We start from the raw sequence: 72089 nt of genomic DNA, 5'->3' as shown, positions 1-72089 counted from the left end.
AAATTGACATTTTTGTGATAATCAAATGAGGGCCACGAGCTTTATTCTATATAAATACACGTCATAAGATTCGTTTACTACCATGGTAATTTAATAAATCTGTCACCTCTCACGACGCGCGTCGAGTAGCGAGTATATATTTTTACTTAATCAATGGTAACTTTTTAAATTTTTGATAAAAGCACTGTTTAGGACCTTGAATGTGTTGAGCAGTTAGTAGTAGTCCCAATAACAAATTATTATTTTTAATGATTCAATACAATACATTTAAGAGCTTATTGCTACCTTCTCCATAATTTAAGTAACACTATTAATAAATAAATAAATATATAAATGAATGAAAGAAAGAATGAATGAATGAATGAATGAATGAGTGAATGAATGAATGAATAATAAATAAATAAATAAGTAAATGAATAAATGAATATATGAATAAATAAGTAAATAAATAAATAAATACGTAAATAAATAAATAAATAAAAAAATTCGTAAAGAAGTAAATAAATAGAAGCCTTGTATTCATGGAATGTAGGTACGTTACGTCTTAGCGAGCGTCTAAGCTCTTTTCTGTTTGTTTGTGAGCGTTTGAACTTTTGTAGGGGCACTGCAATTCTGGTTCTTCCCACGTTTGCTGTCCCATAATGTTCTTAGAATGCTTTCTCGTCTGAAGGCAACAGCCACCTTCTTTGGATGTAACTCAAAATCTTCTGTATCCCGAACTTCGAGTTGTGCATCCTTTGTCGATTATTTGCAGAACTTGTGTCTCGTTCTAAATTTTCAGTATTACAAATAATACATTCGTCACCTAATGCTCGAGACATCCTCTAAACAGTGCTTGGGGAACCGTTATGGGTTTTGACGAGCAGCCTTTCTTGCTTGTGGTTTCCTCAGCAAACCCTTCAAATGGACACAGCAGTAACCCCTCTTCAGTTCAAAAGAGAAGCGCAAGAAACGAGAGTTCGCATGCTCACGTTCTGCTTGCATTGAGAAATCTGATAGAGAATACGTATCAGACAGGATGACCTGTTGCACAGGGATTTTTATATCACCCCGGTGGTAGTTCTTCAACGTCATAAACTGGTACTGCAACGTGGAGTTTAAAAACTCAAAAAATGTCGGCACTGTTGTATGGTGTCACACGTTTGTGTTTATAATCCATAGGGCAATAGTTCAAGATAAAAAATCGTTTTTGGCATCCGTTTGGCGGCAAATGTCTGGTCTCAGCCTTCGAAAAGAATAAGAGGTTCATTTTTTTTCCATCAAATCAATTCAACTTTACTTTTTCGTATATCGCATGCGTCACGGGGCACTACGAAGGAGCCCCAGAATATTTTGTTGCGTCCCTGTTCAGGCCTTGCGCGATAGTGTTTTTTTTTTCTTTTTTGTCTTTAGTTTCTGAATGCGCATCATAAAGAGAGAGAAACTCAAATCGCGATGTCGAGGTAGCCCGCCTCTCATTTCGAGATGCGCTGCGGCAATTCTCTCGTCGTTTACGGAATGGCTACTGTACTAATCAAGGGAAATCCTCGGACAAGAGGGTAACTCGTCGTCCCGTTACTCCTTTGCGTCGGTAGACTGTGGTAGCACCACGGTGTTTTGGTCTATCAGGACTATTTGTTGCCTGCTTCGTAGGGGCTTCCTCCTGATCACAAAATTGGGAGGATTCCGAAATTTATGACGGAATTCCTACAGATATTGGCAGAAAATGCAAGAATAGGCTCAGAACAAGAGTTGCAAAGCCCCAATATTACGCTGGTATTCAATTGAAAAGATGGCGACGAGAGGAAAACACAGCATGTCAGGCGAAAAATACACGACCCAATCTTATTGCTTTGCCTCTCATCTGTCCCTAGTCCAAACTTTGTTAGATATCGGATCTCATACAGAAACGATATAGAGCCTCAGCGCGAAATTTGAGTACACGATGGCTGTTTTCATTTTTGTGATGTCAGGAGCGAGTCCCAGTTATCCAGCAAACAATAGCTTGTGGGGAGCGGTCTAGCCTGCATTCTTATGTGTCCAGTCAAAAATATGGATCTAAGTAACGCCTACATCTCTTGTGCTGAACAATTTACCCAAAGGAAAAGGTGGGAAAAAAAGGAGTGAACTTTCCACTAAATCATTCCCGTTCAATATTGCACTAATACACACTAGAGAGCGAAAGACACCATACACGCTGAGTTTCAGTAAAGACAAACCCTAAGAAATCAATATGTTCCCACCTCAATTAAATTTATTCCTAGGTTTTCAAGACACTAAAATTTCGCACAAAGGTGTGTCGCGTACTTTCTTTTGCGCACTTATTTGGGGATCTTGTGCCCGCGTAAAGATACCTAAGGGCTCATTGGAGAGAAAAACGTTCTACATCATTACTGTAAACCCTTATAAACGGGTGGCGCAGAAATTCTTAGGAAGTGGATATTGGGTTTAATGTTAGTCAAGCAATAAAAAAATGATGAATTGTGACAAGTTAATTGATATCTCTTTCTCACAAGCAACAAGATCTGGAACACGTATAGCGTAAGAGGGAGTTTTAGGGTTGTATTTTTTTTCAGCTCATTGTAGCTACTGGTCACTAAATGGGTCTGTGTGAAAAAAGGACAAAAAATCTCCATGGACGTTCATTTTTCGACAGGACCCTATCGTAACTAATAGTTCAGTTCACTCCGATGCTGTGAGAAAGGATTTTTGTCACCTTTCTTTTACTGTATTGCCTTCAATTAAAATAAAATGAGTAAGTTTTGCAACAACGAACTTAAAATAGGGAACATGCCAGGCACAGAATTCGTCTTTTGCCTGGCTTCAGCTTGCCGGGTAAAAGATCGATTCACCTAATTGTAGTATTAGCGGAATCCATCCTTATACCCTTGAGCTAATCAGGTATATAAGACTCCTCTTTCACTTTGGCCGGGTGGCAGGGTATAAAGGTATACTGCAGCTGTTGCCCTAAGACAAGGAACTGTTGAAGGTACTTTAACAAAAATATTAACAAATCGAACCAGCCATCGTTTGATACTATGCGAGGTCTGTATTTGCAGGATGTTTTTGACACATAAAGTAATAAAAATTGCTTTCTAGGTATCGTTTGAGTGCACTACTTTACGCTGTTTAAACTAGAAGCGCATTATTTTTGCACTTCATTGGTACATTCGACCAGACAGACTTTCTTCGGATGCGAAAATCCTGGTCTGTCACCAATTCTAGTTTCCCACTTTGTTCTTTATTAAGCTGCACCGCCAAACTGATTGAATGCCTGGAAATGTTTACAAAATAGGTTTGATCTTCCCCTTCATTAAATCATTCTTACTGTGGCTCCAGATATCCTCGTTTTACAGTTGAAAAATAACCTTGGTCATAGTTTGGGCAAGTCATTTTGTAACACCCAGAAAGTACAGTACGTTACACAAAAATTCATGTTTTCTTTGTGCGAAAGATAATACAACAATTACTACGCATTCAAAAGAGACTTTAAGAGGCGATAAAAGCAAACTAAAATATAATTCTATGGGTACTTTACAGAAGCAACACAACTAAAAGACTAAAAAAGACGCCCGGCATTTCCAACCACCTCTCTCAAAAATTTCAGACACTGAAATGTCGAAGTTACCCACGCTACACTTAATTATTTTGTGATGAGAAAATGCGGCTGCTAAGGACGATTGAGGCTAACTTCGCGGCCTTCAATTGCTTCAACGAAGTGTGTTCAATGCGTCGCTAGTTTTACCTGGAATATTCCAAAACTGCGAATTTTTTGTTGTGTATTTTTTTTTCAGAAATAAGAAAGGAGTGCCTCAGATATCCTTTTCCTTGGTTGTGTGGAAAGAGAAATACAAGGTTTTACTTCAGTAGAACTTCTTGGCGTTGCAAAGAACACTTGCCTGGTCTTTGTTCATTAAGCAAGAATGGCTTTGCTTCAATGAGCGCATGCGAGCACTTTTGCGGTGGTTGTAAGTACACTGATTCTTTAGAACCAAGCCGAATGAATACTTCAGTTACAGTACGCTGTTACTCCCGAAAAATTTCTAGGAAAACCATGATGGTATTCAATACCTCTTTCTTGCTAGATGTGCCTTTGAACATGTGTATAGCTAATATGACAAAAAATTCTTTTTGTCAGAGCTAAATTTTTCTTATAAGCATCGCGTATTGCTGCTCTTAATAAATACCCAGGATAACTGTGGTTATTTTCAACGGGTCTCATTTTCGAAATGAGTATTTCAACGTTTGTGAATTGTATATGCTTAATACCCGTATTAATTATCAGACCGATATCTGTACCAGGTTGCATAAGCAAAGAAATGCCTACTCATTTTGACCAGAAACTGTCCATTGAAACTTACGTGTTAAATATCTTTCCAACGGCCGAACAATTGAAGTGATAGTTAAGTATTAGAGGGAAATAACTCTTCCGTTGCTGCCCACAGGTATAGTGGCACGTCATTGCGATTCGTAAAGTTAATACGGAAGTCTGCTCTATGGTCTTCTTTCCTTCATTCTTCAGTTTCTTAATTTATTTCCTTTTTCTCAGGCGGCCAATATCACAAGCAAAAGCGCTGCACACATGGGGCTTTTAGCCAGTGTATAAAGTTTCTTACCGACTGCAAATTTTCTTTGTGTTTAGAGGGGACTTGTGTCAACGCACTCAGCGTACACAACCTCTGTAACCCTATAATTTTACCATAGAAGCGTTAGTTTTTTTAGTTTGGCCAAAGAGCACATCCTGTAACGTCCGGAAAAGGTATTTTTTGGCGCGTAGTAACCGCGTCACCGCTTTGCAGGTGACGAAGTACATTAGTTGGGGTGCACTCAGAGATCTTTATTCACGATATCGGGCAGCATTGACTCTTCAAAGCTCTATTTCAATCAACTTATATTTAAAGTTCAACCAACTCCCTGAAAACAACAGCTACCACAAGTAGCACGGGACGCTCATTGTCAGGACAAGAGGCGCCATTCTGAATAAAAAAATGTGGAGGTGGTGCTCGCTATTGTTTCCACAATTTTCATATTGTTTTTAGACTACATTCCTCGTACTCTCCAAAAGGATTTCTTCGAACATCAGAAGTCGCATCATCGTGGATAGAAGCGTACTCAAGTCTAACTCTAATTTCAACCCACCGGTTCAGCACCGGGGATACTTTTGTTATGAGATCACTTTCATATTGAAGTCCCGACGGCGACATATCGCTGCAAAGATGAATTTTCCTACACAATAAAATTTAAACTGCCGATCGGCTCTGAAACGCGCATTTCCGTCACAAATCTTTTCGCCTGCAAAACACGTTTTCCGAAACGCTTTTTTAATGTGTGAAAGTGTATTGGGCAATGTTGGGAAGTCTTCATTGTTCAGTTAGGATATAATTGCAAACAATAAAATTGCTACAATTGTATACAACAGTCCAAATGAAGAAGTATAATAATTTGACGATAAATTGTATTCTCCTTTGTGTTTATTACTTCTGTATGTTTCTGTGGCATCGTAAGTAAATTCCCTCAGGCAGACAATGAGTACTGCTTCTTTAATAAGTATTCCCAGTTCCCAAGTATTCTATTTTACGTATCTTTCTTTTATACGCACCCCCAAGCAAGCTACAGTGCCTTCCTAACACCAGTGTGAGCAGTTGGCTTGTTAAATTACGGTTATGGATCACCATCAGGTTTGCGGTTTTATAAAGCAACCGACCAGCTATGTTCAACTGCGTGAACCTTTCTGCCATCATTATCAATAGCAGTTTGGATTTTCCCTTCGATGATACAGGTCGCTTACGTATTCGTTTGAAATTTTATAGAATTGTGTGAAAATTTTTGGTGCCTACATTTTTGAATTAGGAAGTCTAAAACGCCGTTTTACCTGCCTATTTTAGGCACATAAAACGAGCATTTTTTTTTATTTCTAAAATTTTGGCTCCACTGATGAACAACAGGAATAGACTAATGAAACGCAGAATCGAAGTGGGCGGTCATGCGGCATACACTACAGATGTTGCTTCCAAGCAAAGAAGCGATGAAGACTTTAAGAAGCCTGCCAGAAATAAAGCCTCTTCGTCTAGGTTCCTCGCGGCCAACAGGCAGTCCGTGTCTATGTTACCATGGGACCCTTGCAGAGCGATGAGTTAGGCCTGGTCCTGAAAATTTGGACAGTGCACCAAAGGTGCAGCTATATGTGACAGTGGGCTGGAGCCACACGCGATTGAGGGTCCAAGCGTCCACTGAAAGGTCGGGGTCTGGTTTGGCTACAGGCATTACCCTGAGAATATGTGTCTTCCACCTCTTCCAATGAAACACATCCGGCGTCACCGATGGCTTATACCACCGCTACACCAGCACCTGTTTCTTGCGCCCGACGAGAAATGTCCTAGAGTCATTATCGTATACCCCCTTCCGCTTCGTGCAAAATCACCATGGTCGCCACTAGCCGCTTGAAAAGTACGTTTTGTTAAAAATACCCCACTAGGCTAGCACCCCGTTCCAGTATTATCGACGATGGTGATCTGCGAAAGATAAAAAAAAATGAGTCTGAGCACAAAACTATTGAATGAAGAACTTGAAGGGCCCGAAAAGCGCTAGCTTCCCTCCAACACTTTTATTTTTAAAGAATACAGGTGCAGGTTATAGCAACATGTCTAAAAAAGGAACGCAGTGTATCTCAGAGTAAACTCGCACGCGTGGTCTTCAGGCTATTCTACGAACGTTGTGCTGACGTCAGTGTCACCCTCTGATGACATTTATGCTGCTTCGACAACTTCTTGCGTGCGCGGGTCGGTGTGACGGAGCGCAATAGCGCATTTTCAAGCAGGTTCTAACACTTGCAGTTGCGCCATTCGGAGATTTATATAATAATGTTGGAATGGTATAGTAGTGCAAAAAGCAGTTATTCTCAGAATGTGGCATCCTATGTCCCTTCAACTACGAGCTATGTTCGCAAGCCGTGTGGTCACAAATTGTGTGACCTAAACATCTAGCTACATTAATCACAATATCTCGTCTGTTGACTTTACAAATCCCGTCGCCGTAAGCTGGTAATGCTATCAAGGTAATCTCAAACATAACTTCACAGACGTGAATAAAATTTTAAAACAGTCGTCTAGCCAATGTAGTGTGTGGTGCACTAACGCCCGCATTTTCAAAATCCCAGTAACAAATTTTCCGCATCCTCAGCCCACATTTTTATCGTAATTTATCTGAGCCCCGCTATCGTACGCTCCTTGCAATGTGGCCCAGCCACTATTTCCTAACACCATAATTCCTGCTGTTTTCGCCACGCACTCCCTATTTAGTTTCACGTAATTACGTTTGCTTTCATTTCTCATGTGCAATTTTTTGTGCTGCTCGTCATGAAGACGTAAGGACGAGATAAATGCAAAAAAAGGAAAACTTTTGACAATGCTGCTGGCGCCTCTAGGTGTGAATGCGTTCTCCCTATGTGGGTTCGCAACTTACATTTTGCGTATGAATTGTTATTGTGAATGACACTTCTTGGCATGCCTTAAGTATACCCCCGCATAAGGAGGACATTCCGTTGTTCAGCCTGAATGAGAGACATGGCAAAGTAGCTGCAATGGTTCTCTGTGTCGCGTCATGCACCCTACTTTGCCCACGCATTCACTTTTACGATTCTAAAAAAGGAGGGCAGGCTCTTCCAAAAGTTAGTTTGGTGCTGCAGAGAAAGGAAGTTTTATATCCACCCGATCAGAGCGGTTGGGAAGCGATCTCTGTTCCCTCTCAACCTTTGTTTCATCCTATTGGATTTTTAACTTTTTCTTGGGATAGTAAGCGAAAATTATCTTCATATTTTTAAGGCCCAAAGCCACCAACAATGGCGTTCACATGCATCACCACCACGCCAGAACGGATCTAGAAAACTCCTATGTTACCGACAAACAAATAAGAATATTGCGTCCCTGTCTCTTGGTAAAACTGGTGTCGGTGTCTCAACATGCGGCGATTATGGCGTGGGACAATTGTTATCAGGGCATCGAGACATGTGACTGCCGTCTCGTGCTTTCCACGATGAGGCTTCTAGGTGCGGGGGAGACAATTTGCACCCCAATGCAGGTATAGAGAAAAGAGGTTAAGCTAAGTTCACACGTGCTTTTGTCGTGTTGTTTACTTTGAGAAGGTACAGATTCACGCCAAGGTTAAGCATATTTACAAGCAATGACACCCATTTTCACTTCTTTTTGAAAAAATGGTGTCAGAGTGACTACCGACTTTTGCTCCAGAAAAAAGCGCTGGCAGGTTTTTGGCTGCAGGCTTCAAAGCCGTTTTCGCACGCCCGGGCACATCATCACTGTGTGTTTCAATGACGATAAGGCATGTTTAGCATCCAAACAAGTTAAGTTTAAATGATAGTTCGCTCTCTCTGAAGATTCACCGCAGAACTCTACTAGACTGGGTGAAATAGTTCTCTAATAGCCCGCTTTCCAATGCATCACGCCGTTCATTCTATAAAACGACGCGCTCGCAAGGGCATTTTACCTCAACTTGTTGTTGTCCCTTCTTTTTTACTTGTTTTTAACACGCGAAAGGTGAAAGGGTGCTCTGCAGCAATATTTGTAGACGTTGATGACGAACAGGATAGTTTCTGTCTTGGTAGAATGAGAATCAGTGATGGCAGCCAGGAAAAATTAAACTTGCTCTGAATGCACAAGTGCGTTTACATTGTTAGCCGTGCCTCCTCCGCACATCTTAATTATATATATTTAGCATGATCTAAATGTTCTATGCCCCTGCTGGTGCGTCAAACACCCATGTGCTCGAAACCAAAACGTGGGTAATGTTAAGTTGCAGGGTAACCGCAAAGGGGCCGGCAAAGGCACTTCCACTACTAGAACAGTCGTCCCTGGTTGCAGTATTGTTCTACTGGTGTTTAGCGATTCCTTTGCTGAGGAGAGCATTTTAAGCTAGACAACACGAAAGGCGGTGACCCTTTAGGACCTGTGTGATCCTCAAAATACCTTCCGAAATGTTTTGCCTTCGTCATTGCGGAAGTGCTAACATTAGAGGCTGCGTAAACAACTTTGTTGCGCAATAAGCCTTCTAGCTACGGCCAAAGTGACATGCATCGCATGCCTTTATGTATCTTTTCCAGCACTCTTCTTTGGTTCATGCCCCGCGGCCTCATTTCTTCAAGCTCCTCAGTGTCGCTGTCATAAGAATCCCGCGGGGCAGACTTTGATGGCAGTTTATTAGTTTCCCGTCGTCGCTCTTGCAACTCCTTTCTTAGAAACTGCATTTTCTTTAGTTCCGTCTCCTTGGCTTAAGAAGTAGACTTGTATTTTTTATTCTTGCGGGGCTAGCCTCACGTGGTACTCCGGGCTTCTCCTTCTCGAATCAGAGCTCTTTGTCAATATAGTTTTTAGTGCAGGTCCACTAAAGAATACGGCCACACAGAAGGGTACAGCCGTTCGAAACCTGTTTTGTATTTAGCAGATACTTGCCATATCAAGGTATTCGGGATTGCTGTTGAGTTTTCCTAGAGGGAACGCCAAATTGCGAAGCTACAAAGGTGACTATCCTCCTGGTGTGTGGCCTTAAAAGACACAGTAAATAGGAACCTCGAAAAATCAGCATGGTGGAATGAAAAATTAAAAATTAAAATCCCAAAAATATCTAAGGAGGACATTCAGTATATACAGGAACACGAATGTAACAAATACGAAGGTCATCTACGACCGCAATCACAGTACAAATGTACATGCACGCGCCTGGATAACTGCGTACAGGAGTCCACCACAATGCCTTTGATCAAAAAAATATTATAAGCAGATCTGGGAATTTCATCACCGTGACATATTTTACTGGTACGCGGAAACAGTGACCAAGCGCAAGAACAGAGCGGGGTGTCGTGCATCACGCCATAATACGCGCCCTGCTAGTGACCATGTTAAATAGTGAAGAAAGGACGAGGGGAAAGGAATATGTTTCTTTTGAGGGCCGTGAGTGCCCTGGTCTAAAACCTTGGGATGAGTTCTGTGGGCCCAGGGGCTGAGGGCCATGGAGTCTGGGAAGACGCCCGGACACAGTGAGTGTCGGGGTGTCCTTCCGGTTTTTTGCAGTACGGTGGGATAGACCTGGCACCGAAACGTGCCCCTTTAATGGGAGGTTGAGGATCATGCCGCGGAAAGAAAAATCAGCACGCCACTCTGAATTCAGGTATTCGCCAAAGGCTCCGGGTTATCTCTGTGTCTAGGCATCGCCATGCAACAGAGAGCTCTCCACGCTTACAAACGAAAAGCACCCGGCTTCACCCACGGCCTTTACCTCCTCTGTTTCAAACTTTTTTCTTATATTTTTGGAAACTCTTAGACACTGTTGTATTGTTAGTGTGTTGTGGCTGAAGAACAACCATCGTAGTATTATTTATATCATCATTAAATATTTATTCACCTTTAATCTGCTTAGGGGATTATATAAGGAGTGTTTGGGGTAAAAACATATCAAACCGAAAGTTTTTATGTACAAAAGCTGCAATTGTAATGAAAGCAATACATATAAAATCAAATTAAAAACCGCAAACACCCCACGAAAACAGAACAATATCGGGCACTACTTAAACATACAGTCAATCAAACTCAATAGTATTCTCGACAGCGGGTTTGAAAGCAGACAAGCACGGATATTCGCAAAAGTTTCAAATAGGGACGGCACGTCATTCAGCTCTTTAGATGTCTTAGAAGCAAAAACGTAATATATTAGGTTGCTATGCACGAAGAAGACATTAATTTGCATTCCTGATGAGTAACTGAGTATTTACGACGGCTCGTAAAAGCTACACTTTTGAGTCTCGTGTAATGATGCCGAATGTTTTTAAATAACTCACGCTGAAGAACCTACAACGTTAAGAAAGAAAACGCAAGTTTAACGACAGATATGTGGTTGAGGCGCAGGCGGTACGATGGTTTGTTTATTATACAAAGGGTCCTCTACGGTTTAGGATATATTATACATCCTTTGACAGAACATCGTCACAATAAAAACAATACTCTTCGCAATTACGTTTGTTAACGTAAACGAAGTAATGCCGAAAGGCCAGCCGCAAGATTTAGCCGTGGCCGAACTCTCAAACGTTTTGTCCTTTATCTTTTCTAAGCCACATCCTTGTTTTGATACGTTATTCGCTTTTTCCCTTCCACTTAGTTCAGGGCAGAATCAGCAGCAGCTATCTGATGCGCGCCCAGGGACGGGGTGCTAAATTTCAAGCACATTACGAGCGGTGGCACTGTTCCCCTTTGTGTGTGGCACCGACATGTTGGTACTCGGTAAAAAAGAAGATGTGGAGGCTCAGAACTACGTAGCTACGAGATCAACAACGGGAGGCACAAGTTTTGAGCGCAGAAGCATCACGCACCGCGTCACCAGGAGGAAAACAATTTCAGACCTGTGACATAAACACCTTCTGGGCGAGCTTCACGTCTCCGATAACACAATGCGTTTTTCCTCTCAAACCACCACGTGTATAAGAATTTCATCTCATGTCTTCTGGTTAGAGTTTATTTACTTAGTCATCATATCTGGTAAACGTCCATTACGGTGTTCTCCCAAGCCCTTTTTGGGGGGCAAGGCGGTTCCTTAGCTGTGAGGGCTGTGCTTCAAGCAGAAGACCTTTTGCATAAAATGTGTTGCGAAAGCTTTGCCGCTGCTTGTTTTAGTACCCATGGGGGTGCCTTGGTGGAAGACGATGTTGTAGAGAAAAAAATCAACATCTTTTCTTTAGCTGCTTATGGAATTACCACGTCTCAGCTTACCGCTTTAAATGCTCCATTGCGGAAATGATTTCCTTTTGCCCATCTGTGCACATCAAGTCCAATTTGGCGACATTGTGCATCAGGCAGATCTGGGGAATATAGTATTCCAGCGGGTTTCGCTACTGTTCTCTTGCGGTGCTGGCAGTCATGCTAGGTTTTCAGGTAGTGCTGCAGTGTAATTAGTTGTTTTGACCAGTTGTGTTGCTGAAGAATTCTAGAAAACGTGCGATGACACTTACGTGACCTGCGGTTGGGTAATTCTGGCAGCACTCTAACCTTTTGGTTCGTAAGGCTGAATGCAAAGAGAAATTTCTCGTTGGTATTGCCCTGGTTTTTTTTTTTTGTAAAGGACATTGACCTATAGGCAGTACAAAGTTAGTCCGCAAAGACAGGTGCGTCGAGCAGTGACACTATTCCCCAAAGGTACTCGAAAAGTGGTCGCTGTTCCGCACCGGCCTAAAGCTGGGCTGCCATATTCATAGTATGAATGACTGCGATGAACCAACGGTCATTGTTGATCCCAGGCAAACCAACTGTAATAGCAGCTCGCACCAAAATATCAGCGTCGCAATGTTTTCTGCCCGACTTCTATACCAGCGTGTTACCCTGCTGCAGCAGCCGGAAGGTCTATTGAGCAAGTCTCCCAGAGGGATATTCGAGGATTGCGAGCAAGCAGATTTATAGGGGGCCGATAATAGCTTGGAACTGTGTGCTGTACCTGTACGAGCGAAACTCGCTCATACACCCCCCTCCCATTCTATCTGAGTCTCGGAACAATGACTCTCAGCTTCGGAATGAGCGCGACTAGTGTATGCTAATATTTTCTTCGCAACGTTTCGCTACTGCACATGGATGGCACGAATACCAACGTTGCGGGTGTCAGTACAAAGTACGGAGTCAGGAGTGTCATCCCATCGCTCTAACAAGTGTACCCTGCGAAGTCAGGAAACATGTCAGCTACTCCTCAATTGTAAACTTTCTTGACGTGAAGAAGTTCTTCCATCCAGATCACTATGGGTTCCGTAAATGTTGCTCTTGCGAAACCCAATTTGCACTTTTTGTCCAAGAGTTGCATACAAGTCTTGACAATACCCAGCAGGCTTACGCAATATTGTTCAATTCTTGAAAGCCTTTGACAGGGTCCCTCATATTTGACAGCTAATAAAACTTAGATCCTTAAATTTACATCATTGCACTCTAAGTTGTATGAAGAATTCCTAACAAACCGCTCCTAATTTGTTTCCCTCGGCGCAGTGCAGTCTAGTCCACTTGATGTAACATCAGGTGCCCAACAAGGCTCCGTTGTCTGGCCCCTTCTCTTCATAATTTACATAGAAGACCTAGCTTCGCAAGTCTCTACCAGAATCAGTTTGCTTGCTCCAGACTGTGTAATATATTGCTGAATAACTAACCCCACTCATAACACCGCCTTCCAAAATACCCTAATGCCCTGAAGCACGTACACGAAAGGTGTGACCGCTGGCTTATGAAACTCAATCCTAAGAAATGCAAAACAGTGTCATTTCACCGCCACTACAACCATTTTCTGTTCCCGTACGTAATTGATAATGTTGCCCTAGAACAAGTATATTCATATGACTATCACCGTATGGAACGATCTTAACTGGCACATGCAAATTACTAACCTTATATCACCTGCAAACAGATGTTTAGGTTTTCTAAAACGCCACCTTCTGTCCTCCCCTAAGAATGTGAAACTGAAGGCGTACAAGTCTCTTATCCGCTCTAAATTGCAATATGCGCCTGCAATATCGAGCCCACACCAAATATATCTAATAAACACACTCGAGGAAGTTCAAGACCGTGCTATTAGGTTTATTCATCCTTCGTAGTCGTATAATTCCAGTCTATGAGTCCCCAAAAAATAATCGGCTCCTTCAGCAATTGACGTCCGCCGGCGTATTTCCAGCGTCTGCCTTTCTCATAAATTCTTTCATAGCCTTCTCCGTCATCCCTGCATTCTTACATAAGCCTGCGTATATCACTATACTAGTGATCCACTTCAACTCACCCGACCACGTCTTAAAACGACCACTTTTTCAATGTCTTTCTTTTTACAGATTACAAACGACAGGAATGACCTTCATCACGACGTAGTCGCCATTTCCTGCCCATCCACATTTTTCAACGAGTTGTCTACATTTCTTTCGCAATAAAAAACATGTAGCAAATAAAAAATTGTTTTGTCAAGCCACCCATTATCCAATATCCCCTAGAGTGGTCTTTATGGAAATAAGGTGATGTGATGTGATGTCGTTTATTTCCGCCAGTAATGGTCCAGTTTTCAAGCGCTCGCGCAGTGCGTCAAAAGCATTTGAACTCGTTTGGAAGGCTACGCTACCTTTCTTAAGACCCGCGAACGATTGCGCTACCTTACAAAAGTTTTCCAAAAAGCGCCAGCCCTATGCGCGACGTCACAAAGAAGTGTCTTACCGCCGTGTTAGCGCTTGATCGAGGGAACGTTGCTAGACCAGTCATTTTTTGCGTGCCTGGTCGGTTACCATGACAAACCAGCGCACGACCGAGAACGTTCATTTATTTGAATCACAGATGACCAGTTCAGGTTGGTGGTAAAGTGTGCAGCAGAAATGGCTTCGACGACGTTTCTTTTGGGGAACAAACGTTCTGACAATGTACTTCAAATACCATGGCGCCATGCAGTTAGACCAGGCGCATCGGCATTTAGCTTCAGCAATAACAGTGCCCATCAGGTGTTGCAGACTAGCGGTATAAGAGCAGAGTGTGAAGGGGAGAACCTTGAATTTGTACAGGCCCTAAGGTATAATGCCCGGAGCCTTCTCGGGATCTCTCTTCTTGAGTTCTAGCTGCCAATGGCTACAGTGCAGGTCCAATTAAGTGGATAATTTAGCATCGCCCAGCGGTTATCATGAATTTTTGAGAGCGGATATTCCTTACCTTTTGTCAAGTCAGCTGTAGTCAACGCAGTAAAAAAGGCTGTCATCTCTTTTAATCAGCATCAAGGGTGACACACGAACTTTGAAATTGTTGACTGACATAATCGTATAGCATATTTTCAATTGCTTCTTGATTGCCTCCCGGTCCTGCGGGGTAATCCTGTATTGCTGCTAACCGCCTTGCCGGAGGGCATATCCAAAATAGATCGGTGCTTTCCAATATTCGTACGGAACACTATAAATGTGGTCGTGAAGGAAGTTCAGAATTTGCGTACAGGGCTACTCAGGCATGATTTTGATTGTCAGAAAGTTCCTGGTCGTTTCCACAGGTAGTCGGAAGTGTACTCTAGGCGACTCATTTGCGATTGTTCCTAATGATGTAAAAAGCGTTACTTCATGCTGCGGTTTCATGTTGCCGTCTCTTGTAAACGTCGATGTAGTCACGGTACTAGAACATTGGTACATTCGTTTACGCCTCGCTATAGGACGTCTTTATTGCCTCATGGTGTCGTGAATGTAGTGACGGTGCTAAACACCGTGCCAGCCGTTTATGCCTCCAGCAATGCGTATTAACAGAGCCAACCGGGACATTCGATTTGAACCCGCCACGGTAGCTCAGTGGCTAAAGCGTTGCGCTACTGAGTACAAGGTCGCGGGCTCTATTCCCGGCCGCGGCGGCCGCTTTTGAGATGGAGGCGAAAATAAAAAAACGCCCGTGTGTAGGATATTTCGGCGTGCGTTAAAGATCCCCGGCTGGTCAAAATTACCCCGGAGCCCTTCACTACGTCGGTCCTCATCGCCGGCGTTGCGTCTGCGCGTTAAACGCTACAATCAATAAAGAAGGGTTACTTCGGCGTTTTCGTGGAAGTCTGCTACAGTGACATCTTTTGCGAGATGACGCTTACTGGTGAAGTTGGTAAGCGAGACGGGTACGCACCCGTGCTACACTCTCCAGAAGTCATTTTGCTATAGAGATACCCTTGTCGAGCAATACCCAGGTATTCCTTGAAATATAGCTTCGTACTTTTCAAATGCGCCACTTCTGAATTTGACTTGTACGCTTGTGCGGGTGGAAGCGCTTCTCTGTCGGAAACAATGAGAAAGCCCTTGCCGTGTCCGTCCTTATTGCTTTCGGGTGTTTTCTTCTTTGTGGGAAATGTGATTATGGAATTCAATTCTTCAGTAACGGCACCGTTCGAGTTCATGAAGCCCATGCCAACTATCAATTTCCTGAACACTGTGACAGTACTGGTGAGTTCGTCCGCAAAGCTCGCAAGGCTCGGCTTCGCAATAGCAACATTGGCTTTTCCGAATGTTCCGACAAGGCTTTTTACAGGAATGTCCAGCTGACTGCTGCGAATAAGAAGCTACTTTCTAGGGCACTGGCTCTCAAGAAAGAGCACCAGTGGAAGTTGATCTGGACATAGAATGGTCGCATCTTGGCGCGCAAGTCTGAAGATAGCAGGGTCTTTCGAATAAATGCCTCCTCTGGCCTATCGATTTTCACTTAAACGACGCCCTACATCCACTTTATGAGCCACTCAGTTTTCTTTTTCTTTCTTTTTTTAGGTCTTCGATCACTGTTGGCAATCTCCAACATTCCCTTACATTACAGGAATATTCGCTATTTATATTTAATGTCAGCATCCGTAAGAACTATGACGCGATTACCACTTTTCTCTCTCTACTGCACCACCGCTTTTTGCTTATCTGCCTTTCGGAAACGTTGATTTGCGGTGCAGACCGTAACATGTATTCTTTTCCATAGTATCCGGAAGAATATTGCCACCGATCTTCTGACGCGCAAGGTGTGGCTGCAATTTTTGTTTCCAGTGGGGTTTCGTACACGGGCAGGTTTGATCGGTATTTCACTGTACCACTGTGCGAATCTCTGTGGATCGCATGTGGCAAGTCATTCCTAAACCACAGAAAAAAATTATCATTGTCAGTGTGTATCGCTGTCCTTCATCTCCTGTTCTGAAATTTCTGTCAAATTTCGGTAAATTACTTCAGAAGGTATCTTTAGGGAATAAGCAAGTTGTGCTAGTAGGGGACTTAAAGATAAACTTCCTAGATTTAGAATCTAGTGTCTACTAAGCTTACACGAACTGCTTCAGTGGCTTCGGCTAAGAATTGCTTATTACTGCTCCAACAAAATGTGGCCACCAGGGGTCACAATCTTTTTCAGATCATGTCTTATGCAATTTTTCATCCGCCCTTGAGGCTGGCGCGGTTGACACAAACATTACAGATCACTTCCCCGTTTACTTACGATTTAATGCTAGACGCCCCAGTGTCGACAGCTGTTTTTATACATCTGTGCTGGATCATGACAAATTCATCGATGATATAGCTGTAACTCACGGGTCACTTGTTAGTTCGGATAATCTTTATAATTCTCATCTCGACGTGGAGCCAATGCTACAGAAATTGTGTGCTTTATTTTAAAGGCCGCAACATCTAGTATAATAACTGTTAATTGCAAAAAACGGTATAAATTCCCCACAATCCATGAATGACAAACGGCTTAATGACAAGTGTTCGTAAAAAGGATAACCTTCACACAAAACAAAAAGACAGCCTTTTAATACTTCGGTCGCCCGCCGATACACGAAATATTGCAACAATTTGAAAATTTTACTCACAGAATCAAAAAAGCGTTATTATGAAAAAGAGTTCAATAAACATCGGGGGGAGCCTAAAAAGCAATCGAAGCTTTTGAACAACTTTTTAAACGAATCAAATGGAAACTAACCTATATCTTAAATAATATATAGTGGTATTTCTTTGCAACAGCCAACTTGTATTGCTAATGCTTTCAGAGATATTTTTTCTAGTATCGCTACTTCACATTCGGTCATTCCGGAATGTTCCTTTTCTTTGGTCGCTTCTTCATTTTTTCTGTTCCCCGTAACCCCTGACGAAGTGTGCTCAGTTCTCTTGAATATAAAAAATAAATGCTCGGGTATAGGCAATATTTCGGTGTATCACTTAAAACTTGAAGCTCGTAATATTTCTGCGATACCTATCGATATCATTATTCTGATGTTTCAGCAAGGCGTATTTCCGAAACTTTTAGAAAATTCTAAAATAGTTCCGGTGTTCAGGAAGGGTGACATAAGAACCATTTCCAATTATCGGCCCATTTCCATTCTTTCGTCCCTCAGCAAAGTTATTGAAAAGTTGTTCGTTGATCGTTCAGGTAATTACCTAAGCAAATATAATATACTTCATCCCTGTCAATTTTGCTTTCGTTCAGGCAGTTCGACAAGCCTAGCTCTAGTTTCCTTATTAGATAACTTTAAAAAATTACTTGTCTTTGGTACATTTTTTGGATCGGTTTTCCTAGATTTCACCAAGGCCTTTGACAGCATTATTAATGCCACCCTGTTTAACAAATTGTAGGCTTATGGGATAACTGGAGCTCCATTGACCTTCCTGAAAAATCATGTGCACAATAGAGAATTCTCGGTGTACGTAGCAGGCGCTTCTTTTAAAACTAATCTACTAAATCAAGGAGGGCCCTAGGCATCTATTTTGTGCTCTTTATTATTTATTATTTACATTACTAATCTTGTCGATGTAATGACATCAACTCACTGTGCGGTATACGCAGATGACACGACTATATCTGCCGTGGATAACCCTCTAACGGCTCTTTCTTTACATTGGAATAACACGCTTCTAGATATGAATAAATGGTGCTACAAGAACCAACCTATTTTAAGCCCAGCCCAAACCCAGTTTATGATTTTTAGGTCTTCTGAAAGGCCATTTCCTTCTCATCGTCCCTTAAACCTACGTTCTCACTCTATACTCCCCTGCGATACTTTATTTTTTTTCGTTATACTACATCTTGACTGCCATTTGAAGTTCAATATCCACACTGATTCCAGACAAAGGGACGAGCCACATGGTTGCGTCTGCAGCACCGGAAGCAGCAGCGAGCGTTGCGCAATCGTGCCCTCTTCTCGGCCGCCGACTGGCTGACCCGGTAGTCCACCACCTTGTGCCGGCTGCTGTCGCATAAAGGACACGTCGGTGTGACTGTGGACTCTGTCTCCGCGGTCAATGCCAGAGCTAGGGAACGGGTGTCTCCGATAGTCATAGTCCTGGGGGTTCAAGACGGCGTTCTGGACGGACCGACGAGCTGCGGTTGATAGAGGCTGCCCTTGCTTCCCTTCTTCGCAAACCTCAATTTGGATCCTCAAGAATTTCAGTTGTTTCTTCACCTGGCAACCATGTCTTTGACTCAAAGCGGATTCTCTCGCGGATCCAGCAGTCTTTCCTTGCCCCAATTCCTTAGCCCTCTGCCGATACATCAAGGTTATGTCATCGGGCAGGCATCGAAGGAGCCCATGGTTGAGAACCACGGTACACTGCTCTTGCGGAACTCCCAGGGCTTACAGGGCGCTGACGCGGAAATGTACCTTATCGTACAACTCGCGGAGCCTGTCGATATTCGTCGAGCTACGAATCAGTGGGAATGCAAGCCGATGATGAATATGCTCGTTAACGAGCAACTCTACAGGGCCAAAGCGTGAACGAGGGCGCTCACCGCAACGTCGTAGTTTGCTCCCGAGAGTAGGATACCCTCGATGGCCCGCCTGGCATCGCCGATCAAGTACAACAGCACGACAACTTCAGCTCGACGTTGTCATGAATGGTCACGCTGTAGTGATCCCAAAAAGCTTGCCACTCGTGCAGAATTCCCGAAAACGCTGGAATCTAAGGTTTCGGAAGGGTGACTGACCGATGCCGTGACGCAGGCACGTTGCGTGATGACGTACCCGTCGGATCATGGGCTAAAGCAGCTGCGGTCCCGCCTTCGCTGGCTACGGGAGCGTTCGGCTGGGCATTTGTCAGAAGAAACCGTGCCCGATAAACGGCTTACGAAACCTTGCGGTTGTACACTGCCGCTCCCTCGAGCTCTTGCTCCAGCGCATCATCATCCGTTGCCTCTGATTTCTGTACATACATCTTCTTTTCTATTGTTCATGACCATTTCCCTAGATGTGGGTTTATTTAAAGTAGCTAATATTTGTATGGCCCTCGCAACCACCACCCAACAACGCTTCTGTATTTCCAAGGTGCTTTTGTTTTATTTTTCCCAATTTTTTCGATTCGTGTGAAATATTTGGAGTTTCGTAAATTTGCCTTGTTCTTGTAACCGCTATTCAATCTTTTCTGTTTCCACATTTTTCTTGCGTCGTATCCTACCCATTTTACTTACTGTGAGAGATTTCAAGCTGCATACCTATTTTCTTCTTGCACACCGGGTCACATACGGCGTCACTACCAGACAACCTATACCATTCCTCCCCTATTCCACCAAAGAAACGACCCTCAAAGAACCTCGTCCAACCCCTCCTCTCTCGCCAGCAGGAGTCATTTTTATGGAAGTAAATCTCCGTTTCTCTATTTCTCTATGGCTAATTTGCCTATTTAAAAACATTTTTTATCTGAGACCGTGCGTCCACCTCCCTTTTTTAAACGTTATAAGTATCTGAAGAAAAAGCCGGCAAGAGAAAGCTTTCCCTCAACAAAAAAACAAATTTCAAAGCCGGCTTGGATCACAGGCTCCACTGAGGAATCATGTAAAATTGGATTGTTTCATTGATTTATTCATTTATTCATTGATTTCTTGATTATGGGGTTTAACGCGCAGACGCTACTCGGGTGATGGGGTGCGCCGTAGTGCAGGGCTCCGGATTAATCTTGTCCACCTGGGGATCTGCAACATGCGCTAATTCTCGAACACACGGGCATTTTGGCTTTTTTGCCTCCATCATGAAAGCGACCGCCGCGGCATGGAATCGAATCCGCTTCCCTTTGCTCAGTACCACAAGTGAACTTCGAACCCTTTATTCACTTCTGTAACACACAAAATATTGGAGCTATCCCCGAAACTGAAAATAATGTTTGAAAAGCAGTGTAAAATTAATCAACGGCAAGGCGCTGACCAGCAATATTTTCCGCTCAATACCTAGTGGGTATATGGTACGCACATTTATGAGTACTATTTTGAGGCTGGCGATGCCACTCACGTGCACGTATGTTGAGACTAAACAACCGGCTAAGGAGAAATAAATCCTGATTTTGATGATGCTAGATACACACGCACGGAAAATTTTCTAGCTAGGAGACAACCACCATAATATTCTGGAACACAAGATGATCAGGAAATCGCAGCACTACCAACGGTGTTGTTCCTCTGCTGTTAATGTGCCGGTCAAATGTCAACGCAAATGCAACACAGGACCTCTGAGGGGTTGTCCAGGAAACGGTTTAGCCTTCTTTGATCACTCTCAACTTTCGTATACAGGGTGTTTCATGGAAGACTTTAGTAATTTTTAAAAAGTGGTTGTTGGATGTAAAATTTTTTTTCTTGTGCCAAGGAATCTGGGGCCGTTGAGGCCGCTATAAAACGGGTAACTGCTATTGGGGGAATAATTTTAACTAGAATTTTGTAACTTTTTAAATAAATTCTTGTGAGGTGCTTCGTTGTAATGAGGACATTGTAGATGATCATGAGTACATCCAGTGTCCAATATTACATTTCGGAAATTGTAACTGCGCGTCGAGCAACAACGCTCAGAACCTCAGGTCTACGGGTACAGTCAACGGGATAGAGGCGGCAGTTGAGCGCTGCAAGGCCAGGCCCACACGTCTATATCACTCGGAGATGTGCCCGTAACACGCACGCCGCGCTTTATCTTTTAGCCAGGAAAGAGGCAAGCGGGGTCCGGTGTATCACCCGCTGGAACCTCCTCGCCCGCCCAAATATGACTAGTCACCCCGATTGCCTGGTGCGGCAGCGACCTGCCGCCGTTTTCGTGCGGCGGCTATGGTTCATGCACAAATAGCGTAAAACTAATGACATTGTAATCTACAAAATTGCCTGTGAAATACCTTTCGCCTGTTCCGGGGGCCCTTTCCTCTATTCTGGCAGAAGAATAAGCGCTCCGCGCGTGGGATGCCTGCGACATGCACAGCTGCGACTGACATTAGCTTGTGGGGGCGGCTTTATGGCGCTCAGCTGCAGGCCGCAGCCCTTTGCGCGCATCTGCGGAGCTGATGTTCTGAGCACTGTAAAATGGGACTCAATTTGAAAGTGATCACTCGGAGGGCAACTGAAGCAGAAGCGCCGTGTTACAGGTTGAATTAGGGTGGTATCACGAAATAGACAACCAGAGGCAGAAGGCACTGCTACCTGCATCTCCAAAGTTCTGGAAACGGCCGTGGTGTAGTTTGGAATGCCGGATAATTGATGCTACCGTGATCACCCTAAAATTGATCCCTACTCTACCACTGCACGCAATCAAAATACAGAAAATCTAATAATCGATACTCGATGGACTCGTGATCGTCTACAATTGCCTCATTACATCCAAAAATCAAACTTAGAATAATTAAAAATGTAATTTATAAAGTATAGGTAAATATTCCTTGAAATAGAATTGAAACCAAACTTATAGCAACCGCCACAGCCCCTGATCACTTAGTGCAAGAAGAAAAATTTAACTTCCAAAAGCCCATTTTTTTTTCAAACTTACTTAATGTTCTGAAACACCCTGTATACATACACATTTATTTAACCGATTTTTCTATACTACTTTTACATATACGTTGTCGCTGTGTATGTCTTATATTCTTCATTTATCCAGTGCCTCGACCGAAAACGCACCGCGCTTTTGGTGACCACTTGAAATAAATAAATAAAATATTGCGTCGTTGGAAGCCTTGGAAGCCGTGAATATAGTCCCCTTTCTCAATAAACCAACATTACAGAAAACAGAAATATTCATCTAACAAACAACCTTTTTCACATATGTATCATAATTTATAAATATTTTAGGGCACCTTTTGCGCTGTGAAAGAGGAGCTTCAATGTTAAAGCGTGCAGAAGAAGTAAATACGAAAAAGTATTCAATTGTACGTTATTCGAAATTTACACGTGAGAAAAAACTTTAAGAACTTCGTAAAAATTAACTTTCAGCAATGCCCTCAGTAATTACAAGAAAGTAACTCACGAAAAAAGAGTGGAAACTTGCACGGATTTACACATAAGTTTACCAGAAAACAGCGTATCAGTTGGAACATGAGAAGAAATTGACACAAACTTACGCAAGTGTTTGTACACCTATCTCTGATGCACTCTTCCTTTTTTGGAACCCTGCAGAGACCCATGCAGATAACTTGAATGCAGGCCACGAATAAAAAATTTTGGGTTACTTCCTTGAAGCTGCTTTTCAACGTACCGTTCAGAACGTGAAAGAAAAAAATGGACTTTTTACAGTAAAAGGCAACACGCAGTCGACAGTCTCAGGCATTGCCCAAGACTACATCACCCAGCGTTACCAAATTTAGGTGCCTGCGAAAGGCGTGCATCGCAGCGATCTGATGTAGTGGCGAGATGACTCATCGGTGCCTTCTGACGCTTTTACCATCGAGTTTCTAGTAACTATGGCTGTGGCTACTGGGCGACTTTCGGACGCGGTGCAACATGTATATGCATGACGTAAACGCGACCTGCACTGCGCTCAGTGCGCTTTGAAAAAATCAAATATTGTGACTGTAACACGCTGCAGCTACACCTAGGATATAAAGCGCGCGACGGTGGTGCGCATCAGATGAATTAGAGCGACCTGTAGATCATTGCCATTTTGCGAAATCTAACACACGACGTTGTTCCTTGTCGCGGGCATCTGAATAGCGGCCACCGCGACCTGGATAGCACCAGCGTCTTTGCTGCTGTTTTGTCGCGGAAACTCAGTAACGGGTATCTGGATATATTTGTTTTGGCTGACTGGCTGTAAACTGGTAGTTGTTGCTAATAAAATCATCAAGACTTCTCGCATTTCGTTTTGTTTATATTGCTGAAGCTTTGAGTCACAGTCCTGAAGAGACTAGCTTTGTAGTTCTGTTTTTCGCAGCCCGCAACCCTGAAAATCCCGTCGGTCTTACACTGAGCAAGGGACATGATGTTCCTGTCGCTTCTCTACGCGCCTTAGCCACAGTGTATTCCCAGCTCCCCGGCGTGAGACGAGCATGCTGCCTACATATACTATAAAGTATTTCCAGATAGACAAAAGGCCCAGGATTTTGCTTCCAAATTGATAAAGAATTTAGGATTAGCACTCTGGTGTGTTCCGGGCGGTCTACTGTCATTCCTGATTTATATGGACTTCGTAAAATGATCTCCCTTCTCTAAATGAAAGGAGTCAAGAGTTTACAGGAAATACAATGCGTTTGTGGGTCGTGGGTGCGTGCGCTGGTGCGTTCGCGTGCATGCTAGTGTGTGCTTGCGTCTGTGTCTGTGTCTGCATGCTCCCTACAATGTAGGAGAATTAATTAAATTCAGAAACCGGCTGCGTGAGAGCAGGAATCGTGAATTGTGCAACCGGAATCTGGATGCATCATCGTAGCATTATCGGTTACATACAGCCCTGTCCACTACATATTCGCAGATTCACTATGGTGTGCTACAGTCAAGTCCAAAAATGGTGCGGCTGCACTGGACATGTCGGGTAGCAGCCCAAATGTATTTAATGGGGGCGGAGTTATCGAAATTGTCTCAAGGATCTGGATGATTTTTGTCAATGAATCTCGCCGTATCAAGTGCTTTTGACATGCGGAGGATAAGCCACAAAAAAACACGTCCACGAGCTTTGCGTGATGTGCATACAAATAATAAGCAATGTGTGGTCTCTAGAAGAGAAACAAAAACAATAGCACATATTTTACTTGAAAGCGAAAATATCTCTCTGAACAGGACATGCCTGTCATCCCCAATCCTTGGTATAACATGCAGCGTAAATTACACATCGATGTATGGGATCACAAGGAGGTTGATGTACACGGAAACAGAAGGGAAATCGCGGAGATATAATGAGCAACACCTCCAATCTTTTGACACCAAATTACAAAATACGGCTTCTTCTAATACAGTGCTAACACTACGATGGTAGTAAAAAATGTAGCTGTATAAGAGCAGAACATAAGCTTAGTTAGCCCATGCCATGGCGCAAACATGGTGGAGGGGCCCAAATCAAACAAGTCACCGTCATGGCATGCCTAGGGTTGGTCCGTCGGCTGTAACAAAAATGCCCCGAGCATGCTCCGATGGAATCTAAAAAAGGTAAAATGAGCAAAGTACCAGCTAAATACCATTTTAACAATACCAATGACTCAAATCTTCATTTCAACATCAACAGAAGCAGTTCTTAATGTTAGGGGGATAAAATCATACAGCCATTTATCTGCTACACGGGCAAAGGACCACATACACAAGGCAAGTGCTGTTGTAGCGCGCGCACTAGACATATAAATGCATACGAGTTACAACAGAGTAGTGGTTTGGGCGTGTTTGTGCATGATAATGTGTCGATGAGCAGCACAAGCCTAGGGACTAGTACCCAGAAGACACAGAGTGGGCTTTGTGTCTGTGTTTCTGTCCCTCGTCTTATGCTGCGCTTCGGCACGTCAATGCAAGTTACAATTACATAGCAGTTACACGTTCGTATAAAAATACATGTAATCCGCAGACACAGGAAAACACATTGGAACATTCAGGACACATTTGTATACAAACTGAATAGTCTGCAAAAATCAATAGAAGATTTATGTGCGTAGATTGACAGAAACAAAATTACAAAAATTATAAGAGAAGGCAAACACAGGGGAACGGTCATGGACGACCAGTCATTTATCCATGCTTTAAAAGGATAAAAGGAGTGACGCAACCAAAACGTAATACAAAAATTGGCTCCAATTCATGTGGTTAAGATGGTTGCAAAGCAAAGCTTTAAGCGACACCCGACACAATTCCCCATGCGACATCCCTTGAATTCCCACACGCGGCTCTAGAAAGAGTGAAACCAGAGATTCTGCCAGCCGTTACTTAGAATTCGCTGGGGCGGTGTCCCGAAAGCAGCACCGTCGGCCACGGCCGGGCTAGAGGGGTGGATGCCGCCGCTGCAGCCCGGACGTGCGTCGCCAGAAAGAAAACGGAGAGGAGCATCTTTTGAAGGGTGAGGCAGCGGAACCTAGCCAGCCTGATGTGCTAGCTCGGGGATAAACCTCCGCGTGACACAAGCGTTGACACCGAAACAAATCGGCACGTGAGCTTAGTCATTCCCACTTATACCTATAATAACTAGTTAGTTTAGTAGGTGTGACAAATGCGAGAAAGCTGAAGGAACTATTATAGTCACTCTTTATCCGAACCAGTTGCTACTTCCACCTTTTGTAATACCTTATTAAACACAGCTGAATTTGTATGTAGCCATTTGGAAAAGGGAGTTTCATGCGTGAGAAGCAGTGCGCAAAAGATAGCGCTTCTCTAGCGGCCAGGTGCCTGCATGTGGTCATTTTGTTTCTCCCGCCCTTCAATCGAATCCTCGACGTATCTTTGCAGTACTACCACTTACTTTTATCGGGTCCGGACAACCCACGAGGTACTGTCGAACAAGTTAATCAAGGCGTGCGAAGGAAGCGCGCATTGCAGGCGAAGCTTCCCCCAAACACTCCCAAACAACCGTCGCTAAAGCAGACGACAAAGCCATACCGCTGACGCGCCTGCCGGCCGGCATGCCTGCCTTCCGGCAGGCGCCTCAGGCACCTCAGGCGGCGCGTGGAACGCTGGGTAAATTGGCCAGCCATCTACGGTCTGCTCCGTGAGTGACACCCTCCCCACCCGCTGCCCCCGCCACGTTGCGAGTTTATTGTCCCACACACCGCGAAAGAACGGCTGGCAGATGTGGAAAGCTGTGCTATAAAACAACGGAAATAAAAACAAAAATAAGTTTAAGGAAAAGCCACGCTAGCAGGGAAAGAAATGAAAATGGATGATAAAAAACGGGAAAAAGTAAAAAAAAATCGGATTTCATTTATTAATAGACTAAGCTAAACTTCAGGGCATGGATTTCTTACCGCTACTCTTTATCAATGTATCCTACAGCCCACTGCGCATTTATTTGTCTTGGGCAATGGAAATGTGACGGTGTGAATGGGAATTGTGGAAGAAATTTTGGAACAGCACATTTAAACTGCCGAAAAATTAAGCTTCATACCGACATTAAAAATACCTCATTGATCTGCCTAAAGAACTTTCATTACCTTAATTATATGGAGACTGTTGTGTTCGTGCTCCCCAGCGGAAGCGAGTTCTGTGTCGGCGCCTCCCGACGGCGGTCCGATTAGTGTCCCTCGCGAAGGGCCCCCTTTCCCTCGCCGGCTCCGGCCCCGACTCCACGGTGCGGTGGACAAAGCACGGGGAGACGCTTTGTAACCTTGCTTCGGAGCAGTTGAAAAGCCGTGCTCTTCTTGGGGGAATAAACTCTATTTTCAAGTGTGCCCGTACTTGTGCCCGCTTGTCACTGGCTGCGCCGACATAAGAGTGGTGACGAGGAAGTGTTTGCGCGACACACGTTGTAAGTCAGAGTGCTACGCAATGGCTACGCACGCATGAGGACGACTACCCCGTATGACACGGTGGCACATAAAAATGTCAGCATACGACTACGAGCTCGTGCGCCGCCCAGGAAAAAGAGACCAGAACGCGGATGCATTGAGTCGGCTACCACTCGGCGAAACAATTGCGGATCCTCCACAAGTAAGCTGTGTGCTGAAATGTGTGAGGCGCTGCCAAATCCACCGCTAACACCCGACACGGTCGCCGTAGCCACGCAAGAGGACCCGATGTTGTCGCATCTGAGCAAAAGCACTGCACCAAGGCCGCGTGCCAAAACTGACCGGAGAAAACTTCAACGCCTTTAAGAAAGGAGCAACGGAGTTGAGCCTCCATCGTGGCTGCGTGACACTCAGGTCCCGAGTCGTTATTACGCATGCACTACGCGAGAAAGCCATGGCCCTCAACCATTCTGGACATCGAGGAGTTGTAGCCATGAAAAGGTGCGCTCGCGGCTACATTTGGTGGCCAGGAATTGACTACGACCTCAAAACAGCTGCGCAAACGCGTCAAGCTTGCCTGGGAAACCAACAAGTCCCGCCCAGAGCCCCCATTCCTGATTGGGAGAAGCCAACATCTCCATGGCACACCCTGCATGTTGCCTTTGCAGGCCCAGCCTGAGGCAACAACCTTTCTAGTTGTGGTGGCTGCCTACACAAAAAGGCTAGAAGTTGCACAAATGAGTAGGCCAACATCTGCGGCAGTCATCGACGCCCTGCGTGCGTTGTTTGCAACGTTCGGACTACCTCAAACAATAGTATCGGACCACGGCACAACATTTGTGTAGGCAGAGATCAGGCGGGTATACAAAGACAACGGTATCACAGCTGCGACATCGGCCCCGTACCACACAGCAAGAAGCGGCCAAGCCTAGCGCTACCTAGCCAAACTGAATAGGGCACCTTGCAAAGACTAGACAGGGTCTTTGCAGCGGTGATTGGCCCACTTTCTTTTCAAGCAGCATACAGCAGTGCAAAATACCACAGGCCAGACCCCGGTGAGGCTAATGTTTTCGCAGTAAATGATTATGCCTCTCACGGCCGTTCGAACAGAGCCATCTTCAAAGGCGCATAGGATGCCCGCGACCCACCACGCAGCCGGGTGGCGGGCATCCTGGAGAACACGTGTTCGACCGCCAGTTTTAACACAAGCCGGAATGGCTCCCAGCCACCGTGAAAAAACGGATTGGCCTGCGGTCGTGGCTCGTCCAGATTTCCGGCACGACAACTCGACGGCACCTCAGTCAGCTCCAGGGCGTTTTCAGACAACCCAGTCACATCTGAAGGAAGTTGTGTTACCACCCGTCAATAGGGCGTGGCATCTCACCACGCAAAGCGCTGCTGCAACGCCGACAACGACATGCGGAGACGGCGAGCTCGCTTCTTCGTTACAACCCCAGGCGGTCTATCAACGCAAATCCACACGGCAGCGACACCCCCCTGACCGCTACCAGGCGCTCTTCTAATAGGGTGGTGGGGAGAAAAAATGTTGTGTTCGTGCTCCCTAGCGGAAGCACAGTTCGGTGTCGGTGCCTCCCGACAGTGTGCCGATTAGTGTCCCCGTGAATTGGCCCTTCCCCTCGCCGGCACCGCCCCCGACTCCGCTAGTAGATGGACGATGCACGGGGAGATGCTTTGGGACATTGCTTCGGAGCAGTCGAAAAGCCGTACTCTTCTTGTATGAATAAACTCTATTTTCAAGTGTGCCCGTGCGTCAGCCTGTCTCTGACTGCGCGGTCATAACGGAGAACAATATTTTCCCGTTAATATCCTTGATTTATATTAGGGTAACATTCTGTGCGTCAGCAAAATTATTTTGTCTGCCCCTTTTCGCGATTTCCCCCTGGATGAATTCACGTCATAAAAACATTATATTTGACGAGTTCTAGGAAGGCACCGTGACATTTAGGCTAATTACTACGCAAAGTGAATAATACGATGTTGTGGTAGACCTGCTTCAAATTAGCGCACGAGTCAGTGAGTTTACACATTACTCCGCTAAGGTACACGCGTGCAGACGCTAGTGGCTGTGTAAGCTCAGTCTTGTTCGCACGACTGTTGAAGCTGAAGTTGAAGGAAAACCTGTCCCTTAATCTGAACAAACGGGGTCTCTTGAAATGGCTATTGCTTATGTTACGCGAAGCAGAGAGAAAAAAGAGGAGCAGGAGCATACGAGGAGGAGCAAAACGTTTTAATCATCAAAAAGAAACAGAAGACGGGTGGCATCCCTACTTCAGGAAGCCGCAAGAACCTATTTAGCGACTCCAGTCCGAAACCATCCCACCAACAACTTCGCCCATCCCAACCTCCAAGAAAAAAAATATTCCCTAAGTTTTCCACCATGACGCCGGCATGAAATCAACGACACGCAACAGATGCACCGGCAAGATTTGGGGTCGCATCACGGGGGGCAAGTGCTTCGTCTTTGCTAGGGCTAAAAGTGGAATAACTAAACAGCATTACTACGAAAGCAAGCCATCGTTCGGTGAAAAAGCAAAATATGCACCGCTTCCACCAACGCCATAGGCTTAAACCTAGTCCCCACACGCCCTAAAGCGTGGAACCTGACTCGAAAGAGATGACGCTGCAATGCTTACTTGTTATCAAAGCGGTTGTGGCACTCCCATGAGTGACCGCAATCTTTTTTTCACTCTTCCGGGTGCACGTCACATCAGGCCAAACGTTCGGTGATACGTGCAGTAACATCGCAAGACCACAGCGTGTACTCGGTCAGTGGTAGGGACTAATAATGTTACCTCCTGATTACAAAAGACGGAGCCACCAACAAGGGTAGAAAATTCGATTGCGGGCGCTGCCGGCATTGCGGAACTACTAGAAATCCTAGCGCTACAACATTGAGCGTCCGAAGAATTGTAGCGACATGTATGCAATCAGAAAAGTCAAAGGGAGGGAACGTGGTGAACATACTTTTGATATTGGGCGATTTTTCTCAAAGCTGCCTGCAGAAACACGGGCACCCGAAAACCCATGTTTTCGCTCATATTTGTTACTCGTTTGCAGAAAATCAAGGTCCTAGTTGAGAAATCTGCCCGCAACATTTCCCCCGTTTTTGACAGCGGAAACAGTTGGTACTAACCGCATGAGGCCAGGCAAAATAATAGGCGCGCTATGCTTGCTGAACCCACATAAGGGCTCCTTGTTGGATGCAGTACTTCCGTTTTGGGAAATCCTTTCAGTTTCTTTCTGGCTCATCACTACATAAAACAGCGTATTTTTCATCGGACGAGAATTACAAAGGAACAAGAGAAATGTGAGTTTTATTATTTTTAAATAAACAAATCGTTTATTGTCGTGTAAAAAGGCCACTACATCTAAGAATAGTCATTTTTAAGCTAAAACGTTTCATCAGCCTCAATTATCCTTTAAAAAAACAGTGTAATCTTTTATTGATTTATGTGCCTATGCTCAGTTTTTAATTATTAGCACAAATAACTCCCAATATAGCTACCTGGAACTGATCATTTGTCTTAAGAAGTCTGAAAGTAGCTGCTACACTGAACTACGTTTTTTAAAAACTGACCCATTTTCATTCTCATGGTCATGAGATGCCCGGGAACTGCGTCTTAGTCATTGTGTACACAATTGTCAGTAGCCCGACAAACTCAAGGGTCCGAAAAAGTACCTAGCAGTCAATGTTGAATGATTTATTAACACGTTCGTGGGTATCTAAACACACTTGAGAGGGAGAAAAATACAGGAACTTATTTTATTGAGGTCTATCTAGTGCTCGCTATGGCACACTGGAACTCCTTGTTTGCAAGTTGAAATAAACCAGAATGCATACCAGGAGGAAAGACACCATGAGGATAAATGCGCGCCGTTTACTCACTGCCGACCTAGCAGTCACCCCTTCTTTTCACGTGAAACCGACGGAAGCAGATGAACATTACGTAACCCAATTTGCAGTGAACGAGGCCTTCTTTTGCTGAATTTCTCACTGTTTTCGTTCGTTACTTGTAGCCATGAGCTCGTAGCCGGGTCATCTTCAAACGTGATTCTCCGTGGTTTTCTGCATTTTGTGGGTGTGGCGCACCCCAATGTACATGGAGCTGCAGAAATAGCGGGGACACAAAGGTGCTGCAAGGGAAAAGCGCCATTACAATTTCCATTTTTCAATACATATCGTTGCATGTCCGTGTTACAATACGGTGATCTACTTAAACCGTGTACAGCGGGTAGAAAGCCGAATGACACAGACGAGCGGGCCACACGACAACCACAAACAGCGTCCGCGTCTTCAATGTCCATATTTTCAGAAGTTGTCGAAACATACCATTATACTTCGCTTTCTGTGTTCGTTCATAAGTAATGGTTTGTTCATAAGTAATGACAACCAGAGGGTTTGAGCGCGTGACGCCGCAAGTGAAAATTTTTGCTCCCGACGTAGCAATTATTCCGCCCATTTACAATAGTTAAATGATTTTTATGAATCAGGTCTGAAGTGCACACTCCTTATTCTGCTAACCAAGAACAACCCACATTATTTAAAATTGAAAAATGTTTTACTTGCACTGGTAATCATTACAAGTAAAAGACTGTGCTTGTTAGCGATATCGATAAAATTTCTTGTTGCTGACAGTTTGTTCACGAAGGTTAATATGATTTTACAAACATCCCCAAAAATACCTTTGAAACTCTTTGCCGCGTTGATATTCGGTCGAAAAATTTCCAGGCGGGAATGGCTTATTTCTGCATTTTTGGAGAAACTTATTTCTGAATGTATAGCCGGAAATTTCCAGCACAGGCTTAGGAACGTTTAAAACCGAAGAGAAATTTATTGTTCTACACCGGCGGCGTGAAACCTCCGAGTAAATAAGGCTATGTGCAGATTTGAATATAATATGGTGTCAATGGCACCAGGCTGAGGCCTGGTCTCATTTAATAAACTAAAAGAGCCAAATCATCACCATTATCCTTTGAATGTTCAATGGACAAAATGCTGCTTGCATGTAAAATATCGCCTTAAGTCACTTAGAGCTTTCCGTAGTTTTTAACAATGGTTTTGCTTGGAAGTTTCACAGATGTACTATGTTGCGAGCGTAAAGTAGTATTATCAAACGATATAAAATATTCGTACGTACGGTGTCATATTGAACCTACAAACCATATTAGGAAAATCTTATCCAGTGGGCAAAGTGGCCTTAGAATCGTGGTTTTCTGGATAAACACCACGGTACGTCGACGCAATAAACGCCTTCTAACAGGTAACCAACGGCCCAGCCAGAATGCAGGTGGCGTGGTGTAGGCAAGATCGCTGTAGCAAAGAGGGAACATTCAAGCCTGCCCAAAGTTTTAGTCTTGCCAAGTGCTTATTATATTTCGCATATTAAGCGGGTGAACACCTCTGTAATATTCTTTCTGTGGCTGCCTGACTTTTGCTTTTGCATACTTCCATTCTGAAGTTTAGGAAGATTTTGGCAAGGTGCTAAATTCCAAGAAGTACTTAAAAGCAAGACACAGAACTTAGGAAAACAGTAATTCCTTTTCAGGGTTAATTTACTGCTGTGACATGTTATTGTTTTGTACTACCGTTCTTATCACGTTACATTTGTTGTCACTACTCTTAAGCTTGAGATATTTCAATTCTACTATATGCTCTTAGCTGACATAGTTTGCGACATTACACGTATTATGCCCAACATCTCCTTTTATACCTTACAAAAGTCTTCGAAAGTACTTTGTCTTGCTACCGCTAACGCGAACGCACAGTACATGAACTTGACAATGTTTATTCTGTAGAAATACGTAAAAATATTGCCTTTCTCATGATGCAATACTCCTAACGTGAAATTGGCACCCTATGGCTGTAATTATGCATTGTTTTATACCGCAAAAACCAGTCCGCTTTCTTGAGCGCCGGAATTTGCCTTAATGCTTTTTACAACAAGCCTACCCTTTTGGCTGCAAAAACGAAAACAAACGTAAAATTCTCTACATCTATTTGTTGCAAATATTGCTGAAGTACTATAGCCTTCTGAAGAACGGGTAACTTAAGTGTCTGTCTTCTCTTACCGCCACCTCCAAAATTTCTTATTTCCATTTCACAGCTCTTACTCTAAACGGGGTAGACGTTTGCGAAAATAAATTTAGTATTTTTGGGGGGATTCCACGGCTCGCGCGCTATTTTTGCAATCTTTGGGTCGGTAAGACTTGGAATGCCGCCCCGAGGTCTAGGCTCCTGCATGAGCCCCTTTTTGTAATTTTCGGTCAGAGCACTGTTTTTAACCACCAATTTTGAATTTAATAAAACTATCAAACGTATATCTACTCTCCATTAAGAAAACTCGGTGTGTAACAGTTCGGCATCATGCTTTGTGTAAACATAGCTAGTGTTGTCTTCCAGCTCTCTCAAGTGGACAAGTTTAAAGTTGGGTAACAGATTTCTTATTTTAATGGGTTCGCCTCTATAGACTACTTGCTCACGATTTTCTTGAGCTTTGAATGAGTGGCTGAGACGAGACCGACCTATAGACACAGAGACCGACTTACGTAGACACATATAGCAGAGATATACAAACAGACCAAATTTTGTGTAAGTACCTCAAGACAAAATATGGTCTCTAAAAGAGGCATTCGCAGTTCATTATCCACTCATTTTATTAGTGCAAGCCAACAGTACATTAGCGGGCTTTTCAATCTATTCTTCCGTAAATGTGAATGTTTTGTATGAAAAAAAACTAGATTTAAGTTGTCCTATCCGGAGTAGTGATGTTGGTGGTTGTCCCGTCCATTGTGTTTCGACTGGTCACGATGGTCGATGGATGCTAGAACCGTGGTCAGAGCAGCTACCGTGTCCACAATTGCTGTCAGGCTGGTCACTGTCGTGGTGTTCAGTGTTGCCACGATGAGTTTCATTGACAGCACAAGTGGTTAAAGCCAGGTCAATTCCACAACCACCACTCATCTGTCGGCTCAAGGGCTCGCCAGTCTCCTTATCCACACACCAGTGGTGAGTTGAGGTACATTGCACGGATTGAAACTCTCCAGTCGTTGTGTTACAGCGAGGTTCATTTTCCCTTTCACTTCCTGTCGAAGAAATGAGTCAGTACGTTTTATCGTTATCGCACAAATTCTTTCAAACATTACATGCCAGTGGTGGTTCAGTTCCCATGAACAATTCATTCTCGATAAGAAAATCTCGGCAAAATTTCACCTTTGTTAATCGTACGACTGGTTTTCGCAAACTGTCTAGAGCTCAACCAACCGGAGCCATTGACTTATATGGTCGTTCTATAGACACATAGAAGGATTATAGACACAAAGAAGACATAGACGTTCTATAGACACAAAGAAGACATATAGAAGGATTCACTCGACACATTCACTTGAAAGATAGTTATGCCGGCTAATTTTTTCACTTCACGTGATGCCGTTGGAGAAAATACTTATCCGTGTATCGCAGAGCACACGGCATGGGCAACGATGCGCCACGATTTCTTTATTACGTCGCTTGTAGCGCATTACTTTCTAAGACACCGTTCTTGTTAAATCATTTCTTTGTTCTCATTTGTATCGAGTACCCAACGGGTGAGCGCACTGATAGAGTATTCCGAATTCGCAGCGTATTGCGAAATTAAAAAAATTACGTTTTTTACCCTGGAGACCACAAGGCATTTGTACTTCAATTACAGCAGGTCTTGGTTCGAAACACGCGCTGATACCATGCCCTCATGCAAACTTCGCAAAAAACTCTTCCCACCAAAAAATCAACCGCCCCAGCATAAAGTGGAGTAGGCAGTTATTTATTTCGTTAAAGTTAATCGTGCACTTTTATTGTGATAGCGAAACAAGTAAAGTGAACACCTTGGCCGCAATCCAAATAAAACACGCCCGAGGATGGCCGAGCGCTATTTAGCCGGGTAGTTGTCAGCAAATTTTTACATAAGCAGTTGGCAATGGTTGCCTCCCACTACAGTATCCTTCTACACTGCGCACTGCATCACATCCCTGTTTACAAATAAGAGTGTAAATATCTTGCCGCGTGGCAAACACCTTTTAAAAGTATACAAACAACTTTCACTTATTTTATTTCGTTCTTTTCATCAAACACACATTTTGATAGCAGAAATTTAAACAGCATTAGCAAGAAATAAAAAAAAGATTGCAAATTATTGGTAACGGTATTGAGAAGACAAAAGGTTTTGCGTTTAATTCGCTCACCATTTTGCTGCAGCCATTCATGGTGCCTACGAAGGCAATTGCAAGACCTGACTTTTTTGGATGGTGCCTTGATTTGTACGAAATCTTTGTCGTAGCAGGCACAGAATCGGCTTCCATCCGTAGCTTGACCGAAGCACTGTAGAGGTAGATAGTGACCAGTTTCATCGCATTCGGGAACAAGCAAATCAGCCTGGTTGCCTATTGCACTCTCTTCTCTGTGTCTCCGCTGGCAGTCGGTCTCACCAGTTGGCACTAACAACAGAAAGGACAGCGAGAAGTGAGGGAATTGAACGAATTGAATCTCCCTTGGGTTCTGGAAAAGGGCAAATACGTGATCTGCGTTTTACTTGGAAGCACATCATTTTTTAACTGTGCTCAATCACACTCAAACATTTCTGCAACTAGTTACGAAATCCGTAAATCATTTAGCTCAGCTGAACCGGATCCGGATGAAAACACTACGTATTACGCTTAAGACACCCCAAGTGCTGTTAAGTAAAATCCTGCCACACCTTGAGGCTCGTTTCTAGTATCACATGTCGAAAAATAGGAATAAAAGTTTGGTATTCGTGTAAATTTATTGCGGCAAATCTCACTGAAGAACCTACCAATAGTGCGATGACTGACAAATCAACCCCTGTTTTATGCAAGAGTGCACCAAAATTGATCATGTCACTCGCCACGAGGAAGCCAAATCAGGATATGGTGCACAGAAAAAAGTAAATACCACCGACAAAGCAAGATAATGCAGTTCAGAAGAAAAAAGCCGACTGAAATTTTTGTCTCTGGAGACTAAGCAGTCCCTCATGCCTGCTATCACCTTCTCTGCGCGGGCAGTCGTTCTCGTCGGTTCCGTCAGCACAGTGCCGGTGACCATCACATTTTGCGGATGCGTCCACGCATCGGAGACCGTCGCAGACAAACATGTGGGGTCCACAGAAAATTCCATTGGAGTGGTGCGGGAAACGTGCAGCAGCGTGTAACCCCACAACAAAAAATAAACTCCGGGGACAAGCAAGACTATCAACCCCTAGCAATTCTTTCTTCATTGTACACTCGTACAAGTGGTGGTTATGTGAATTTTATTATACCACACTGTTCTTTGTGAATGTCCTGATAGTTTATTTCAGCTGTTGGCACTAAGAACTGAAATGGAAACAGAAAGCGAAGGAATTGAAACAATGAAACATGCGTTCAGGCTGTGATGAAAGGCAAAACTGCGTGGTCTGTGTTTGAGTTGGGTCTTGGTGCCCTCTCAAATGTGATTATTTACCTTCAAGATTTGCCTGCAAGTAGTAACTGAATCCGGAAAGATTATCCACCAGTTGAAGCTTATCCAACGACAACACTACGTACTACACTTAAGCCAATTGCTGTAGAGCCAAACACAGTCAGAGTTGGAGGCAATTTTGAAGTTTGTTATGATGAACAAAGGTATAAAATGTTTGACATCTGTGCAAAAACCTACTAAAGCGCACACCAGCGCAACTATGGGTTACAAAAGCAACTTATGGTATATGCAAAACTGCAGCCAAATTCATTATTTGTCACTCGCCACGAGGAAGCCAAAGCAGATAATGTTGCAGAGACAATAGTAAATACCATAAAAAAGCAAGATAATGCAGTTGAGAAGCAAATAGGCGCATGCAGGTTTTATCTGTGCGATCAAAACTGTCTGTTAGGACTTGTACCACCTTCGTTTGGCGCGCAGTCGTGCTCGTCCGTTCCGTCTGCACAGTCTGGGCGACCATCACATTTTCTGAATGCGTCGACGCACTGGCGACCATCGCAAAGAAACGAATGGGGTCCACAGAAAATTCCTTCATAGGCGTCCGGGAAACCTGCAGCAGCGTGTGGGCCAAAAACAAAATATGTCGTGGGGACTGCGAAGTGCATCAGTCGTTGGGAATGCTTTCTCAATAGCTCACTCTTACAAGTTTTGGTTACGTGACTTTGATGGCACAGAGTTTTAGTGCACGCAAATTCGCAAGTAAACGTATGGGGTCCAAAGAAAATTCCTTCATACGGGTGCGTGAAACCTACACCAGCGTGTAACCCCACAATAATACTTAAACTGCTGGGGACCAGGAACACTATCAACCCCTAGCATTGCTGTCTTCATACCATACTCGTACAAGTTTTGGTTATGTGAATTTAATGGTAGCATACTGCTTTCTGTGCCTGCGCTGCTAGTTAGAACAAAAACGGAAACAGGAAGTGAAAGAATTCAAAAACAGAACATAACGCTTGGGCGGTGATGGAAAGCAAACATGCGTGGTCTGTGGTTGATTTGGGACTCTGTGCCCTTTCAAATGTGCCTATTTACCTTCGAGCTCTTGCTGCAACAAGTAACTGAATCTGGAAAAAACCTCCATGAGTTGAACCATATCCAGTGACAATAGTGCGTACTGTACTTGAGACAACCCATTTGATGTAGAGTAAAATACGGCCACAGTTGGAGTCAAGTTTGTAGTTTCTTATGACGAAAAAAGCTATAGAAGAGTTTTGACACCACTGAAAAACCCCAGGGAATCACCAACCAGCACTACGATGCGTTACAAAAGGAACTTTCGTTATAAGGAAATGTGCATTAAAATTCACTATTTTTCACTCGCCAATAGGATACCAAACAGGAGATGGTGCACAGACAATAGTAAAAACCAGCGACAAAGAAAATCGCGCATCTCCATGCCGTAAACGATGACGATGGCACGAAGCACTGATACGCAAGTTGTGCATTGCCGTTGTGGTGATGCACTCTGAGATTTGAATGATTCGAGGCGCAGTAATGCACTCTAATTGCAAGCGCCAACGCTTTCCGCGCTCTTAGCTCCGGGTTCGCTTGATATTTTTGTCGTGTTGCGGCTGCTTCCCGCGCTTTTGCATCCGGCGACGCTTGTTGTGTTCGTAGACGCAGAGTTGCAGCATGACGCGGTTTGCGTTGCTTCCTATTTATTACGGAAATAGGATCCGTGATGGCGGAACGCACTCATATACACGTTGCACAGGGACGCCCTCTCGTGTTTCCGCGTAGCGCCCACTCATGCAGCTCGCTGTAGTCACCACGCGTACGCCAGACAACGCACGAATTTTGGGCATTCCGAGGTCCTTAGGTGCCCCCCCAACAAAAAAAAAAGCCAGATAATAGAGTTGGCAGGCAAACAACCGAGGCGTAAGTTTCATCGTTGTAGGAAAAGCAGTCCCTCATGACTGCCACCCCCCTCTTGGTGCGGGCAGTCGTACTCGTCGCTTCCGTCAGCGCAAACCGAGCGATTATCATATTTGGCGGATGCGTCCACGCATCTGCGACCATCGCAGGCAAACATATCGGGTCCACAAAAAATGCCTTAAGAGTTGTACAGAAAACCTGTTGCAGCGTGCTACCCCACATCAAAAAAATAAACGGCGAGGACCAGGCGGAGTATGAACCCTTAGCAATGCTTTCTTCATTGCACAATAGCACAAGGGGTGGTTAGATGAATTTTATGGAAGCACTGGGTTCTCTGTGTCTCTGCTGGCAGTCTGTCTGGGCTGTTGGCACTAAGAACAGAAACACAAAGAAGTGGGGGAATTTATGGGGGAGAACATGCCTTTCGCCTGTGATAAAATATAAACTTGTGGTCTGTTTTCCACTTGGTAGTCGGCGCCCTTTCAAAGGAGTTAATCACCCTCAAGATTTTTATGCATCTAGTAAACATATCCGGAAGCAATATCGATCAGTTGAAGCATATCCAGCGACAGAAATACGTACTACACTTCAGACACCTTGTTTGACCTGGCGCAAAATACTGCTACACGTTTACTTAAGTTTGTAGTTTCTGATTACGAATAAAGCAATAAAACTTTGATTTCAGTGCAAAAACGCACTGAACCACCAAGCAGCACTACGATGCGTTACAAAAGAAACTTCTGTAATATGCCGGACTGCACCCATGATGACCATTTGTAAGTCGCCAAAAGTAATCCAAAGCAGTAAACAGATCAGTATCAACACCAATGCCAAATATCCAGGGAATGTATTTGATTAGAAAAAAAAGAGCACCTGAAATTTTCTCTTTGGGAAAAAACAGACTGTTATGAACTCTACCACCTTCTCTTGGCCCGCAGTCGTACTCGTCCGTTCCGTCGGCACAGTCCGGGCGACCATCACATTTTGTGGATGCGTTGACGCACCGGCGACCATCGCAAAGAAACGAATGGGGTCCACACAAAATTACTTCAGAGGGGTGCGGGAAACCTGCAGCAGCGTGTGGAACAAAAACAAAATATGTCGTGGGGACACGAAGTGCATCAGTCGTTGGGAATGCTTTCTCCATAGCTCACTCTTACAATTTTTGGTTACGTGACTTTGATGGCACAGAGTTTTAGTGCACACAAAGTTGCAAGCAAACGTATGGCGTCCACAGAAAATTCCTTCATACGGGTGCGTGAAACCTGCAGCAGCGTGTTACCCCACAATAATACTTAAACTGCTGGGGACCAGGAACACTATCAACCCCTAGCATTGCTGTCTTCATACCATACTCGTACAAGTTTTGGTTATGTGAATTTAATGGTAGCATACTGCTTTATGTGCCAGCGCTGCTAGTTAGAACAAAAACGAAAACAGGAAGTGAAGGAATTCAAAAACGGAACATGCGCTTGGGCGGTGATGGAAAGCAAACATGCGTGGTCTGTGGTTGATTTAGGACTCTGTGCCCTTTCAAATGTGCCTATTTAACTTCGAGCTTTTGCTGCAACAAGTAACTGAATCTGGAAAAAATCTCCATGAGTATAACCATATCCAGTGACAATAGTGCGTACTGTACTTGAGACAACCCATTTGATGTAGAGTAAAATACTGCCACAGGTGGAGTCAAGTTTGTAGTTTCTTATGACGAAAAAAGCTATAGAAGAGTTTTGACACCACTGAAAAACCCCAGGGAATCACCAACCAGCACTACGATGCGTTACAAAAGGAACTTTCGTTATAAGGAAATGTGCATTCAAATTCACTATTTTTCACTCGCCAATAGGATACCAAACAGGAGATGGTGCACAGACAATAGTAAAAACCAGCGACAAAGAAAATCGCGCATCTCCATGCCGTAAACGATGACGATGGTACGAAGCACTGATACGCAAGTTGTGTATTGCCGTTGTGATGATGCACTCTGAGATTTGAATGATTCGAGGCGCAGTAATGCACTCTAATTGCAAGCGCCAACGCTTTCCGCGCTCTTAGCTCCGGGTCCGCTTGATATTTTTGTCGTGTTGCGGCTGCTTCCCGCGCTTTTGTATCCGGGGACGCTTGTTGTGTTCGTAGACGCAGAGTTGCAGCATGACGCGGTTTGCGTTGCTTCCTATTTATTACGGAAATAGGATCCGTGATGGCGGAACGCACTCATATACACGTTGCACAGGGACGCCCTCTCGTGTTTCCGCGTAGCGCCCACTCATGCAGCTCGCTGTAGTCACCACGCGTACGCCAGACAACGCACGAATTTTGGGCATTCCGAGGTCCTTAGGTGCCCCCCCCAACAAAAAAAAAGCCAGAGAATAGAGTTGGCAGGCAAACAACCGAGGCGTAAGTTTCATCGTTGTAGGAAAAGCAGTCCCTCATGACTGCCACCCCCCTCTTGGTGCGGGCAGTCGTACTCGTCGCTTCCGTCAGCGAAATCCGAGCGATTGTCATATTTTGCGGATGCGTCCACGCATCTGCGACCATCGCAGGCAAACATATCGGGTCCACAAAAAATGCCTTGAGAGTTGTACAGAAAACCTGTTTCAGCGTGCTACCCCCCATCAAAAACATAAACGGCGAGGACCAGGAGGAGTATCAACCCCTAGGAATGCTTTCTTCATTGCACAATAGCACAAGTGGTGGTTAGATGAATTTTATGGAAGCACTGGGTTCTCTGTGTCTCTGCTGGCAGTCTGTCTCTCCTGTTGGCACTAAGAACAGAAACACAAAGAAGAAGTGGGGGAATTCATGGAAGAGAACATGCCTTTCACTTGCGATAAAATATAAACTTGTGGTCTGTTTTCCACTTGGTAGTCGGTTTCAAAGGAGCTTAATCACCCTCAAGATGTTTATGCATCTAGTAAACATATCCGCAAGCAATATCGATCAGTTGAAGCATATCCATCGACAGAAATACGTACTACGCTTCAGACACCTTGTTTGACCTGGAGCAAAATACTGCTACACTTTTACTTAAGTTTGTAGTTTCTGATTACGAATAAAGCAATGAAACTTTTACTTCAGTGCAAAAACGCACTGAAGCACCAAGCAGCACTACGATGCGTTACAAAAGAAACTTCTGTAATATGCTGGACTGCACCCATGATGACCATTTGTAAGTCGCCAAAAGTAATCCAAAGCAGTAAACAGATCATTATCAACACCAACGCCAAATATCCAGGGAATGTACTTGATTAGCAAAAAAAGAGCCCTTAAATTTTCTCTCTGGAAACAAAACAGTCTGTTATGACCTCTATCACCTTCTGTTGGCGCGCAGTCGTCATCGTCCGTTCCGTCTGCACAGTCCGGTTGACCATCACATTTTCTGGATGCGTCGACGCACCGGCGACCATCGCAAAGAAACGAATGGGGTCCACACAAAATTCCTTCAGAGGGGTGCGCGAAACCTGCAGCAGCGTGTGGACCAAAAACAAAATATGTCGTGGGGACTGCGAAGTGCATGAGTCGTTGGGAATGCTTTCTCCATAGCTCACTCTTACAAGTTTTGGTTACGTGACTTTGAATGCAGAGAGTTTTAGTGCACACAAATTTGATCGCAGCGTTGCGGGAATGCAAAAAAATGCTCAGATTCTGCAGAACTACATAGAGAAACACCTTTGTACATAAGAGCTCATGCCCTCGACAATGGCAGCGGCCCGCAACAAAGAAGGCGTGGTTGAGAGGGCCTGGACTCCAAGTTATTGTGTGCTATCCGGAAAAAAAATTTCGTATTGGGAGTTTCCTTTACAGAATGTAAACGTTGGAAAAATTCTCATATCCCCATTTTTCGGCTGGGAAGATACTTTGTCATAGCCGGGCCTAATTTGCCTCCTTTTTTATCAGGTCCTACTTCTTCTCCAAGTGCCCGATGTCGTCCCAATCAGTGTATTTGCAATGGTCATCCGTGTGTTTTGTCAAGGAAGCGTGACGACCATCCCGACGCTGCCAATGCCACTGATTAGTGCTATTGCCAAGAAACAAAACTTGCGACCGGACAGGCCGACTTATTTATCGGGGTAGAACATTGATGTCATGACATGTGGCTACGCTGCTGACCAGTTTTGCTCGTTTCAGTTTGACCATGTTGTGTTCATTATTTCAAGCGTGTCAATTGTTGCTGCTGGTTTGTAAGTCGCTCTTTTTCTGCTCTAGTCAGCAGTGTTGTGCACATTATACCAGTCATTATTTGAAAAGTGAACTTACGGCTTTGTTAGGTCGGCTACGTAGCTAGTATCAAACACTTCTGTTCGATCGACAACGCTACTGCCATCGCCGAGAATATTGTAACAAAAGAAGAAGAATTTAACACATCTGCATTCTCCGTATGTTGTGGGGGTCTGTAGAGGACGTATTTGGAACAACCACCAAAGGGCAGTCGGTAAACTAGTATGACTTGACATGAGTGGTTGAGCAAAAACCGAAAGGTAGGAACAAGTGATAACACGTTGTAAAGACATTTGTATGAACATTGAGCAGGGCCATATTTTTGGCATTGGGCCAAACGATCACAGGCAAGGATTGGATGTCTTGACCCACCCTTGGCAATCCTCCGGGAAAACGGGGTGGGGAAAGTGTTCATTACAGTAATTCCTGAGATATCAAATGCGGTATGTGTGTGCCACGACACACCCTCAAGAATAACCGATTATTCTTACTGCTGAGTGTTTTGGCATGCAAATGTTGTCCATGTACTATGCAACATTGCACTGTCGCCATTTGTTAATCACCTCGTTGCTACAGACCTTGTTGTAAATTTCAGCCACAGTAAGTTTGAGTTGCAAGCTCTGGATACTGCACACAGCAACATTCTGAGGCACATGAAGTTTCAGGTTGATTTTTGTATACTTTATTTCGGAGAATTCAATCCTTGCAGTGCAACAGAAAGAGAATATACTCAAAGTACAGGGTCCCTGATTCTTCGGCATTCGTATTGTAATTCTAGTTTATAAATTGATTCTACCTCGAATACATTTCGAAAGACTTCATTTGTAAAAAGACGTCAGAAATAGCAATTAAAGAGCGTGGAGAATAAAACATTTTCTCATGTTACTGCGGGTTAACAACGTGAATACTGGGGGAAGTTGGTGATGCATGTTTAACCACATTAAAACGACCAGAAAAAAAAAACAGTTGCCAGAGGACACACAAAGCGCTGACTTAGTACTGGATTTTATTTTCCCCAACGATGCCAAAGATGCAATAAACTTACAAAAACAACCCATTGGAAACGTCATGAAGAAACACATGAAAAAACCACGCCATATCCACGGAATGAATGATGATAAGTGGGGCGAAGCTCGAGAGGGGGATATCATCGGTAACCGTAACTCTCCCGTGAAAGTTCGCCCATTACATCATTAAGAAAGACGTAAGACTGTGTGCGTACATTGTACAAATCAACTTTTATTTTGTTCTTTTATTTTGTTCTTGTTCGTTTGTTGTTGTTGTTGTAGGGTTCGTGAGGCTGCAAGCAAGCGCTCGTATCGGCAGGCATACCCCGATGCAGTGAGAGCTCGCGAGGCGGCTGCAAAACGCATTAAGCGAGCTCAGCCCGAAGCTACCGACGCGCGGTTTAAGCGCGACTTTCTAGACGAGATGTTTCGGCCTCTCTTTCGCGCATGGCGGGATCCTGTCGGCGAGCGCGCGCTGCCGCCGCCCTGCGCGCCCTCCGCTCTGCAGCCTTGTCAACAACCACCTCCTCCATCCGGTGACTCGTTGCGAGAGAGGAAGCGCGTCAACAGCGATTGCCTTTTATAGTGTCAGTCACGTGCGAGTGACGTCATCATGACGTCACTCACACCAGCGCCACCTGCGATTCAGTCATCGAACTAGGCGGTCACGTAGCGCCACCTGCGAGTGAGTCATCGAACTAGGCGGTCACGTACCACGAGACACAAGGGATGGACAGACCCACGGCTTTAGGAGCTTCGCCCCTGAAACCGGTATTTTTAAAGACAGGGCCAACCCCACAACTAACCATTATCGGCACGTGCCCTGTCAAGATAGTCTATCTCCGTCTTAGTGAGTGCTATTGAGGCTACACTGATGCAATTTTCATCCAAGTGTTCAATCTCAGCGGCCTTTATAATTTCCCAATTCACCGTGTTCCAGTTTCTCCCGATAACACGGCAATCATCAAACAGAGACTAGCCGCCGCGTCGCAGTGGTTGGCAAGATGAACAGCCAATAATTTCTAGCATCATTGTGGTGGTCCCGCAGGAGGCTATTAAGGTATATTCCGGTGTTTCCGATATACCTCCTTCACAATTTAAGGGCAGGTTGTAAATGATGGCTTCAATGCAATCATGGTAGGTCGCTGTCTTGTTTATCTGACGCGAAGATTTTTTCTTCTCAAAGGCCCAACAGTTTCTTTGGTGCAGAAAACCACACTTGTGTGCCCGCTCTGTTAGCTATCCCTCTTAAGTTGTGCGGTACGTCATGCACGTACGGGATTCGAGCCATTTTTTTCTTACGCATTTTTTGTTGCTCCTGTGGTTGCCAGCCATGCAACTTATATTTTCTGGCCTTAAAGGAGCCATGAAGAGAAAATACAACTTCCTTTAATTTGAAAGAACTAGGATTCAGTATCTCACTCAGCTCCATTAGAGCCACTAACGATGTTTTTTTAACGAAAATAGAGCAAGAAGTATATAAAAACTTTCAAATTTTGCGCCACAGTGACGTGTTATGAGCACGAATGACGTCACACGGGCCAACAATAAAACATAATTTTCAGTGCGTTAACTGCACGTTAGCATTCAAGTGATGCGGTCAAATGGAACTAGAGGTCTAATTACAGACGTCCAGTCATGTGTCGTCGCGACAGGTCAGTTGGGCGGCCTCCAATCACACAAACAAGGTTCCGTGACGTCATAGAAAAGTTGCGGGAAATTGGCTAGGGGGTCGCCACGGCTTCACACGTTTTCTTTAATATCTCCGTTATTTGTTCGAAGATTGCAATGATATTGGTATCATTGTTATCGGGACTAAGCAGTCTTTCTAATAAACCCAACTTGTATTTTGTCTTCATGGCTCCTTTAAGCATACATTTTGCAACCGAGGCTAGCACGTCCCACGGGTAGGATGAACCTGAAAGGGGCATCGTCTGCGCTCTGAAGCTGGCTTGAGCATTGTGTCTTCAAGATGTTGCAAGAGAATTTGTAAAACAGAGTCCAACAATGCTCCTCTTCACCAAGTGTGAATAAGCTGGTGAAACAAGGCAACAGCGCTTTTAAAACTCTCGATCGTGTGCCCAGCAGACATGACCAAACGACAAAAACAGCCTCAGATAGAGGGACCTGATTGAATTACAAACTCGTGTTTCATGCGCGAGTTCAAAGGTTTCACGCAAGTTTGATAAATCGACAAGACAGTCCAGACTTGTTGACCGAAACATTCCAGGCTACAATTAAGTATGACTCAGAAATGATCCACGTAGCGGAAAATGTTTCGCACATTGCACTGTGAAAGGCAATTGCACTGGTCTATCGTAGTGTGCTAATACCAAATTGCTCAGTGCGGGCGTAATATATGATCACATTCAAATTCCGTTTTTAAAGAGAAGAATTGTATATTTTCATGCAACAAATGTCTTGCGGCCTTGCAAAGTAATGTGTACTACACAAAAGCTGTAGATGCAGTAATTGGCAGTTTCTTCCCCCGCACAGATGTCTCCTTGGGCCGTGTCAGATCTGAATCCAAGTAACTATGCAATAGGATTGAACTGGGCAACTAGCTCAGAATTTTGACAAAAGAAAAACACTAGCCTATAGTTGTTCTTCTCAGTGAATTTGCAGAAGATCGATTTGCCGGTTCGAGCTATTGTTTGAGAAAATAACACCTGGCAAAAATCCCTCGCCGTGTTTTTACAGGAAGCTTGCTTCGCGTAGTGGAACCGTTTCCTTTTCTTTTTTAGGGGTGGCATTATTCAACTGCTGCTCTGACATGTCTTACCTGAATTTTGATCGATATAGATGATATTTGTTAGTCCCTGCCACAAGAAAAAAAAAACCCTCTGTTGCACTGAAGACTGCATAGACCGCTTTCGAGCTATCTCGTTTCAAACGTGGCAGGTCTGATGGTTGACGGATTTCTTGAATTGTTATCGTTGTACCTGACATCAACGTTTGTGGCATTGGAAGATAGTATTTTTCTCCAGAAAGATGGCATTTGCATTGCATTTTGTGTTTCCCCTTTACTGAGTGATTCGGTATTACCACCTTACGGTAGAGCAATGTCTAGCTGCGTTTCAGAGTGCTATGTTCTAAAGGGTTTCCGGTACGGGGGCGATTTCTTAGTCATACCTAATTATAGCCTCAAATGTCTCGATCAACAGGTCTTGAGTGTCTTGTCCATTTACAAACTTTCATGAAACCTTTCACACTCACTCATGAAACACCGGTTTTTAATTCTGTCACGTGCCTAGATACTAGGCTGTTTTTTTTTCGTTGGTCACGTCTTCCTGGCATAGGGGCCGAGAGGTGCAAAAGTGTTGTTGCCTTTTTCATCGGCACATTCAAAATTCGTAAAGATGGGCCATGTGCGACTCTTCTAATAATACTCTTGCAAAATATTGTAGCCACAATGCCGAAGCCAACTTCAGAGCGAAGACCACGCGCCTTTCAGGCTCAGGCTACCCTCGGCACGTGCTGGCCTTGGTTGCAAAAGGTATGTTTACGGCCAAAAAGTAGCAGTTTTGGCTCAAAATCACACTACCAACAACAACGACCTAAGAAAAAAGTGGGTGTGATCCCGCACTTTCGTGGCGTGCCGCACAACTTAACAAGTATAGCTAACAGAGCGGGCATAGAAGTCTGCTATTTTTCCCAAAGAAACTGTCGGCCCCCTGCAGCATAAACTGCGGTCTGGGAGGGAGAAATGCTCGTGTCAGATAAAGCAGACAACGCCCTTCTTTGGTTGGTGTCAAGTCGTCGTTTACGATCTTTCTTTAAATTGTGGAAAGAGGCATATCGGTCAAACCGGAAGATGTCTTCATAGCCGCAAGCTGAAGCACCACAATAACATTAAAAAGAAAGCGCCTGGTAATCTTCCAACCCACTGAGATACTTGGGGCTGCGAGCCGCTGCTGGAAGATTGCCGCGTTATCGGGAGAAGCTTGACCTGTCTGACTAAAGAAATTATAGAGGCCGCTGATATTGAATGCCTTGGTGAAACTTGCATCAACGTAGCCTCAATGTCATTCACGAAGGAGATAGACCACCTTAGCAGGACACGTGCCGATAATGTTACTTGTGGAGCGGCTGTGTTTGTATTCATGCGGTTTTTTTTGTGTTTTTGCGGAGTTGTTTGGACTTTCCTTTTCTTTAGTTCAGTTCCTATTTGGTGTCGTTCGAGAAAATAAAATGCAGTTGTAAGTCAGCGCTTCGTATGTCCTCTTCCTATAGTCCTGTGTCTTCTGATTTGGCGCGGTGGTTCAACATATTCAGGGGGTTAATTCTCTGTGTATTTTTAGGAATCTAAATTTGTTATACGTAATTTGGGTAGGGGGGTCAATCTCATTCTGCTTGGATGGGTAGGGTTTTTAAATAATAGGTGAATGATACTCTATCATGCTGTGAATAGGGCTACTTCATTGATCATAAACTTGAACAAACTGTAAAGCCAATCAGGCTTGATACGCATGTTAAAACTTTTTTTTTGGAGAGATTCGACGGTAGATGGTAGCATGTTAGCTATCTATCGATTTTTTTTCCCACTAGGTATCTTACCCACATTTCTCATCTTGCTAGCCGCAACAAGAGGCAACTGCATGGTCATCTTAGCTATTAGGTGCGTCTAAAATAATCTCTAATATCACCGAGAATTTTTAGTATATAAATTGCAATCATGAAAACGCGCCTCTAGTGGCGACATTTGTATACAAGAGGATTGCAGTCATTGATCCCTCTGCAAGCAGTCCCTATCACATCCCGCACGTATTACTAGAAATCATCCCGAATACCTCCAAGCAAAAAGTGTATACGTCCTCAACATAGACAGTACGCCTTAGGCCAGTCGAGACACATTTGAACACCTCTTCGACCGCACCCTCTCTTTAGCAAAACGGACCAACAGCCCCGTAATTATAGTGGGCGTCTTCAACGAGGCACGCCCTACTTCGGGCTACATGACAGAAAATCCCAAGGAACGAAAGCTAGCCCTCACAATAGCCAGGTACCATCTTACGGTTAATACAAAACCTGGCCAGCCCACTCGCCTGGGTAACAGCGTTACCGAGATACATGTCCGGACCTCACTGCAACCCATGACTTTAGCAACCACAGGCGGTCAAACGTTGGAGAGACACTCGGCAGTGATCACTGCACCTTCTTCACTGAGATAGCATACTTCGGCGCAAAAGTTTCCAACGGATCTGTCGCAATCACCGACTGGGGTGCCTTCCGCAAGCGTCATGCCCTGCTGCGTGGAGATAGCTTACCCGACACTGACCCTGCGTCAATTACTTAAGACCCAGAGCAATCACCTCTTCCTTCCCTCCCAGAGTGGATTAAACAAATTCAAAGCGATCTGGCAGGCACTACTAGAACCACACAAACAACAGCTCACACGGCAGACGTGGACAGCCATCTTCTTCATATTAGGGGTGCCCGCCGTAGCCTCCGCTAACGATGGCGAGGGCAAAGGCACAATCGAAAACTTCGTAAACGGATCGCCTTGCTCACCACCGAAGCCGAACGCTACGCAGCAGAGTTGACACGGGCGAACTGGCAAAATTTCTGCAACCAGCGACAAGGAACACGTGGAACAGCAAAGACATGGTCGCTGCTACACAGTCTCATCGACCCCAAGCAGACCAAAACAGAAACCACCAAAGTCATCAGTACATTACTCCACAGGGGAAACTTTGACAAACATACCCTTCTCCCTACACTGAAACAGCGCTATATCAGCGTCGGTCCCTACCCCCAGTATCGGCCTTACCCAGACACTTCTGACGCGAACGTCCTGCTCGATGCTGACATCACAGAGGCGGAAGTGTGCGCGGCCCTTCAACACCTCACAAAAAGCACTGCACCGGGAGCGGACGGCATCCAATATAAGTTACTTCGCAACCTGTACGATCGCGCCATAACCCAGTTGACGGCTTACTACAACGATGCGTGTCCCAAGGGCACTCTACCACAGGAATGGAAGCACGCGGACATCATCCTGATACCCAAACCGGGGAAACCCCTTGCATTTGGCAAACTACCCCCCCCCCCCCCCATCTCACTTACTACGTCTCTGGGTAAGCTTCTCGAACATATAATTCTTGCTAGGCTGCAACCACATCTCGAAGCCACTCACTTTTTCCCAACACAATGTTCTGTTTTTGTTCCCAACTGGCCACAGAGGATGCGCTCCTCCGACTCAAGCACGACATCCTGGATCATCCCAACAGAGCTCAAACAAGCGCCGTCCTGACACGCGACCCAAAAGGTGCGTTTGATGACGTCGCACACGACCTCATTCTTGACCATCTGGCACCAATTAATTGTGGAGAACGCTCATACAATTACGTCAGAGCCTTTCTGGCTGATAGGACAGCCACCATTGGGTGAGGTGAGCACCGCTCACCATCCTTGCAACTGACTGGAAGAGGAACGCCCCAGGGCTCAGTTCTATCTCCGATACTCTTCAATGTTACCATGGCTGAGCTGCCTTCTCTATTCAACGCTATAGCGGAGCTTCTCACGCGCTGTACGCGGACGATGGGACCATGTGAGCAACGCGCTGACCGGACGTCTAAATACATGACGCCCTGCTAGAGGTAGCAGATGTAGTTCTGAACTATGACTGTCTGGGAGGCCTGTTTTGCACAGCGTAGAAGTCCGGGCTTCTTGTGTTGCCTCCCCGCATGCGACCAGTAACCAAGCCAGAAATCTCCGTTTACCTTACCAGTAATTTCATCCCGTGCGTCCCCGGAGTCCGAGTCTTAGGCCTCCATATATAGTCTAACGGCCGCGCTACGCACGCAGTTCACCTCCTCAAAACCCAAATCACGCAAATCACGCACATGATCCGTCGCATCTCCAACAGACGCGCCGGCCTCAAAAAAGCAGATACTATCCGTATGGTTCAGTCCTACTCATCAGCCGCCTTGCTTACCACGTCCTTTTCCACAATTTGCTGCGCTCCGAACCCCAGCGCCTCAACACTGCCTTACGGACGGGAAGAAAAGCTGCCCTGGTAGTTCCCCCTACACTTCTACACAACGTCTCCTCCAATTGGGTATCCATAACACGATAGAGGAAATAATTGAGGCACAAAGAGCTGCTCAGCTTACCCGCTTTAGCAACACCCGCACCGGTCATCATGGGCTCGCCCGCCTGGGATACCCCGAGCCGTCGTCACCTCTCCCACCAAACCCTGTGCCTGTTGCCCCTGTCCTTCGGGCACGCTTACAAGTTGCCCCGCTCCACAAGAACATGCACGCGGAATCCAACCAGGGCCGAAGCCGCGCCGGAGCTGAAGCGCTATCCCGTAAGTACTGCCAAGAACCACATGGGACTTACACTGACGCATCGAGTTACCCAGCCAACCCCAACTCTAAAGAGGCCCTGGCCTCTACAGTACTGGCAATGCGCAAACAACTTGCTCGGTACGCACCGATTCCATCAGGGTGGCGGAGGAAAGAGCAATGGCATTGGCTGTGTCCCAAATCACCACCGCCCGACCCACGGAAGCTGAAGACGACGATACCTGGGCAATTATAACAGACTCGCAAGTCGCCTACCGGGCATATTCTTCTGGAATTCTCTCCATCCAAGCAGACAACATTCTTCTACACTCCGATCTATCCAAGCTTCCCTTAATTCATATCGTCTGGACCCCTGGCCATGCCTCCCTTCCTGGAAATGAGCACGCACACGCGCTCGCCCGAGAAATGGCCCACCGGGCATCAGAGGAAGCTGACAGACAGATCCAGGATGACTCCAAGACATCAGCGTCCATCATCCCATACCACGAACCTCTCAACTATGCACTCACACTCTCCTACTACCGCACACAAAGAAAAACAATACCTCCCCCCACTACTATCTATCCCGCGCCGACGCCACGTTATAGCGGCAGCTCCAGACACAGAAGTTCCCAATCTTACACCAAAACACCTCCTCTTTCCCACCCAATAAACTAGCACCTGCCCGGCTTGCATGAGCCCAACTCCCACCCTCTTCGGCTCTGTATGGGAGTGTCCGCGTCCACCAGACGGGCTCACCCCCATACGCATCCCCACCCTCACCTCTTGGGAGGCTGCTCTGTCGAGCACTGCCCCGCAAGACCAAGCAACGGCGGATCGAGCGGGCCCGCCGGATAGAGTCCGCCATTGGAGTGCTGGACTGAGGACCCACTCATCAATGCTGCTCTTCGGCTAACAAATGTTCAATAAATGTTTTCACCACCACCACCACGCAAGCAATTTTTAAGCTACTGCCATTTATAAGATTTGTTACCACTTGCCGTTTAGACGGATACTTCCATGCTGTGTGTTTAACACGCCTGATAGTCATCTTGTTTTCTTGTGTGAGCGTGAACTGTATCATCCTGTTGCGACGTGCATTGCATGAGATATTTCTTGTTCGTCCCTTTGTTTGTGTTTGTTTGTTTATAGGATGTTCTTCTCTCTGTGTGAATGATTTCAGATTGTTAAAAAAATGTTTTGCATCTAGAGATTTTATTAGAGTCTTCCTTTTACTGCACCATATACCGAGACCATGTTATTGCGGCTTTATTTCTGGCTTGTCAAATTTTGTTTTGTCTGCGCTACGTCCGGAACGCAGTCTCCACGCCAAGATAGGAATAGGACGACGCCCTAGGGTGACAGACATAGCGCCGCTAAGTTTTGAAACACTTGAAAGCCCTTGGGAGCAAAGCAAATTACAACCGTTTGCCGTGTCCGCCCGAGCAACGGCTGCGGCGATATGTAACCGCTTTTACAGAGAAAATACGAAATGGAGTACTAGAGTGCGAAGACGGGCTAGTTGGTTCATACTCATGGAAAAAGTACAGCAAAACGAAACTTCACTGAAGACAGAACAGTGACAAACACGGGCGCTGACTAACGACTGAAACAATTTTATTGCGTGAAGGCAATATAGAAAATGCGGAAAAAACACAACCAAGAAGATACAGTTGAGATTGTAGAAATCCTATGTCCGTGGAAAACCAGTCGGCTGACGGTTTGCTGGCGCATGCACCCGCCCGCTCGTGCATCAAAAAAACTTGAAAGATTTCGCGTGTTCTCAGGCCACCTTAGCACTTGAGGATACGACATTGCTCAAACAAGGGCTCGAACGAGGGCTCGTTAGCGCATGAAGCAACTTGTAAGGCAAGTAGCTATCTTTAGCGGATTTCATGGCATTAGCGTGCTCGCGAAGCCGATCATTCGCACATCATCTCGTTTTTCCTATATACGAGACCCCGCTAGTCTTGTATAAACTGAATAAATAACTCAACAACTCAATAAAAGAATTTATTCATTGATTGTCAGCGCCTGCGTTTGTCTCTTTCTTGCCTTCCGTTCAGTGTCTTTGCACTGCTTTTATTTCCACGAAGTAGACACTTTGCAGTCCTGTGGAGGTACGTCCCGATCATAAAACGAGAAACGAAATCGGCATTACTTTTAATGGCAGCAACGGTATCACGCAAGACGTTGATGTTCTAAGTAAGATTTCGAGCAGCAATCATAGGATGGTTAGATGCAAGTTACGGCTGAATGTCAAATGACAAAAAGGAAACCTATGAAAACTGAGAAACCCCCCGTTTATTCATTAACAGCCAGATCGCAGGAGATTAAAATATCTCTTCAAAACTAATTCGTGATTCTTAACAGCAAAACGAGGTCCGTATCGAGAGGGTAAATGACAACCTAACATCTGCACTCACTGTATACGTACAGGTGGCGGATGAAGCAACATGTAGGGGACAAACCGGCAAACTAAGAAAACAAAGGAACTAATATCCAAACATGCAAACAAGAGTGTCAAGTACGGCTCACCGGATAGAATTAACCGAGCTCTGGAAACTGATTAAAAGAAGTAAAATAAAGGACATGCATCCACGTAGCATTCCACTAACCGAAGAACGTCTGCAAATAGGGGGAAGCTTGAAAGTAACTAAGTGAAATCTTGTCATCGTCAAATACAGCATGTGCGCACTCAGAAAGAAGCGTAACATTACGCACACCTTGGACGAGATAATAAAGGTGACAGAACGACTCTAAGCCACTCTGTATTCTAGCGACATTAGACCATAGAGAAACTGCTGATAGTACAAGTTCAGCTTGCGATAGCCCACTACTAACTAAAGAGGAAGATAGAAAGGCTTTCAAAGGCATAATATAGCACAAGCTGCAGGTGGTGACGGGTTAACCATGACTATTTTGAAGGAGGGAGGGGGCATTGTACTGGAAAAGCTTGCTGTACTTTTTGGACCGCTTGAAGACTCAAAAAGGCTCCATATGGGGAAAAAACGCCAAATATTTTCAGATTGATAAGTATGGCGATCCCATGGCTACCAAAAATTACCGGCACATCGGCCTACCTACAGTTGTCTACAAGCTGTTTAGTCGGCTTGGTTTGAGCAGAAAATTTGGGAGAGTTGGCTCAAACCAAGCTGACTTTGACTCAAACTGTCGAGAATTCAAGACCGCCCTCCTGGATAAAAAATACCCGGAACAAGTTATCGACGACGCTATTGTGCGAGCCAACCAATAAGACCGTGACGAAATTTGTAAGAAAAAAGCCCCGAACGGTAACCCTCAAACTTACTTAGTTTTAACCCACTCATTCCCCGCTCCAAGCGTTTCAACCGTACTAAAGAAATATCACAATATCCTAATGCAAAGTTACCGCTTAAAAAGCATATTCCCCGAACCACCACGTGTTGTCTACCGGCGTAATAAGAATTTAGGCGACTTTCTTACTAACTCTCGTATCAACCAACCTGAAACTACTGGTTGCATGCCCTGTAATAAACCCCGATGTAAAGTATCCCCACACATGACCACTACACAGCGCGCCACCAGCACGGCTTCAGACTACTACGTAATTATAAAAGGTAACTTTAACTGTGACTCTGCTAATATCGTATACCATCTAGAGTGCACTGTTTGTAGGCAACAATATATCGGCCAAACTGAAACGCCCTTCCGAATATGGTTCAATAATCACCGCTCTCGTGCAAAAAGCTACCCTTATTGGCCCCTGTCAAGAGATGTGAACAGTTCCGGGCATGCATTTGAACATCTTAAAGCAACGATTTTATAATCCGCCTTCAAAACGCACCACGACCGCGAGGTTCCGGAATCTTATCTCATTTATAAGTTTCGGCCAGCCACACTGGGGATTAATGAAAGTTACGGAAAATAACGTGCTTATCCCTCGATTAAAATTGGCGGCCGCATAATTTTTATAACTATGTTCATTAATCCTACCTTTGATTTTTCCCATAAGAAGTCGCAGAACCTATCCAAATACAGCAGCTTTATTAGCCTAATGCGGCTCAACAATGCCATTTGTCCTGGGGAAGGACGCCTCGTTCCCACCACCACTTAAGAATGTTTAACCCTTTGCGATCTATTCATGTTTAACCCTTTGTGACCCTACCTATTTCCTGTTCAGTTGCTAGCTTCTGCGAAATGCTCTTTTGTGCCCCGTATCTATTCTCTTCTTCCGCGGGGGGCACACCCATTTTCGCTTCCGCCTCAACCATTTTCCCAAGCCACTGAATACCTTACTGTATACTCTTCCCTTTCTTTTGAAACCGCGATTGTCCAGTTTCAGACTACTACGTAATTATAAAAGGTAACTTTAACTGTGACTCTGCTAATATCGTATACCATCTAGAGTGCACTGTTTGTAGGCAACAATATATCGGCCAAACTGAAACGCCCTTCCGACCAAACTGAAATGCCAAACTGGCCAAATCGGCCAAACTGAAATGCCCACGCCGCATACCTTGCCCCGTCATGGTGCAACCTTGAACGCTGCTTTGTTAACACGACCCCTTTCTCTCTCTCTCGCCCCCCCCCCTTTTTTTTATTGGTTGTTGTTGTTGTTGTAACATAGGCGTAGCCCGACTGGATGCATACTCTCCGTTTCCGAAACATCTTCCGCTCCTTCTCACAGTTTTCTGCAAAGCTATATATGAAATCTGTTCCAAATGTTTGTGACAGCAAAATCATGTAACTGCACTCTGATGAAGGCAAGTACCATTGCCGCTACGTAAGTAAACCTTGTTTGTTATTGTTCTTGCTGTGTATCCGACTCTTTACTTATACTACTTCTGCGCGCTTTATGAGTTTTATATTTCTCTATATTTATATATATATATATATATATATATATATAAAGAATCCACCGCCAGGACAAACCTTGACAAACAAAGTGATAAATTTCTGATCCGAAAAGATATATATATATATATATATATATATATATATATATATAGCGAATCACAAAATGGGAAATGAGGGGCTCCGTGAAATAAGACAGAAAATAAGGGTTGGCAGTCAAGGAAACCTCGGAAAGCAAAGGGGAGGTTGTGGTGGGTCATAGAAACAGATGAAGAATTTTTTAGTCGAAAAGAAAGTGGTGAAAAAATGCCCGCCGGGTGGGATCCGAACCCACGACCTCCAGAATACCGGTCTGGTGCGATAACCACTACGCTACCGGCGGGGCTGTTTCCCCAGCACTTTCTCGGGTATTTATGTTAAGGTATTTTTGTTTCCTGCACTTGGGGGTGGTAGCCAGCGCCACTCGGACTACTCGGGGTGAAGGGGACCTTCTTTTTAACCCCCGGGCCGTGACTCGAGTGTCTACTTCATGTCGAGAGTGGTCGACCAGCGTTGAACCCTCTTGAGCTCCCTTTGGCACCAAGACTGCCAGAACAGAGGCCCTCGCTAAGCATGTAGCGAATCACAAAATGGGAAATGAGGGGCTCCGTGAAATAAGACAGAAAATAAGGGTTGGCAGTCAAGAAAACCTCGGAAAGCCAAGGGGAGTTTGTGGTGGGTCATAGAAAGAGATGAAGAATTTTTTTAGTCGAAAAGAAAGTGGTGAAAAAATGCCCGCCGGGTGGGATCCGAAATCACGACCTCCAGAATACCGGTCTGGTGCGATCTGGTGCGATATATATATATATATATATATAGACATATATATATATATATACATATATATATATATATATATATATATATATATATATATATATATATATATATATATATGTAGAGAGAGAGAGAGAATCCACGGCCAGGACAAACCTTCACAAACAAAGTGATAAATTTCCGATCCAAAAAGAAGTAAGACTGGGCGATACCACCTCGCCATAGCTATTCACAGCATGTCTGGAGGGGGTTTTGACTGTGGGGAAACATAGGATTACGGATAAAGTGGAATACTCGACCCATTTAAGGTTGGCGGCTGAGACAGTTGCTGTCTTGCTGAGTACGACTGTTCCACACCTGCAAACAATGCTTGAGGAACTAGAATAAGAAATTACGGCTGTGCGGCTAGCAATAACTACAAATAAATCCAATATAACATGCAATAATCATGCAGGAAACGTCCTCTTCTACTTAAGAAACGGAACACTGAAAAAAGAACAGAATATAACTACCTTTGACTTGTGGTAAGAGCTTACCCCGACCACGAGAGAGAAATCCGGGTATTGGTTTGAGGGCACTCGCCAATCACTCCTAAGTATTGAAAAGTAAGCAAGCTCTGTCACCTACAAGAAAAATCTAGCACCAGTTCATACTGCTGCGCATGACATGCGGAGCAAAATTGTAGCGCCTACCTCAACAACTAGAAGCCAAACTTAGATCGGCTAAAACGGTCATGGAACAAATGATTTTGGGAATAACCGTCAGGGAAAGGAAATCGGCTATCTGGATCAGAGAACAAACTAGAATAGAAGATATAGTTCAAATAAAGAAAAAGGACGGATTTCGCCGGACATGTTGTGCGAGCAGTTGACAATTGGTGGACAATTAGGTACACCAGAGTAGATACCAAGAAATAGGTCTAGAAGAAGGGGAAGGTCATTAACTCTATGCTGGGATAAAATGAATTCACGGGTGAGCTGTGCATTCGGGCAGCTCAGGACAAGAGTTGTTGGATGTCATTCGGAGATGCCTGCGTCCTGTGGTGGGCATGAGTACGATGATGATGATAATAATAATAATAATAATGATGCCTAAGTGAATGTAAAGGAAATGGGGCGACGCTTGAGCTTCGGGTTTAAGCACGTAACGTCATGGCTTTATCCAACCCCGTTCTTTTCAGCAATGCTGAAGACTGAAGTGCCCCTGACACAGATAAATGACATAGCCTTCACCTCCCGTGCACTACAAGCGTCTTTACGTTGCGGGTCATTTGAAGTTAGCGCAGACGTCACCACGAGCTTCACACACAACGGGAAGAATACCTACAACTTAACGAAATAGTCAAAGCAGCAAAAGCAGCCATGAAGGAATATATAACGACTCTTCACTATGAACTACTGACTTGCATTGAAAGCTTTTACCAAAAGCCAAGCAATGCCTACACCGGACCCATCCGTCAATTCCCCCCTGCCAATAGAACTGGGACCACATGCCGACCTGCAAAACAGACTGCCAGGTAGTGGAATCGCCAAGGCTATCGCACCAAACGCCCCGCACTTAAACACTCCTGTCAATCATTCAGTGTCTCCCCACGGCTATTTATCGACAAAGAGCGGGAACTATTTCGAAACTAACCGGATAGTCGACATTTCAAACACCCGAATACCCCCAACTAGCAAGATTGGTACACACAACATAAACATAAAACATCGGGTCTTCAGAAGTATTCTTTTTTTATGTAACTTCTTCAACGCACATTTTCCCCAACCCGAACACACCAAATTACACATGCTCATCTTGTACATCTCCACACACAAAAAACACAACTTCAAACAAGGCCTCATGGAAGCGCAACGAGAAGTAGGCAACCCCTCATGATTATGGGGGATTTCATTACCCACACGTGGCATAGTGCCACACGCGAACAACACAAAAAAGGTCGACTCCTTCCAAAAACAGTCAAAGAACTACAATTGACTCTAGAGAACCAAACGGACATACCTATGCACAGAGGCAACAGTGCACAAAGGGACACAACCCCTTCTCTCCTATTCTCGAACCACCTACATGCCATCACCCGGACACCAACCCTAGACTAACTCGGCACTGACCATTACACTCCTGAAATAACCTTCGCGTACAAAGCTGCCCTAGTGAAAAACCACACCAAACACCCACCAACGATAGGGGCGGTTTTCGCACACTAACCATAAACGTTTCGCCACCCTCCAATCGAACAGAATAAGAGATAGGCAGGTGGCTCAACAAATATTACTGGAAACGGAAGCCGGCGAAAAACAAGTTTACTCCAAACTACCAGTTCTATAAACGACTTTACGCACTCAGCATTTGTGGGAGGCCTATAGCAGAAGAGAACTCCAGTGTAAAACCCAGTAGCAGATAAAGGCCGTCGCATACACGCCTCGCAAAATTCCACAAGGAGATCAAAGAATATTCCGCGCAAATAACTCGAGCACACTGACATCCCGTACACGACGACATGAGGAGAGGACTGTCGTTTAAGGGTTGGCTCTTCCTGCGCCAACTCACAGAGCCCTCAGCTTCCAAATCATGCACTACGCAGCACATGACTCAACTACTGCACAAGCAGGCCACCACCACGGAACAACAATAATTGCAGACGCTCCAAAACACTTACGTTCCCTCCTGAGCGGATGACTCACCACCATACCAGTATACGGAGGCGAACCAAACCCCACAATAGATGCATCATTCACAGTGGCAGGGGTACAGAACGCCTTGTTAGGCCTCGGACAGGGGACAGCTCCCAGCTCCACCGAAATAACTAATCAGAAAATAAAACACCTAGATGAATAAACTCACGACGCAGTCGCAACACTCTTCAACCACCACTGGACGGCAGGAACCTCCACCACGGACTGCAACAACTCGCTATTCCCTGACCTTTGAAAGCAAATTGAACTAGAAAAGCTCTGTTGAACGTCCCTTACGTCTGACGTGGGGATACGTATGGTGCGCGCAATACACAACCGAATAAAGAGACACCTCAAGGGAGAAGACCTCCTTCCATCCAACATCAAAGTGTTCCTAGCAGGAATATCAACCCAAGGCGCACACACACATATTCGAAACGACATCACTCGAGCTCCTTCCAAAAAAGAAAATGCCGGTATGCTCGCCCTATACCTACACAAAGGTTTAGATTACATCTCCCATAAAGCAATACTACAAGCATTCACATCTCTAAGTCTAGGGAATGCACACACAAATACCTGTCCTCTTTTCTCACTGGTAGCACTAACACACTAAGGTTGAGTCACATCATCTCTCCAAATTTCCCCATCCCGGCGAGAAGCACTCCTCAGGACGCTGTCCTCTCTCCCCTGCTTTTGTATCTGGCAATGATTCCAACTGTACGCAGCCTGGAAAACACACCATAACTCAGACCTACCATATACGCTTACGACATGAAAGTATTGGTCCCCCACGGCTGCGACGCCCATATCGAAGGAGTCCTCTAATGAGGAACCACAGCAGTCACACACACATTACAACAAACTGCCTCACTTTTTCGTTCCATAAATCGGAACTTCTAATTATAAAACCTTTGCGAACAAAATCCGTCGTTAAACAGAAAAACCATGTAACAACTAATATTTACACCATAATGCACGTAACTGAAACATTCTAGGCCTTGCGATCCAGGCAAATAGAGGCACAACCCTTAGAAACATTCCTTACGAATTGACAGGCTAGAAGCCATCGCCCTATTAAAAGAAACAACAATAAGACGCAACGGATTGTCAGAAATTAAATGCCTCAGACTTGTGCAAAGCTTCCTAATAAGGTATTTTTGCTACAACGTACTCTACGCGGATCTACCGAAAATCAACAAAAAAAGGGCTAGCACGGCCTAATCCGCCCAGCGTATACAGTGGCGGCGGTACCGCCCGCCCGATGCACAGTCATCATGACTACTCGGCATGGGTATCCATAACCCTATAGACGAGCTTTCCAAGGCCCATAGAACAGCTGAAATAAACAGAATGTCACAATCTCTCCCGGGACGAAAGATCCTCCAATTTATTTTGCTCAACCCACCGGTATCCCTCGACCCCCCTCAGGTCATTTCAGATGACCTGCACGAACTACTCTCGATCAGGACAACACCTCATAACATGCACTCAATCTTCCATTCGGCCAAACGACACGCTAGGCCAAGGCACCACAACATCCATTACCAACCCAGGATGCTCACGTCGTACGGAGACGCATAACAGCACCCTTCCAACAAACCCTTCAGTGCAATAGCGCTTACCTCACTCAAGCGTTCACAAATGAATTGCATAACTCCCCAGTGACAGTGGAGGATTCGGCACTGTCCCTCGCCCTTGCAAAAAACCCCGGCCTCGTGAATATTCTCACGAGGCCATATTGCACTACCCAGCTTGGCCAGTGGCAGCTTCTTTAAAGTAGCGCTACAAATCTTCCGGAAGAAACCCCACCCAACCCGTGTCGCAGCTGTGAACCTCGGTCCACCAATGCATAGGCGTTATTGACGAGGCCCACAGTAAAGCTGGAGCATTGAACACCCCAGTAGGCCGCTGTTTTCACCCTAAAAAAGCCGCCCAACGGCTTCTTGGCACTTCTAACATATCGAGAAGTCGCCCAGCACTACCGACTCTCGCGAACAATATCGGTCACTGCGCTCATCGCTAGGGCGCGCTGCAGCCAACATGTGGCTTATACTACCAACGAGATGCTTCTCCCAAGAACCATGCTTTCACACACGCACCCACCCCAGTTTCCAACACCACACTGCCCTTATTGCCACCAATGTGATACTCACTTTCATTCGCTATGTCAGTGTCCACGCGGCGCATTTACTTCATACCCTGCGCCCCACCACTTGAAACATGCCTTTAGGGGTACGTGCCTGGCATTTCGGGAAACTCTAACCACATGGTCTCTTGTAACCGAAGAAATTTGGGCCTCGGCGATCCTTCTACCCTAAATACCTGTTCTAAAATAAAGTGATTTTCACGCTCTCTCCCTTCTTGGAACCGCGAGCGCTGAAAGCTTTCCATTCTTGTTCCCGCGCCATGAATTGGAGCAGCCGTAAAGTTTCGTACAGAGTTACTTAGGGAGAAATCTGGCACTCCGACTGCCCGCTACAATGAACGTGATGTGTAGAAGTGGATTCGGCCTATGAATAAATAATGCAGAAACTTTCGTTTTAGTCTTTGTCTTCCACGCACACCATTCATATTGTTGGCAACATGCGGCATACTGGGTGCTCTGCCATGCCGAGTGCAAATGTTCCACAATCAGCTTGCAAGTGGGGCGGCTTGTTATTATCAATTATTGGATGGCAGAACAAACACTAATACAGATAAAAGTGTTTATAGGGCTTTTTGTTTACGAATTCGGGATGCGGTACCGCTATGTTTGTTGTTAGCTGTGGCAAACTGTGTATTTTCAGTTTATCATGGGCCTTGAGGTACGAAATAAACAACAGAATGTACTAAGGGAAGACGTGAAGTTTCAGGCGTACATAATGTGAAAGTGTGGTATTAAATTCACTTCGCTTAACTCAGTTTTATTCTTTGGAATGGCCCCCGTGGTTCGCTACTAAAAGGTAACGGAAGCCTGGTACTGTCGTTCCTAATTATCGTCACCCAGCCGTTGTATAGCCAAACACCGAGCTAACGAAAGAGTGGGATCACTTCGTGGTACTGAAACTTTGGATTTGCCATAGCTCTTTGTAGTGTTCACGCTGCGAGGTGCAGTGGTTGGTTGAGTTCTCACTCAATTTCGTATCTACCTAGGGCAAATATAGTCACATGTTTTGTGGTGCTTGCTGGTGAACATTTCGTACCGATTTTACGATTTCAAAATAAGTGAAAGCCTGAGGTTATTTGAATATTAACAACAAAATCTTTTAGAAACTTCCTGGCATTCAAATGCGTATATTTGAGATATTTCCGAAACGAACGCCAGCCTTCAGTCACTGCGTTCCAAAGTGAAAATATGTATTCGTTTAAAAATACATTTTGCCATTATTGAGTTGTTTCTACGACTCGCTAAACTCTTGAAGTGGCTTCGATGTTCCGTTTCCAAACAAGGAAAAAAATTGTCCCGCGTATACATTGTGATGTAAATGTTCAACTGCTTTCTGATCGGAATCAAACATGATGACAGTCCCGTTAGTGGCCACATGCAAGGAGATACTCGAATGCACATGCACTTCCGCCGGAAATAACAGTTCACGTTTTTCGTGCACTCAAACTTCATACGTTGTTTGTTAAAAACTTCATATATTTTGTTGCATTGATGATTTTCTTTTTTTTGCAAGGCGTAAAAAAACAGAAGTATCTCATGTGTATCCATTGCGGTTGTTGATTACAGCTGCTTCTCCTCATTTGGCTTTTTGTTGCCGTGGCCTTTAAGTGCAACATAAGGTATTTTAAAAGAGTACTATCGAACGAATATTAAATAGAAATGGTGGCACATTTTCTGTGACGAAAAAAGAATTCTGCTGAAATTCAGTGAATTATCTACTTATCCGTAGCATTCTTGAGCCGCCTCTGTTGAATGTGAGTTTTCTCCATCTAAACTTTGTTTCTTGTAAATCATTTCCGACCGGTTATCTCCAATTACGCTCGCTATTATAACGATTGCAGGTGGAACTTTTGTGAATTATTCATTATTGTGGAAATGGGAAGTGTTACACGGGTCGCCATATTCCGTAATTATTTCATATTTATATTATTTCTTTATGGCTTCAAAATTTCCTTCCACTAATTATGTCCATTTACGCTATTATAGCGGTTACAGGTGGAACTTTTGCGAAATCCGCTTTATTGCGGAAATGCCACGCGGTGTACTGTTTGACATTTTCCGTAACTAAAAACTGCAATATTTTACCGAAAGTGGCTAAATCGCGGTGGTGCTACGCCCCCTAGTGGGAGTACGAGAAAGTTATCATTGCCGAGGAGGTTGTATTGCATTTCAGAGCATGTCGCTGCTGCTCGGGGGTATGGGTTTGTGTTGCGGTGCTCGAAATTTGATTACGTATGTTGCGGCAAGCGGTTTATATAATGGTATCAAGCTTTTTATCTGTTAAAACACTTTTTTGAGGTTTTTAAAGCAAAGCTTCACTAATCTCGACCAGCGGTTTCGCCGTCGACAGCAAGTTGACCTTCATTTGACACCAGCGGTGACACACCCCTCACAGCGTATCACGTGGCTCGCCGGGCCCGCTTTCAGAGATGCGCAAAAGGCTCCGTTTTCAGTCAGTTCTGCTCGACTCAGCTGATAGGCATATAGGCACATAGGCAGGTAGACACACGCATGCGCCGCTGAGTCAGCAGCCCTGCGGCGGCGCTCGTCGTTCCCCCTTCGTCCTTCGTGTGTCTGCGATGTCAATTCTTGTCGGAGACTGAGTAACATGGCCATGGCGGCCGCTTTTCAGGGGGAGGCGAACAGCGAAAACTCCCGTGCATTCGTGATTTCGGCGCACGTTAAAGATCTCTAGGTGGTCAAAATTATTCCCGAGCCATTCACTACAGCGCGCCTCGTCACCTGTGTAGCGTCGGCGAGTTAAACATCATAACTAAGCAGTTAAGACTGAGAAAGACCGAGCCCTCAGGCCCTGACAACGCCGGAATCAGGACCACAACCGTAGACGAAGGCAGGCTTTGAACAAATAGTACAACAAATACAACAAATCAATGACTGACTGAGTAAAATCGTGACTCAAAACGACTAAGCCAAGCGTTTGCTTTGCATATCTTAGGTTAGCTGAGCAAAACCACAGCCATTTTTTTACTATTCTAAAATTTAATCGTCCTGCCCATTTCACATCCAATGATTTGATTAAAGAAATGTGGTAAACTATGGCACTGGACGTATGTTTTACCCCATTTCCGTGCTAGTGCAATTCAAGTTATACAAAAGCTTTTTGGAAATATTATAAGGGTGAAACCACTATACTAAAGTTTATTATTCTATTTGCTGCAACTGGAAATTTCATTTTTAATAAGCTTGTGATATCTCTGTACAAGCAAAAGGATTTGAATTAGACTTTGAATTAGAATCCATAATTCACATTAGACCCTGGCACAATATATACAAAATTAGAAAAAAACGGAGCGAGAAAGAAGGTGGACTGACGTTTGCTCAGAACATTGCTTTTTCGGCTCCATATTTTAAATCTTCAATAGACCGTAGGGCCGTAATATAAATTGAGTTTTGCTAGTACATGTTGTACCTTTATGTGTCTTTCGGTCCTTACGACCAGTGCCGCATGTTTTTGTTCTAGTCGAAATACGCGTTTTACTCTTGTGTTGAGCCAAAACGTTGAATGTACATCAATTTTCTCGCTCAACTAAATTTTTATCTTTTACATAAAATCTCCCACAATGTGCCAATGCGCTATTACATAGTCTTTTTATTACGCATGGCGTCATTACGAGGGGAAAATATTCATGATGTACATTCTTACCGGATATTGTGTAGGTGATGCATGCGAACATCTGGAAAAGAAGGGAATCGTGGGTTAGTAGATTCAGGAAAAAAAATGGCCAACAGATGCAGTATTTCAGGATAATGCAAACTACTATATACCATCAGCTTTATTAAACTTGGTTGCTCTATTTCTGTGAAGAGTATGGTGCATCGCTGATGAATAATTGAAAATAGCGAAATTATAATCAGGCGGCTTTTCCGTTTGCGGCCTATGCACTAGCTTACAATTTGTCAATCACCCTATAAAAGTACATAACCCGTGGAAGAGTCGTTCCACAGTTTATATTTGCGTAGTTTTTGTTGGACTATCCTGCGCGACAGTTTCGGCCAGCCTGTCTTTTTGCGTGTCCGTTTGTTGTTCCGCCATTCACTTCATATTCACTTCAGATACCTCAAGCGCAGTTAAGCAGGATGGCAAAACATAACCTCAAAATCTCACGCTCTTTTGTTAAGGAGACACATTGGATTGCGACTGCAAGCTAAAGATGAACGCAATAATTATTTCTAAGGCTAGTTGGACGCTCTTCTATCGCGCTCAGGCAGGGATTACATGCTAAAATGGAATAAAAAAATATAAAATCGCAATCGCATAGCAATGGTACGAGTGAGACTTGACGGGCAGAACCGGGAAAGTGCAAACGCGAGACAGGAGAACGGGTTACGTTGCAATTTGCAACTGTGGAAAAGTGCATATTCTATCGGGCACGCCCAAAGCGGAACATGCAAACACGTTGCCGTTTTTATACGGGGATATTATTTGGGGGTAGTGACGTGTTTCCGCAATTTCATAACCAATTCTGCTCTGTCAGTATGTACTTTATGCAAACAAAAATTTGCAGGTGACGCAAAGCCTGATTGTTGAAATCTTCAAATGCCGTCTACCTGCAACCGAAAATGCGGCCACTCCTTCCAAAAGACTTGCGGGAAAATAACGCTGTTTTTTTAAACTGCACCTGAAAGGGCATCCTGTAAAAATATATCCCCATTGGCTGAATCGGCTGCAAAGAGAAATTACTTTTATGTATTCTCACTTTTACTTGGAATAAGATACTCATACCAGACTGGGTAGTAGGCTCTGGCGAAACATCGCAATTGCAGTGTTCCTTTTTCTTGATCTGCAAAAGTAATAGATGTTTGGTGGCATGGCGAATTTGGTGAGTGATAGTGCTTTGAGCAGTTCCACTAAGAACATCTGGTAGCGAATATTTGTATATGAAATTAAGAAAGATTCTTATTAGGATATATCAACAATCTTTCTAGGTTTCTTACAAACGAAATTATGGGAAAAGTAATTTATTGCGTGCTTTCTACGGTATAACAATTAACTGTCCAGTTTTTGTTGTTTTTGCTGAATAAGGAACCGTCTCAGAAATGTTTTCTCCCATTTTTTTCTCTCTTTCGTGTAGCGGTAATTTTACTGGATGTTAATACAGAATAAATACCAATCGCCCTAAATGTATTATTGAAATTAACTTTTATTGGCTGCTTAAAAGGTTCAGGTTCAATGCTGCTTTTAGTTAGCTCATGCAACTCAGCAGTGCGCTGGCGGTATTCGCATCTTCAATTATAAGCATTTTAAATCACTTAAAAAACCTTCGTCCGTTCATTGATATCCTTTCACACTGGGGTAAAAATATTATAAAAGCCTTGAAATAATGGTTTAGGAGAGTATTACAGCACACCACTTACTTTGGCTTCGGGTGATATGGTGTTCTAACTGACGTTTCAAAGAAAATTGAAAAACTGTATTCTCTAATTACATTAGTTTATGAATATGCCACTAGTTATACAAGGTCGCCTATACTGATGTTAAATTCAAATTTTGCTCGTTTTAGCAGAGGTTCCAGTCAGAGTAAGAAATATAAAAATCATTTCGCAAGTACTCACAGAATATTTGCGGATAAAGAAGATCGTGGCCGTTTGCTGAATGGTTCGAAGGGAAACGGTTAAAAAGACCATGGTGTAACACCCCGGTCGGGGAGAGCCAGCGTCAGCTATGCAGATACGCCGTAAGATATCAGTCAGGCTCAGACTTTCTTCCGCAAAGAAATGACGTGGGGCGTATCACATGTCAGCTGAGGCGGTGCTGGGACATTCGGAAGGCGTCGAGCTATCTCTCGCAGGCCAGCAAGGACGAAAACCAGACATATTGCGATATTTTCCGGGATCTTTGTCGGACCGCCGCCAGCTCTTCCTTTTTCGTCTTATAAGTCGCCTCCCTTATTCCAACCAACTAGTCAGTGTAAAGATGTAACCAATAAATTATCATCGTCCGCGCATACCGCATTTGCACGTTTCTAACGCGTAGCTTTTTTTATGAAAATAGGCATAAAATAACTGCAGCTATAATCGGACGCAATACTCGAATACCTTAAAACAGAAACCACGAACTGAAATCAAAACGAATCGCTTTAACGAGTTATTAAGGCCCCGCGTAATCCCATAGTTGTCATATTGGCGGAAACATAAGGGAAGCGGTCAGAGCCCTGTGTATGTGGCGTCCCAGAGTCGTATGTCCAAGGTTTGCAAAAACAAAGGGACCACATTTTTAAGTGCAAAGCTTCACGGAAGGGCTTTAGCTACACCCAGCGTGTGTTCATTTATGGTCAAATAAATGTTTTGCACAATTTTGACGTGTCTATTGATGTCAGTATTTCGTGTGCACAATAGAATCGGCGCAAAGACATTTTGGTGGGTACCGACTGTTGAAATCCACTGCACGTTACAATCACGATCTCGGGCGCGCTAGAACGGCGCAAAAACAATACGCTATGAGTCGCACAAAGTAATGTAAACCAGTATTTTATTACGACGTCAATCTGTGAACCTAAGCATTGTGAGCAGAGGCCAGTAAGTGTAGGCGCCAACTGCGTAGTTGCGCGTCCCTGCATTTATCCTTCCTCAGTGCATCTTATTCATCGTCACACTACACCTTTTTTATTTACATGACATTTTTGTCTAGATCAACAGCGCTTGGTCATCATCGCCTTCGTTGAGATGCCGGTTGAGGGTTTGGGCTTCTGCTCACCAAACAAATTTTTCTCTCCTCTTTAAACGGGCCTTCCGACTGGAGGCCGACATTACGTGGGATTAAACTTCCCCTAACCGTCTATTTCACTGACCCAATCTATATTCATTGTTCTGTGTTTAGCACAAACTACATTGCGGTTTTATTTTTTGTCAGCATCATTATTTCCACATAGATTCCACGTCACTATTCTAAAGCTCAGGGCTCGCTTTGCCGCTCCATAAAGTACTGAGAGCAATATCTACTTCAAAAAAAAAAAAAAAAAAAAAAAGCACTGTGATACCCAATGACATACAAGGGTGACCCGCCGCGGTGGCTCAGTGGCTAAGGCGTTGCGCTGCTGAGCACGAGGTCGCGGGTTCGATTCCCGGCCGCGGCGGCCGCTTTTCTGATGGAGGCGAAAAGCAAAAACGCCCGTGTGTACGAGATTTCGGCGCACGATAAAGATCCCCAGGTGGTCAAAATTAATCCGGAGCCCTCCACTACGGCGCGCCTCATCGCCTGCGTTGCGTCGGCGCGTTAAACCCCACAATCAATCGACATACAAGGGTGTTACCTGAAATTCCCGAATATTGATTTCTCACGGTAAGGAAGGCTCGTAGTCTACTATTCAGGTGGTCCAATTGCAGCGCCTACTTTCATGACCAGTTACAGTGTTACGTAACTATTTTAACCTGACAATGGGCACCAAAACACAATCATTGATGCCTTTCGAATATTGTATATGTTCTACAGCGCAAGGACAAGATTATGCACCGTGTCAGTACTTGAAGCAGTGAATTCCCTATGATGGGGTATGGCCGGGAGATACCATCTTGCCACACCTGTTAGCCGCGTGTCGCAAGGGTGGTGGATATTTTGTAAGCTTGAATGAGACATTTTCATATTATGGATCAATAAAAATCTGCAGATACTGCGGCCATTTCAGAGCTCCAGATGACATTTTCTGCCTCAATGACTCTGATTAAAACCTGCAATAAATGCTTGGTGAACTACAATCATAAATGTTGTTGGGAGGATCGTAAATAACCATAAATAAGTCTGAAGTAATGTTAAAAACAGTCACTTCGAGAGCTTCTGTTTCCGCTACGTGACTCAAGGATGAAACAAGTAGAAGCCCCGCACGCGGCACCTTGATCAATTTTGGTGATGGTGTTGGCGAAACCGCAGAACCCGAGCACCCATACTCACGCTGTAACCGACCGTGGTTATGAGTTTTAAGGTGAAGGGTAAAAACCTCAAACGGTGGCGTTCGGAGCCCAGGTCAAGCTCCGCCGGACAGGCTCTCTGTCTGTTTACCAGGAGCTCCGGGACCTCTCAAGCTATCAGGGTAAGGTTTGAGAAGGAGGTACCCCCGTCCCCTACTTTTTTCCGATGCCCCATGGATAAATCAAACCCCCACGTAAACCGGATCCATCCCTGAAAACGGGCTGCACCGATGTTGCGCACCCACCCCTTCCAACTTTCACTCTCCCGAAACCTGAATAATAATCCCCGATTCTTGATTATCGAATCCCTTGAAAAAGCAAAGCCTGTTGCATCAATGTCCGTTTTTCTGATTTCAAAATTCATAAAAGGAATAATAGGAGAACACTACAAATACAAAATGCAAAGAACTGGAGTGCTGCTGGTAGAAGTCACCACCCAGCAACAGGCCACAAATCTCCTGAGCCAGACTCGTATTGCCGATCTGGGCATCAAGGTCACGTCCAACCGCAGACTCAATAGCTCGCAGGGCGTGATCTTGGAGTCAAATCTGGGAAACCAGACGGAAGCCGATCTTGTAGAAGGCCTCAGAAATCAGAGTGTGACGGCAGTCAGGCGGATATCCATAAAACGAAATAATAAAAAAATACCTACAACCCGCCTTATCCTCACATTCGACCATTCAACTCTTCCGGGCTATATCAATGCACTATTCATCCGGTGCTCTGTCCGAACGTACATCCCAAATGCGCGGCGCTGTTGCAAGTGCCAGCGGTTCGGGCATGGTACCAACTCGTGTCGGGGCCAGCTAACAAGCGCCTAGTGTGCGCAAAAAGGAAACCCCTCTGATAGTTGTCCCTCGAATTTAATTGCTTTGCGTTAACTGCCAAGGACCGCACGGTGCGTATTTGCGAGCCTGGAGTCATTCAAACTCGAAAAGAAAATCATCATCAAAGTCACGAAAAACATCACCTTCCCGGAAGGCCGAAAGAGATTCGCCTCATTCCCCCTGGGGAGGTACGCCCACGCTGCTCGCCGGGGGGCGCAGTGGCGTCTGGTTTTGGCGGGGACCCAGTACCGCGAGTCGGACCTGGTCCCGCCACACCCCCCTACCCTCGGGTTGCCTCCGGCGACCCAACCCGTCACCACACCGCCTGCTCAGTAAGCAGTGGCTGTGGTGGCAACCACGTCCCTTGGGGATGCTGCTGCATCCACTATTTCCTCTCCACCGGCCCGAAGCACACGCGACGGCACGGGGGAGATGAAGACGGATGAAACCGCAGCAGTTACCACCCCCGCCGCACCGCCTGTGCCACTCGGGGCGCTTCTGACGCCCTCGGCGGCCGCGGCCAAAACGAAGGGCATCGCAAAGGGTGCCACGTCCGGGGGGTCCGGCACGCCGGGTACCCCTTCCAAATCTGATGATGAGATGGATGTGGGACCTTTCCTCTCGGCTTCGCAGCGGAAGGAATCGGGTCCCTCCATATAAACCTCAAGAAAAAGTAAAAAAAAAAAACCCTCCCAAGATTGCAAGCCCCGAAAGACCTTACGTAAATATTCACACTCCAGCGGCTCTAACACATCATAATAGGAAGAGAAAATATTGTTCAATAGAACTGCAGAGGTCTTCTGAATAAGCGTGACGACGTGTATGAGATTATGCATGCTAATCATCCAAGTATGATGCCTGTCCAAGAAACACATTTAAATTCTAATCAATAGAATTTCCTAAATAGCTATATGGTGTAAAGAAAGGATGGGTTCGGCTGCACACGCTCTTCGGGCGGTGTGGCCATAATATCCCGAAAATCCCTAGCATCACACCCTATCACTCTGAACACCGTCCTTGAGGCTATAGCAATCCGCACAATAATTTTTAATAGGTTGATAACGATATGCTCCATTTTCATTCGTCCTGATTTTGCACTTTTGAGCTCAGACTTCGAGGCGCTGGTTGACCAGCTCCCCAAACCATACATCCTAACCGGCGAACCTAATGCGCACAACTTTGGGGCTCTTCTCGCACGGATGCCCGAGGTCGCCTGATAGAGAAATTCCTTACATACTCAGGAGCATGCCTCTTTAACAAAAAAAAGCCCACATACATTAATACAGGACAAAACACACACTCATATCTTGACTTGGCTATTGGCTCCGCAGTGGTTTTTCCTCTTCTCGAGTGGGGTGTGGGCACTGATCCTACTGACCCCTTGCCCACCTCACTTACACATATAGGTAAAGGTCCATGCAGTCCATCTTCCGAGAACAGGTTCAGTGAAGAAAGAGCGAACAGGAATACATTTGCCGAGACATCCAAACTACACTACACAACCATAAGATACCTACACATTGAAGAAGCTACCCAACTCCTCACGGCCCGCATCCTCGACGCCGCCGAAAAGTCCATTCGCCAAGCCTTTGTTGCCTCGCACAACCGGAGGAGGTCGTCGTGGAATGACAACTATAGGCGGGCGCGAGAGGCCCAGAACGAGGTGTGGGGCATCCTCCGTCGTTACCCCACGTCGGGTAACCTCATCTTGTTCAAACGGGCCAAGGCGTTAGGAAAACGTGTGCGGCGTGAGGCAAAACGAGCGAGTTGGCACACCTTCCTAACATCCATTAATTCATACACGGACACACACAAAGTCTTGACACATATACGCAAACTCAAAAG

The 72089-nt window shown here is 44.8% G+C and overlaps 1 protein-coding gene and 1 non-coding gene across 4 annotated transcripts; both read right to left on the bottom strand.

Annotated features, from left to right (window-relative positions):
* Positions 1-33757: 33757 nt before the first annotated feature.
* LOC144148667 (SCO-spondin-like) lies at positions 33758-67177 on the bottom strand. Of its 3 annotated transcripts, XM_077680182.1 has the most exons (7): positions 67069-67177; positions 66239-66296; positions 65159-65189; positions 41819-41965; positions 39426-39572; positions 35336-35587; positions 33758-34201 (listed from the first exon to the last, which is right to left on the bottom strand). In XM_077680182.1, the coding sequence occupies exons 2-7, from the start codon at positions 66266-66268 to the stop codon at positions 33921-33923; spliced, it is 888 nt and encodes a 295-aa protein (XP_077536308.1). In that variant the 5' UTR covers positions 66269-66296; positions 67069-67177; the 3' UTR covers positions 33758-33920. The 3 variants fall into 3 exon arrangements, with proteins under 3 accessions (XP_077536308.1, XP_077536310.1, XP_077536311.1); XM_077680184.1 differs by lacking the exon at positions 41819-41965; XM_077680185.1 differs by lacking the exons at positions 33758-34201; positions 35336-35587 and adding an exon at positions 36766-37176.
* Positions 56164-56236, bottom strand: Trnat-ggu (transfer RNA threonine (anticodon GGU)). Its single transcript has one exon. It is a non-coding gene; the product is annotated as a tRNA-Thr (tRNA).
* Positions 67178-72089: the final 4912 nt, after the last annotated feature.

The sequence above is a fragment of the Haemaphysalis longicornis genome, unplaced genomic scaffold (assembly GCF_048455015.1).
Source record: "Haemaphysalis longicornis isolate Haplotype H1 unplaced genomic scaffold, Haemaphysalis longicornis Haplotype H1 scaffold_8, whole genome shotgun sequence".
In the NCBI taxonomy this organism is placed as follows: Eukaryota; Metazoa; Arthropoda; class Arachnida; order Ixodida; family Ixodidae; genus Haemaphysalis; species Haemaphysalis longicornis.
Note: the sequence above shows the minus strand (reverse complement) of the source record. Positions and strands in the feature narration are given on the sequence as shown.

What these genes read in the sequence shown, in the direction of transcription:
- LOC144148667 (XM_077680182.1), bottom strand. Translation starts at nt 66,268, where the DNA reads ATGTTTCGCCAGAGCCTACTACCCAGTCTG. An exon ending in CGACTGCGCGCCAACAGAAG is followed by an intron (nt 39,573 to 41,818) that starts GTGATAGAGGTC and finishes ACGCTGCTGCAG; the next exon opens with GTTTCCCGCACCCCTCTGAA. An exon ending in TGAATGGCTGCAGCAAAATG is followed by an intron (nt 34,202 to 35,335) that starts GTGAGCGAATTA and finishes TTTCTTCGACAG; the next exon opens with GAAGTGAAAGGGAAAATGAA.